The 72,089-nt window shown below is 45.3% G+C and overlaps 2 protein-coding genes across 2 annotated transcripts in view; one reads left to right on the forward strand and one right to left on the reverse strand.

Moving 5' to 3' along the window:
• The first annotated feature begins 21,404 nt into the window (after positions 1 to 21,404).
• On the forward strand, positions 21,405 to 45,173 carry NDUFS7 (NADH:ubiquinone oxidoreductase core subunit S7). Its single transcript, XM_068271219.1, has 8 exons — positions 21,405 to 21,506; positions 21,607 to 21,643; positions 21,736 to 21,804; positions 25,724 to 25,841; positions 37,114 to 37,293; positions 37,813 to 37,859; positions 40,667 to 40,755; positions 44,878 to 45,173. Exons 1-8 carry the CDS (start codon positions 21,491 to 21,493, stop codon positions 44,973 to 44,975), a joined length of 654 nt encoding a protein of 217 aa, XP_068127320.1. The 5' UTR covers positions 21,405 to 21,490; the 3' UTR covers positions 44,976 to 45,173.
• A 13,670-nt stretch (positions 45,174 to 58,843) lies between these two features.
• GAMT (guanidinoacetate N-methyltransferase) overlaps positions 58,844 to 72,089 on the reverse strand; it is a 20,293-nt gene continuing 7,047 nt past the window's right edge. The window contains exons 3-6 of the mRNA XM_068271220.1: positions 67,057 to 67,120; positions 66,912 to 66,979; positions 62,913 to 63,023; positions 58,844 to 59,296 (exon numbers count right to left, since the gene is read on the reverse strand). Coding sequence (XP_068127321.1) covers positions 59,156 to 59,296; positions 62,913 to 63,023; positions 66,912 to 66,979; positions 67,057 to 67,120 — 384 coding nt within the window. The 3' untranslated portion in view covers positions 58,844 to 59,155. The remainder of the gene's footprint in view (positions 59,297 to 62,912; positions 63,024 to 66,911; positions 66,980 to 67,056; positions 67,121 to 72,089) is intronic.

Here is a 72,089-nt window from a genome sequence, read left to right on the forward strand (position 1 = left end):
AATCATTGATAAACACACTGCTAAAAGCAGGGAAAACTACCACAAACTGGAAAATATTTGTTCTCAATTGCTCTGGTAAATAATTTAGACCCAATGGGTCCACCAGCACAACATATTCTTAGCTTCCTCCAGATTGGCCTATAAAAACAATTGGCTTGCACTCTCAAAGTGCAGATTTCTGCCATCTCTGCTTTGACGGATCACTGCTGGGTCTCTCACCCTCTAATAGTTCAATTTATGAAGGCTGCCACCAAGAACAAGCATCCTAATTGCAACCTTTTTCCAAAGTGGGAACTGCGCAGGTTCTCAGTTACTTAGCAAAACCTTTTTTGACCCAGTGGAAGACTGCAGGAGATGAGACTTAACCTTAAGAACTATGCCTCTAGTCGCTATCTCTTTGGACAGAAGAGTTTCCGAGCTCCAGGATCTAGGGGCTCATTCTTGACATCCTACTTAGTAGTTTTGAGACCACTACAGCACTTCACTTCCGGGCTTCCCTTTAATCAGGATCGGACAGTGCCATCTTTTATTGATACAAATTCCCCTGATCTGCATGTTCTAGATGTTGCAAGAACACTTAGAGCCTATGTGAATGTAACAATGGAGCTTCAGGAAATCAGAACAGCTCTTCATAATTCCATCAGGTCTGAGAAAGAGCCAGCTAACATCAAACTCAAAAGATCTCTTCATGGCTCAAATGAATCAAGAAAGCCTTTTATTAAGGCTAGCCTATTATCAGGGTTTGTGACCTTGTTCCTCTGGGTGGCATCACAGTGCACTCTTCTCAGCTGTCCCCTGTGCCACCTTCGCTATCCGGGCAAATATTCACCAGGCTGCCAACTGGTCCTCTGTCCATACTTTCATTGCCCATTTCAGAGTCAATCCAGCAGCCTCCGCTTCAGTTTAATTTAGAAAGAAAGTTATTTCTGAATCTGTTAAAGCCTTAATTTAAATTATTTTTGGTCAGCAAGTCTTGTCCCACCCTTACTTTTTTTCTGCTAGTTAAATCCCATATGTATGCTGCCATGGAGGCATATGGAAAACGGAAAATTGTATACTCACCTAACGGTAATTTTCCTTTCCATGTGCATCCATGGCAGCATAGGGATTTCCCTCCCTTTCCTTTTGTTGACTTTTTGCTGTTCTCTGGTTCGGCTAGTCAATGAGAATGCTGCTCGCTAGGGGTCACTTTCTTTTATAGCTAAGGTCCTGTTAATTGGTAGGGGTGGGGCTTGACCCATATGTATGCTGCCATGGATGCACATGGAAAGGAAAATTACCGTTAGGTGAGTATACAATTTTCCGTTATATGCACCCCTGCCTCCATGATTATCACCTATGCACAGTCATTCACTTTTCACACTCTGGCCCCAGTTCAAGTAGTTTTTCTCCTGAGTTTGGGTCAGTGCACACCAAAAACCTATAGCAGATTTGCAAAACGCTAGATGTTTTTGAAGCAGATTTCAGAGCGATTCTAGGCATAGCTGGCCTTTGACTGGAGTGGTCGCTCAGGGCGCCGGCCTTTAAGAGGGCACCTATAGCTGGCTATCTATACCGGGGGCACCTACTCCTGACTTCCTAAACTGGGGGCACCTATAGCTGGCTACCTATACTGAGGGCACCTACACCTGAATTCCTATACTAGGTGCACCTATAGCTGGCTACCTATACTGAGGGAAGGCACCTACTCCTGGCTACCTATACCGAGGGTACCAACACCTGGCTACCTATACCGAGGGCACCTACTCCTAACTTCCTAAACTGGGGGCACCTATAGCTGGCTAACTATTCTGAGGGCACCTACACCTGAATTCCTATGCTGGGTGCACCTATAGCTGGCTACCTATACTGAGGGCACCTACTCTTGACTTCCTAAACTGGGGGCACCTATAGCTGGCTACCTATACTGAGGGCACCTACACCTGAATTCCTATACTGGGTGCACCTATAGCTGGCTACCTATACTGAGGGAAGGCACCTACTCCTGGCTACCTTTACCGAGGGTACCAACACCTGGCTACCTATACTGGAGACACCTACGCCTTGCTACCTATGGGGGGAGACCTACAACTGACTTCCTATCCTGGGGGCACCTATGCTTGGCTACCTATATTGAGGGCACTGACACACGAGATCCTATACTGAGGGCAGCTATACCTGGCTACCTACCTATACTGAGTCTGTAGGCGGTTTTTTGGGGGTGGGGGCGCACTGCGGCTATAACGTGTGGTGCAAATTATCGGTGTTGTTCTATCATTCCAAATTGGGGGGGGGGGGCTAACTGTCCCACTGATTGTTTTTATTAATATTTCTGAAAGGTTATAGCCTTCATTTTTAAGTTTATTCAGGATAATGCACTCTTCTATCCGTTTCGTGGTTATTAATAGTAATTTTTCTATTATACATATGTGATGTATCACAGAGATCTGAGCATTTGGCGTGATGTGTCATGCCTTCAAAAAGGTTGGGAACCACTGTTCTAAGAGGTAACTCAGGAGAAAATGTGAATTGCATATGGGCTTGTGTGTGTGTGTGTGTGTGTGTGTACGCACGCACAAAGAGGATGAGGGGGGTGGGGTACAAAAATCAGGTTTTGCTCAGGGCGCTGTGAAACCTAAGGCCGGCCCTGATTCTAGGCATGTTTCTAAACATGCCTAGCGTTTTTTGGAGCGTGTTTGTGTGGCAGAAGACAAATATTGTTACAGTAAAAGCTGTTACTGAACAGCTTCTGTAACAAAAACGCTTGGAAAACCGCTCTGATCTAGAGTTTTTCAGAGCAGTTTTCCACTTTCCTATACTTTAACATTGAGGCAGAAATGCCTCAGAAATCTAAAAAATGCTGCAGCCCCTGAGTTTGCGTTTGTGGAAAAAACTAACCGCTCTGGTGTGCACCATCCCATTCACTTTCATTAGCCAAGCGAGTTTCCTCCTGCAAGCATTTTAAAAACCGGTTCAGAACCACTCTGGTGTGCACCAGCCCTCTGAGATGTTTTCATACTTTATCAAAGCCTTTTCTGATGCAAGTGAAAAAAAACTCCAAATATGTTGTCCTAAATTACCACTTTGGTATAACTATAACTCTTCTTACCTCCCCTTTAAGGCTAGTTTTGCACCTGTAAAGACAGGATTTCAGTGCAACAGAGAGGAAAAGTTGCCTTGTATGTGTGATGTGATGCATACAGTACATAAGTATACTTCACTGTAACTGTAAATGTGCATGTCGTCTGGGTACCACACCGCATAACTTCCGTAATTCTGACGGATTCTGTCACACCATACTGCTAACGTGCTGGTGTGAATGTACTATTACAGTATAATTGGATTCGTTTTGCTATGCGATTATATTGTTTGTTCTAATGCAATTGTTGTAATGCAACGTGTCAGTGTGAAAGACAAGTAGCTTATGGCTGTGTTCGCAGTGGGACATTGCGTTGCACTTTCTGAATAAGCAGGATCATAACACGTTATACGTGTGGTACATCGCGTGTGGTAAAGCATACAGTTCATACAAGTATGCTGTGCTGCACCAATTAACATGCACATGAGATACCGTAGAGTATGCATCATGTTATGGTGATGGATTCCCTGCACCGCACTACTAACATGTCTATGTGAACAGTACTGTTACAGTGTAATTTTATCACATTAGCAATGCAGTTATATTATACAAAGCAATGCACCATGTAGCCTGACACTTTCATTTGCTAGGTGTTGATAACGTATTTTGTAGAAAAGATGTACCATAATCATCCTTTTCAATTTGGATATAGATATCATACGTTTCAATTTGGATATAGATATATATTGCAAAGATTAATGGCTAACACTTGTAGCTGGATTACTTTGTTTTTATAAATATATAAAACCTGAACATTCAACAAAGCTTCTAAACTGGTAGATAGGAGTGTTGAACCTTTTTGGCAGCCAATGGATTAGTCCAGGTGTTAAAAATGAAAAAAAAAATTACAAATTCTTGCCTTACACGGCATTTTAAGCAAAGTACACACTTTCTGTCACCCAGCAGGGATTGATCCCTGTGGCGACAGATCATGGCAGAGTTCTATACAAACGCGTCACTAGCATGTTGCTATGGAGGGGGACGGAGGCACACTGATTTTACACAAAGGAGTGGCTTCCCATGAGAAACCAATGTGATCGCATGTTGTTTGGTCATCCGTAAAGATCGATATTGGGTGGGCACTGCACACACACTAAATGCAAGCATGATGCACACTCGAGGCAGTCTTTTTCAGACAAGTTTAATCAAGTGTGTGTAGCTTTACTCCTGCAGCAAAATAAGGGCTTCTGGAAAGGCACATACAGCATCTCACAAAAAGTACACTCTCACATTTTTGTAAATATTTCTATGTATCGTCTCGTGGGACAACACTAAAGATATGACACTTTGATACTATGTAGTCAGTGTGTAGCTTGAATAGCAGTGTAAATGTGCTGTTCCATCAAAATAACTCAACACACAGTCATTCATGTATAAACCACTAGCAACAAAAGTGAACACACCCCTACGTGAAGAATGTCAAAATTGTGTCCACCATTATTTTCCAGCATTGCCTTAACTTTTGGGCATGGAGTTCACTAGAGCTTCACGGGTTGCCACTGGAATCCTCTTCCACTACATCACAAAGCTGGTGGATGTTAGAAACCTTGCACTCCTTCACCTTCCATTTGAGGATGCCTTACAGATGTTCAATAAGGTTTAGAAACATGTGTGGCCAGTCCAGTACCTTTACCCTCAGTATCTTTAGTACGCCAGTGATTGTTTTGGAGGTGTGTTTCGGGTCATTATGTTGGAATACTGCCCTGTGGCCCAGTTTCCGAAGGGAGGGGACTATGCTATGCTTCAATATGTTACAGTACTTGTTGGCATTTATGGTTACCTCAAAGAACTGTAGATCCCCAGTTCCATCAGCACTTATGCAGCTCCAAACCATGACACTGTCACCAACGTGCTCGACTGTAAGCAAGACTCGCTAGACTTTGTTCTCCTCACCTGGTTGCTGCTACACGCGTTTGACACCAATGAAGATGATCTTGGTCTCATCAGACCACAGGCTGCCAATAATTCATGTCCTTAGTCTGCTTGTCTTCAGCAAACTGTTTGCAGGGTTGTCTTGTGAATGATCTTTAAAAGAGGCTTTCTATCTGGGATGATAGCCATGCCGACCAATATGATGCAGTGTGCAACATATGGTCAGTGCGCAGACCCGCTGACCCCCACCCTTTCAATCTCTGCAACAATGCTGCCAGAACTCATGTCTATTTGCAAAAGACAACCCCCGGATATAATACTAAGCATGTGCATTCAACTTCTTTGGACGACCATGGCAAGACTTGTTCGGAGTAGAACCCGTTCTGTTAAAAACTTGTATGGTCTTGGTTATCTTGCTGCAGCTCAGTGTCAGGGTGTTGGCAATCTTCTTATAGCTTAGGCCATCTTTATGTAGAGCAACAATTCTTTTATCAAGATCTTCAGACAGTTCTTTGCCATGAGGTGCCATTTTGAACGTCCAGGGACCAGTTTGAGCGAGTGAGAGCGATAAAACCAAATTTAACACACCTGCTCCTCATTCACGCCTGAGACCTTGTAACACTAATGAGTAACGTGACCCTGGAGAGGGAAATGTCTAGCTGGGCAAAATTTTGACATTCTTCATTTAGGGGTGTACTCGCTTTTGTTGCCTGCGGTATAGACATTTATGGCTGTGTTGTTTTTTTGATGGTACAGTAAACTTACACTGTTATACAAGCTGTACACTGACTACTTTACATTGTATCAATGGGCCTGATGCACAAAAATGTGGTAATATTGCCTTGCATAGACATTGCATGGCAATTTTACCCTTACTAATGGCGCTGTGTACTGCAAGTTATGCTATTAGAGCAACCCGTGATACTTGGCTAGTGTGACCTTTGCTAAGGTAACATGTGCTACTAACCATAACGCTCATTAGTAACGTGTGTTACTATAGCAACAGTTGCACTAAAGTACTGCTGGTCATGCTCATAGTGTATCTCATGGTACACAGTGCCTGTGGTAAGGGTAATACAGTATTGCCAGGTCATGTCTGTGCACTGCATCAGGCCCAAAGTGTCATATCTTCAGTGTTGCTCCATGAAATATAATTGCATCAACAATGCAATTATGTTGTCCAACGCACCACAACGTACCAATGTGAACACAACCTAAACTCGCACGGTGTCCAGTAAACACACAGAATGCTGCACATGACTCTAACAGAAGCTGTGGATCTCATGTATTTTATAGCTGTACAGTATTATTTATTTGGCTGCTGTATCAGATCAGTACTTTGTTCTAATACCATTCTAGCTGTTGCAGCAATACTGTCAGCAGCACTCAAGGGATTTTTGCTATTCATTATTGAAGTAATATTCCAATCAATAAAAAGCAATCCCGATTGTCTAGCTGTTATGGCAATCAAATGTTCTGTATTGTTTTAATAATTTGCTGTTTAAATGCATATTTCTGGCTATATTTATGCTTACTGTCAATAAAGTTCTTTGAAATACAAAAAGCAATCCCGAATTCAGATTGTTACATCTAAAGGAATTGTTCATATATTTCTGTTATGTAACCTTGCTTTTCTATGCAGATAGTGTTACGATTTGTGTCAGCAAGAAACAGAGTTCTGATTATTAGGTGATCTGCAGGATCACCTATAATGCAGATATATACCTTATTATATGGTGATCTGCAGAATCGCCTATAATGCAGGTATATCAGACAGCTGATGAGACAGCAATAGCAAGTATAGTGATTGGTGCAACAGTAGTACTGATAGGTTTAGCTATACCTCACCAGAGGAGCTGGTTGGTACAAACAGTACAGCGCCCCTCACCAGAGTCAAGGGCCCTCTGGTGAGAGTAGAGTGGTCAGACTAAGGCCCGGTTCACATTAGCAGCTGCTATCCGGAATCGCCGTGCCGGAGCCGTGCCGGAGCCGGACCGCATGCGGACCGGACGAAACGGACGCACGGCATAGCAATGAAAGTCTATGCGACCGTTCACATGCGTCCGTTTCGTCCGGACCGGAGCCGGACCGGTTCCGGACTCCGGCGTCCGTTCCAACATGCGCTATTTTTTGGTCCGGCTGACGTATCCGGACCGGAGCCGGAATGTTGCATCCGGCCAATGGAAACCAATGAGAACCGGAGAGCGCACAACACACTGGCTATAAAAACCGGATGTTGTACCACACTTCCTATGCTGACTCTATGGTATGGTGGCCATTTTGGATGGGGACCACATGGCACCAGCGTTCACAGAGTGGAGCAGCAGTGACTTCATGCTGGAGCTCTTTGGCAGCAATATGGAGCAGGATCTGTCTGATAGCGAGGGGGTGAGGCCCTACACATCAGAAGACCTCATCCTACAGGTGCAGCAGGTACCAGCCCTGTGGGACAAGGGGGATGCAGACCACAGCAACATCAAAAAATGCAGAGGCCTGTGGAAAAAAATTGCCAAGCTGTATGTGGAGGACTTTGAGAACTTGAGCAAGAGACAGCAAGGCACAGAGGGTATGTTGACTAGAAGTTTTTGGGGGGGGCTTGTGGTTTAAGCTTGTGATGTATTCCACTTTTGCTATGGATTTGTGTCACCCACGTGTTGCCCACCCACCTGTTCCCCACCCACCTGTACCCCACCTGTGATGTATCCCACCCACCTGTACCCCACCTGTGATGTACCCCACCTGTGCTGTATCCCACCCACCTGTGATGTATCCCACCCACCTGTACCCCACCTGTGATGTATCCCACCCACCTGTACCCCACCTGTGATGTATCCCACCCACCTCTACCCCACCTGTGATGTATCCCACCTGTGATGTATCCCACCCACCTGTACCCCACCTGTGCTGTATCCCACCCACCTGTGATGTATCACACCCACCTGTACCCCACCTGTGATGTATCCCACCTGTGATGTATCCCACCCACCAGTACCCCACCTGTGATGTATCCCACCCACCTGTACCCCACCTGTGATGTATCCCACCTGTGATGTATCCCACCCACCTGTGATGTATCCCACCCACCTCTACCCCACCTGTGATGTATCCCACCTGTGATGTATCCCACCCACCTGTACCCCACCTGTGCTGTATCCCACCCACCTGTGATGTATCACACCCACCTGTACCCCACCTGTGATGTATCCCACCTGTGATGTATCCCACCCACCAGTACCCCACCTGTGATGTATCCCACCCACCTGTACCCCACCTGTGATGTATCCCACCCACCTGTGATGTATCCCACCCACCTGTACCCCACCTGTGATGTATCCCACCCACCTGTACCCCACCTGTGATGTATCCCACCCACCTGTACCCCACCTGTGATGTATCCCACCCACCTCTACCCCACCTGTGATGTATCCCACCTGTGATGTATCCCACCCACCTGTACCCCACCTGTGATGTATCCCACCTGTGATGTATCCCATCCACCTGTGATGTATCCCACCCACCTGTACCCCACCTGTGATGTATCCCACCTGTGATGTATCCCATCCACCTGTGATGTATCCCACCCACCTGTACCCCACCTGTGATGTATCCCACCCACCTGTACCCCACCTGTGATGTATCCCACCCACCTGTGATGTATCCCACCCACCTGCGATGTACCCCACCTGTGCACATAAAAGATACACAATGACCAATTATTATACATCAATTTATTGTAAAAATTATACATTTAAAATCACTCAAAAACTTGAAACTCCAAAATAAACACATTTCAACAAAACATATTAAAAACCAAACATTCACCCTCGTCCTGGTGGTGTGGTAAAATAAAGTCTCAGTTGGTCCCTGTTCCGCAGTGACACTACCCTTGGCCTGGTTGCATACCTCCGCAGGGGCATTAGTGGAAGCACATTCGGGGGTTCCGGAGTCTCTCTTTCCTCCTGCCGCACAAAGTTGTGGAGGATGCATGCTGCCTTCACCACGACAACTGCGTTTGCCGGTTTCAGCAGCATGGGCGTGTGGAACACCCTCCACTTTGACACCAGGATCCCAAATGTGCACTCCACCATTCTCCTTGCACGGCTCAACCGAGCATTGAAGTGTAGCTGGCTGGCATCAAGTCCCCTGTCTGGGTACGGACGCATTACATGGTCGGACAGGGCGAAGGCCTCGTCCCCCACAAACACATAGGGGTAGGCCGGTGCCCTTGTCCCAGGCCAGGGTCTGTCACGGGGGAGACGCAGTCTGCCTTCCTCCATCAGCCGGCAAAGGGTCGTACGCTGGAAAATTCCAGAGTCATTGGAACTACCGTACGACCCCACATCCACGTACACAAACTTGTAGTCCGCATCTGCCACTGCCATTAGAACAATGCTGAAGTATTTTTTATAGTTGAAATAATGGCTGCCACTCCCCAAGGGTTTCTGAATCCGGATGTGTTTCCCATCCAGTGCGCCAACACAATTAGGAAACTTGCACTCGGTCCAGAAGCCCTGGGCGATCTCCTCCCATTTCGTGGTGTCCGGCACAGGCATGTATCTGGCCCTCAGTCGCGTCCAAAGGATCCTCGAAGTCCTCACGACGATGCCTGCCACCGTGCTCTTCCCAATACGAAATGTGACATGTAGCGATGTATATGTTTGTCCAGTTGCGATGTACCTACAAGAGAAATAATCGAAATCAATTTTTCATGTCGTTACAGGAGAAAGGTTCAAGACAAGGTGGCGTAATATACGGGATGCATACGTGAAATGGCTACGGAAGAAAAAACTTGCCGAACGAAGTGGCAGTGGCGGGGGAAGGCGACAAAAAGACTACCAATTTGCCAAGCAATTGTCTTTCATCAATGCAAGCCTGGAACCTAGACTGTAAGTACCACTACTGTGGGCAGGAACTGAGAGCTCATTTACCATGACTTCGGCCATGTATTGCTATGGCCTCAATTCCCATGGCTAGCAAACTTTTCTCACAAGCTTTATCAAATGTTGGGTAGAAACGGTTGATAAAGTGATTGCTAGTGTTTGCTAGCTCTGTGAATTGACGCCACATGCTGTTTGGCACACCAATAAATATTGTTTTTATCTACAGGACTGAAGACAATTTGGAGCAAGAGGAACCGACCCAGGAGGCACGGTTCAGCAGTGAGGAGAGCTTGGTGGATGATGACGTCGCCGATGTAACCTATTGCCCCGAGGAGAGGAGTAGGAGGAGGGAGTCCTTAATCCCAACTCTCTCCTTTGATGATGACTTGGCAGAAGAGAGCTTGGATGTTGAGGTTGCAGGACCGAGTGTGGAAGAAGCTGAACCTCCACAATCGACCGCTATGGAAGCTCCAGGGGAACAAGAACAAAGTGAGGAGCACCGAGAGACTGCAGCACAACCAGCGCGCAGGGCAACCCCGACACAGGCCAGAGGACGGGAAGATGCTGCCACACCACCAGTGAGGACCACCACACCAGTGAGGCGTCGAGGTACCCTCCCCCCAACAAGGAGAGAGACAGAGTCCGAGATGTCCGGGGCTGTCTCCGGACTTCTCGGGATTCTTCAGAGCCACCAAACTCTCATAACCCGGCAGTTGCAAGATGAGGACAGGGGCCATATCATAGAGCAGTACAAGTCCCACATCACTTCACTGCAATGTGAGCTCGACGCTGTACATGGGCACTACAGGGACGAGCTTAAAATGATGCATGAGATGCACAGAGGAGAAATCGACCAACTGCGTGCGCAGCATCATCAGTCGGTGGGCCAGCTGCAGAACATGATGCAGCAAATGCATCAACAAAGCAAGGAACTACTGAAATTGCAGGCACACCCGTGTTTTCACACTGTGATGTCTCTAATACCATATCTGGAAAAGGTGCCTTCCCAAAACCTGATGGCGTGCCATTCCAATTTGCTGGAGGTGATTAAACAGCACATGGACACGCCATTATTGCAACCACCAATTTTTAGACCCCCACAACCAACAGCGGTGCCCACCTGGCAATCATCACAGATGTACACCGGCTACAGAGGCAGTCAATATGGGCCACCGCTGTCAGGGTCCAGCTCATCCACGACCAGCACCCAAGAGAGTCCAGATTTCCAGGCAGCAACTCCCACCTTTTCGAGTAGTGGTGCCGATACAATTTGAAAAAAAAAGTCAAATTGTTCCTGGACATGCTCCTCTGAATACCTCCGATCCTCGGAGGAAGGATACCATCACAGGGCTTTTTAACTTTTGGTTTTGCTGGACTTGAACTTTAGGGCCTGGTGTCCCCGAAAGACACTACCTGGGTCACAACCTTGTGCCTTTTGCACTGCACCTGTAGTCCTGCACCTGTGCCTTTGATTCCTCTTGTTCCTTACTTTGTTGATCCTAATCACTTGCACAAGACCCTTGGAGCCATGGGTGAAGGACACCTTCACTGGTCGGTGAGAGGCCTAGCCTTTTCACTGACCTGTGTCCTTCATCCATGGCTCAGAGGGTCCTGTGCCAGTGGTTAGGTTTTAGAAGCACTAATAATTTAGGGCCTGGTGTCCCCGAAAGACACTACCTGGGTCACAACCTTGTGCCTGTTGCACTGCACCTGTAGTCCTGCTCCTGTGCCTTTGATTCCTCTTGTTCCTTACTTTGTTGATCCTAATCACTTGCACAAGACCCTTGGAGCCATGGGTGAAGGACACCTTCACTGGTCGGTGAGAGGCCTAGCCTTTTCACTGACCTGTGTCCTTCATCCATGGCTCAGAGGGTCCTGTGCCAGTGGTTAGGTTTTAGAAGCACTAATAATGTAGGGCCTGGTGTCCCCGAAAGACACTACCTGGGTCACAACCTTGTGCCTGTTGCACTGCACCTGTAGTCCTGCTCCTGTGCCTTTGATTCCTCTTGTTCCTTACTTTGTTGATCCTAATCACTTGCACAAGACCCTTGGAGCCATGGGTGAAGGACACCTTCACTGGTCGGTGAGAGGCCTAGCCTTTTCACTGACCTGTGTCCTTCATCCATGGCTCAGAGGGTCCTGTGCCAGTGGTTAGGTTTTTAAAGCACTTCAATTTTAGGGCCTGGTGTCCCCGAAAGACACTACCTGGGTCACAACCTTGTGCCTGTTGCACTGCACCTGTAGTCCTGCTCCTCTGCCATCGGTTCCTCTTGCTCCTCACTTTGTTCTTGTTCCTAACCACTTGCACAAGACCCTTGGAGCCATGGATGAAGGACACCTTGACTGGTCGGTGAGAGGCCTAGCCTTTTCACTGACCTGTGTCCTTCATCCATGGCTCAGAGGGTCATGTGCCAGTGGTTAGGTTTTTGAAGCACTTCAATTTTAGGGCCTGGTGTCCCCGAAAGACACTACCTTGGTCACAACCTTGTGCCTGTTGCACTGCACCTGTAGTCCTGCTCCTCTGCCATCGGTTCCTCTTGCTCCTCACTTTGTTCTTGTTCCTAACCACTTGCACAAGACCCTTGGAGCCATGGATGAAGGACACCTTGACTGGTCGGTGAGAGGCCTAGCCTTTTCACTGACCTGTGTCCTTCATCCATGGCTCAGAGGGTCATGTGCCAGTGGTTAGGTTTTTGAAGCACTTCAATTTTAGGGCCTGGTGTCCCCGAAAGACACTACCTTGGTCACAACCTTGTGCCTGTTGCACTGCACCTGTAGTCATGCACCTCTGCCATCGGTTCCTCTTGCTCCTCACTTTGTTCTTGTTCCTAACCACTTGCACAAGACCCTTTGAACCATGGATGAAGGACACCTTGACTGGTCGGTGAGAGGCCTAGCCTTTTCACTGACCTGTGTCCTTCATCCATGGCTCAGAGGGTCCTGTGCCAGTGGTTAGGTTTTTAAAGCACTTCAATTTTAGGGCCTGGTGTCCCCGAAAGACACTACCTGGGTCACAACCTTGTGCCTGTTGCACTGCACCTGTAGTCCTGCTCCTCTGCCATCGGTTCCTCTTGCTCCTCACTTTGTTCTTGTTCCTAACCACTTGCACAAGACCCTTGGAGCCATGGATGAAGGACACCTTGACTGGTCGGTGAGAGGCCTAGCCTTTTCACTGACCTGTGTCCTTCATCCATGGCTCAGAGGGTCATGTGCCAGTGGTTAGGTTTTTAAAGCACTTCAATTTTAGGGCCTGGTGTCCCCGAAAGACACTACCTGGGTCACAACCTTGTGCCTGTTGCACTGCACCTGTAGTCCTGCTCCTCTGCCATCGGTTCCTCTTGCTCCTCACTTTGTTCTTGTTCCTAACCACTTGCACAAGACCCTTGGAGCCATGGATGAAGGACACCTTGACTGGTCGGTGAGAGGCCTAGCCTTTTCACTGACCTGTGTCCTTCATCCATGGCTCAGAGGGTCATGTGCCAGTGGTTAGGTTTTTAAAGCACTTCAATTTTAGGGCCTGGTGTCCCCGAAAGACACTACCTGGGTCACAACCTTGTGCCTGTTGCACTGCACCTGTAGTCCTGCTCCTCTGCCATCGGTTCCTCTTGCTCCTCACTTTGTTCTTGTTCCTAACCACTTGCACAAGACCCTTGGAGCCATGGATGAAGGACACCTTGACTGGTCGGTGAGAGGCCTAGCCTTTTCACTGACCTGTGTCCTTCATCCATGGCTCAGAGGGTCATGTGCCAGTGGTTAGGTTTTTGAAGCACTTCAATTTTAGGGCCTGGTGTCCCCGAAAGACACTACCTGGGTCACAACCTTGTGCCTGTTGCACTGCACCTGTAGTCATGCACCTCTGCCATCGGTTCCTCTTGCTCCTCACTTTTTTCTTGTTCCTAACCACTTGCACAAGACCCTTGAAACCATGGATGAAGGACACCTACACTGGTCGGTGAGAGGCCTAGCCTTTTCACTGACCTGTGTCCTTCATCCATGGCTCAGAGGGTCCTGTGCCAGTGGTTAGGTTTTTGAAGCACTTCAATTTATTAGGGCCTGGTGTCCCCGAAAGACACTTGGGCAGCTATGCCCTACAACTCTTCCAGCACAAAGTTGGTGGTTGGTGTTCCTTAAAACTGACCGGGCTATACCATAGATATGTTATTTTTTTGTCTTCCATGTTGGAAGAATGTTTCCATGTTGGAAAGTGGTTGTTTTTGCAATAAAAAAATTTGTTTTTACATACCTCAGTGTGATGAGTAGTTGTTCTTGTGGTGTGACTGCTCTCCTGAACGTGGTATCCTTCTTCCTAAGGTCATCCTTCACCATCTCCAAAAGGGTATCAAACCTGTCAGGAGATGGAAAGGAAGAAGCTGTAAAGTATGTTGTGGGACAAGGTGTTGGGTGGAGGATGGGGGAGGTGTGTTTACAGAGGTTTGGGAGTGTTGTGGAGGGTGGGGGTGTACTGTATAGCTAGGTATACAGGGGTGTGGGGGTCAGGGTGGTGTGTTTAGCTAGGTATACAGGGATGAGGTGTTGTGGGGGTGAGGGTGGGGTGTTTAGGAATGGTGGGGGTTGGTGTATTTAGGCCTATATACTTACAGGGGAATAGACATCCGAGTGTAGCTGTAGAACTTCTGTGGGTGTCGTCTGAGGTCCCGGTAGAGGGCCTGGAACTCTCCCTTCCTCTGCCTCCTGGCTAGTAGAGGGTGCACCCACCATCTCCTGCGAGGAGCACGCCTTCTCCCCACATAGTAGTAGGTAAACAACAGGAAGGAGAGAATTCCCAGGTAATAAGCGTAAAAAATGACTGGATCCATGGTCCCAACTGCTGTCTCTGTATCCAAGGATGGTCTCCACACGTCCAGCTGTCTCCAAAAATGACCCCAGAGCTTCTGCTGACCTCCCAGAACCCCAGGTATTTATACAGGTTGTTATCTCTTTAAGAATCCGGATCCGGACCGGAACCGTGTTCATACCGCACGGAAACCGTATGCAACCGGACCGGATCCGGACCGGATCCGGACAGGAACCGTACGGTTCAGGTCCGATCCGGCTCCGGTGCGGTCCGGACATCCGGTGCGGTTTTTGCAAAACCGCAAGTGTGAACGGGGCCTAATCAGGTTGGCAACAGACAGGCAGATGCAGTACAAAATCAGAAGGCAGAGACAGGAAGGTTTAAACAGGCAGAATCGGCAGCAAGATCAGATGGGCAGAGGTACAGAATCACTGAGCAGAAGAGTAGTCAGAACGAGCCAAGGTCATGCACAGATAATAACACAGTAATGAATAATCTTATAGCTATCAAACAATTCCTATCTTGTGTGAAATCCCCGGTTTCCTCCCGGATCAAAGCACACCGGAACTATCTAAGGTCTGAGCGCTAACACCAAGTATTCACAACAGCAGACAAGTTGCGAGTGATTCAGCTTGGCTTATGAAGCAGAGGAGACCCCTCCGTCACGCCTACTCCTCTCAGCCAATGAGGAGCGGCGGGTGTCTCCTCTGACGCCAGCCGACCGGCCGGTCAGCTGACGCGCCTCCTCCCCGCATAAAGGTCCTGTCTGTACGAGCGCGATAAGGCGACCTTATGTGCAGCTGACAAACCCATCCTCGGCGTGCTAGACGCCCGAGGCATGGATAGATTGCTAGGCAGAGAGCTGGAGGCAGCTGCGGTGGTAGCGCTGTTCACCGCAGCTGCCTCTCCAACATTTGTTACAGATAGACACATGCAGTTTGTGTATGATTTAATGTTCAAATGAAAAATTAATTTTCCATTTCAAATTATAGCCACCTATCAATTTTCACAACCTACTGTAAGCACAATGTGCACAGACCTTCTAACTTACAATCTGTTTCAGTACAGACAGCCTGAGTATTTCCTTTACCTTCATGAGATTTCAGGTATAAACACATGGGGCTTGATTCACTAACCGGCGCTAAGTGATAGCGCCGGAGTGAACAGCTGCTTAGTGCCTCATAAGTAGCTTTGCGGGCACTAATAGTCCCACAAAGCTACATCGCGCACAAGACCACCCACATCGCGCGCAGTGCGGCGGGACAGTAATAGTGCGCGCTGCCTTGAAAACGGCGCATCAGGTGTCCCCAGAAATAGCGCATCGATGTGCTCTATTACTGTCCCGCCGCGCGCGATGTGGGTGGTCCTGTGGGTGCAAACCACCTAATGCTGTGGTTTGTGCCCACTAACTGTTAACGCCTCCTAACCGGCTTAGCGCCGGTTAGTGAATCGAGGCCATGAGCTCTTACTAGCCCGCAAAATGAACACTCTGAAGACTCTTACCTCCAAGTGTTAATATCTGTGGTAGCCAAGTACCGTACTCTTATGTGAGTAACATCATTTGTATCCCTTGACACACACAGTACACATTGCTTAGGAGTAAGGATGAGCATAAGATTTTGCGACAAGCTAAATAGTCCTGGAGTGTGGCGGGGGGCTCAGGCTGTGTATGCAGGAGTTAACTCACCTCAACCACTGCCTCCAGGTGGAACTGTAGGAAGAATGAGTGTGGTGTGGAGAGCACATCAGAGGGAGACAGCAGCTTAGATGGGTTAACTTGTCATCTCCCCCCCCCCCCCCCCCTTTCTGTTGCTTTTCATGAAGTTGTTCTTGCTCATGCCAGCCTGCAGGATCTCTCATATCTACTTCAAAGTACTTCATAACGGTGTACAGTGTAATTAGTTTTTCAAACATTCCTTGATGATTGTTCTTATTATTTAGTATTTATATAGCGCCGACATCTTCCGCAGCGCTGTACAGAGTGTATTATCTTGTCACTAACTGTCCCTCGGAGGAGCTCACAGTCTAATCCCTACCATAGTCATATGTCTATGTATGTATCATGTAGTGTATGTATGGTAGTCTAGGGACAATTTTAGGGGGAAGCCAATTCACTTATCTGTATGTTTTTGGGATGTGGGAGGAAACCGGAGTACCCGGAGGAAACTCACGCAGACACGGGGATAACATACAAACTACTTGCAGATGTTGACCTGGCTGGAATTCGAACCGGGGACCCAGCGCTGCAAGGCGAGAGTATACATGGTTTATCATTTTAGTCATGATGCTTAACTGTAAACCCCCCCCCCCCCCCCCCCCCCATGCCTAACCCCAACCACCTTCCCTGCCTAACCTGAGAAAACCTACCACTGACTCCTAACCTTAAAACCCCTACCTCAATCCTAACATTACTTACTGAGCTGTACACAAATCTGATTAAGAGATAAACACATTTAAAGAGACACTGAAGCGAAAAAAAAATTATGATATTATGATTTGTATGTGTAGTACAGCTAAGAAATGAAACATTAAGATCAGATACATCAGTCTAATTGTTTCCAGTACAGGAAGAGTTGAGAAACTCCAGTTGTTATCTCTATGCAAACAAGCCATTAAGCTCTCCAACTAAGTTAGTCGTGGAGAGGGCTGTTATCTGACTTTTATTATCTCAACTGTAAGTGAACTGTTTACTTTTTCTCTGCTAGAGGAGAGGTCATTACTTCACAGACTGCTCTGAAAGACTCATTTTGAATGCTGAGTGTTGTGTAATCTGCACATATTATAGAGTAATGCAATGTTAGAAAAAACACTATTTACCTGAAAATAAAAGTATGAGAATATTTTCTTTGCTGCTAATCTTCTAGAAATTATTCATAGTACACAACCAATTCATTATATCATATTTTTTTTCCGCTTCAGTGTCTCTTTAAGGACCTTGTCCGAGACCTTCTAAAATATAACTTTTACTTCATATCTTAAAAACGTTCATATTTTATTTTCTTGAATTTTATTTATTACAATAACGCTTCACCTGGTAGTTATAAATTATTTTTTACCAAAGAAGACCAACATTGAATTTTTATGGTCGACTACGGTCACTACCCAGTGCGAAAGCCGGCGGCTTCATCTATTACATTGCCGCCGGCTATATTTAATTAAATTAAGCAAGTTGTAATACATTTGGCCGCAGCGAGACGGCCGTAAAATACATTGTGCTTAGTGTAAACATTACATTTCTAACATTGGCCGCTGCGCTGCGGCCACTTCGCACATTGGCCGGCCAGAACCCGAAGTGGCTGGCCAGAACGCGAAGTGGCCACACTTAGGTTTCTGGCCGTAACATATTAAAACATAACCCTCCACCAAACCAACATGTTTCGGCTCCTTAAAAATAGAGCCGTCGTCAGGGCTAAATAACAAAGTGCTTAGGGTGCAAAGTGCATAGCTGAAAAGAAACACAGCAATTTACAAAAACATTTAAATTGCTGTGTTTCTCTTCAGCTATGCACTTTGCACCCTAAGCACTTTGTTATTTAGCCCTGACGACGGCTCTATTTTTAAGGAGCTGAAACATGTCGGTTTGGTGGAGGGTTATGTTTTGTATATATTTAGAAGTAACTCAGCATAGGTATATATTAAAGATTGGTCCTGGGTAGTGACCGTAGTCGACCATAAAAATTCAATGTTGGTCTTCTTTGGTAAAAAATAATTTATAACTACCAGGTGAAGCGTTATTGTAATAAATAAAATTCAAGAAAATAAAATATGAACGTTTTTAAAGAGAATCTGTATTGTTAAAATCGCACAAAAGTAAACATACCAGTGCGTTAGGGGACATCTCCTATTACCCTCTGACACAATTTTGCCGCTCCTCGTCGCATTAAAAGTGGTTAAAAACTGTTTTAAAAAGTTTGTTTATAAACAAACAAAATGGCCACCAAAACAGGAAGTAGGTTGATGTACAGTATGTCCACACATAGAAAATACATCCATACACAAGCAGGCTGTATACAGCCTTCCTTTTGAATCTCAAGAGATCATTTGCGTGTTTCTTTCCCCCTGTTCTCATGCACTGAAGTTTCAGGCTGCTCCTTTCTTCCTGCAAACAGCTTTGCCCTTGTCTGTAATTCTTCAGTATGTGAAAGCCCAGCCAGCTCAGAGGACGATTTATCCAGCTTGTAAAAGATAAGAGAGAAGCTGCCCTAATCTAAATAATACACAGGCAGTGTGCATAGAGGGGCCTGGAAGGGGGGGAGTTCATAGCAGAACCACAACACTGAAGAACTTGGCAGCCTTCCAGACACAGGCCGACAAGTCTGACAGGGGAAAGATACATTGATTTATTACAGAGACTGTGATAGTAGAAAGTGCTGCAGTAAGCTAGAACACACTAGAATAGCTTTTGGAACTTGTAGGATGATAAAAAACAGGATGCAATTTTTGTTACGGAGTCTCTTTAAGATATGAAGTAAAAGTTATAATTGTGTTTATTACTTACTGAGAACAGATGTCCTGCTTTACCCAGGACACATGCCAGCCGTCTGGCTCTATGTGGCCATGCGCTCCGCCTCCTGTCCACCCTTTAATCCTCCCCAGGCTCAGTCATCACCAATGGCTGGCTGCATGCCTAGCCGCAGCTCCGCCTCTGCCACGGCTCCACTGTTTAGCGTGTCTGTGATGTCTTTGCACCAGCAGCCGCAGTAAACCCAGCATCACCTGGTGTAAGGCTCCCACTGCACCCAGTAGCACCTAGCGTCACGCTCCTCCCACCCAGTGTCACCCTCCTCCCCACCCAGGATCACCCTCTCAGCAGCACCCAGTGTAAGCTTCCCATCTCACTCACCAGCACCCAGTTGGGTAACATTTAATGCATTTATGTTTGAGGTAACTCTTGCTGCATTTCATACACGTGTGGTAATGCATGTACATTTCACATGTGTGCTGCATTTCATGTGTAGGGGGTAACATTTAATGCATTTTAACATGCATGGCAGGTAATGTTTGTCTCTTTTCCCATTTGTTGCATTACATGTGTCAGAAGTAAAGTTTGCCTTATTGCATGTGTTTGGGGAATCGTTTGCTGCACTTCATTTGTTGGAGGTAATGGTTGTTGCATGTCATATGTCAGAGGTAACGGTTGTTGCATTTCATGTGTCGGAGGCAACGCTTGCTGCATTTATTATTTCATGGTCATAGTGGCTGCATTTGATACTTTGGGGTTATTATTGCAGCATTTTGGGGGCCTCATGATTACTAAATGGTACGCTAATAAACCGTATCATGCAGTTTCTGCAGATTTATCATCTGCACATCCATGATGCTAATCTCCCGTTGCACCACATCATGGAAGAAATGCTGTTTCTTATGCATTTGAGGAACGCTGTCCTTAAAGGGAATGTCCAAGCAAAATAAAAAAATGAGTTTCACTTACCTGGGGCTTCTACCAGCCCCATGCAGCCATCCTGTGCCCTTGTAGTCACTCACTGCTGCTCCAGTCCCCCGCTGGCAGACGCATTGCATACATTTTTACGCATTCCTGCTAGTGCAGGAACATTAACACATACACTTTTACGCATTACTGGTTCAATGCGTAAAAATGTACGCATTGAACCAGTAACGCGTAAAAATGTATGTGTTACTGTTCCTGCACTAGCGGGAATGCGTAAAAACGTACGCAATGCGGCCCCCGACCTCCGAGGTCGGCAAGCTGCCAGCGGGGGACTGGAGCAGCGGTGTGTGACTACGAGGGCACAGGATGGCTGCATGAGGCTGGTAGAAGCCCCAGGTAAGTAAAACTCATTTTTTTATTTTGCTTGAACCTTCCCTTTAAGGTCACTTTGCCTAAGTGTCTTGAGAGGAAACTCTGGCCCACTGTTACATTACAGGTAACTCTGCATAGGTGGTTATGGCCATGACCATTTTTTGCTAATTAGCACTGATCTAACCTCACCTTCCCCCAGTACCCACTCAGTCCAACTTAAAGGGTACCTGAGAGAAAAAAATATATATACATACCTGGGGCTTCCTCCAGCCCCCTCCAGGCTGATTGCTCCCTTAACGTCCTCCTCTGCCACCTGGATCTTACGCAACTGGCTCTGGAAAACCCTCTAGTCAGGGCCAGTCCACGCTGGCACAGTCGGACTGCATGGCGCATGTGCTCCCTCGTCCCTGGGAGCATTCTGTACCTGTGCAGTAGTACTGTGCAGACGCAGGACGCTCCCTGCGCAGGTGCTGAATGCTCCCTGCATGCAAAGTATTATGCCCTGGACAAGTGGACTTTCAGGGGCCAATTCCTGAGGGTCCTGGTGGCGCAGGATGGAGAGGAAGCAATCATCCTGGAGGAAGCCCAAGGTATGTATAATATTTTCTCCTGTCCCAACTAAGATGTACTTTATATGCTTACCATGTGTTGAGAACCTATGGACTAGAAACTAGAGCATGCCTCCCCCTTCCTCCAAACTCATAACTCGCATAGAGGTAGAGCTAACACGTTTCAGTGTCCGAACCAACCACATCCTGTGTTGTTGAATGCTTCAATACTCTGTCAATTCACCATTATTCTTGCAAAAGCTCACCCATGTACGGGGGCCTCTACGCCCCGCACAGCAGCACACGCGCAAGCACTGAAATTATCAGACAAGGGAACAACAACAGCTAACTGCATGATCCTATTCCATACAGTGGCACCGCTACGCCTGCGCAGCAGCTATACTGACTTTTCTCTAGGGCACGGAACTCACAGTACAACTTGAGTTTCCAGGGGAATGTTTAAGACGGCCGCAAGTTACAGGTTCCGGAAACCGTCAAGGGGCTTCATAACACAAAATGGCGGCGCTGACAGGTGAGACGGAGGGTCATTTGGTTGTTTTGCTTTGCTTGTCAAGGTCACGTGTGTAATGTTATTGAGGGTCGCGTATCTGATATAGTGTGCTTTGTTCCAGCTCCCAGACTGCCTGCGCTCTGGGCTCAGGTCTCCCGGTAAGCGATAAACCCTCTGCAAGATCAGTAATTCGTGTAATTTTTTTTCTACTATCTTTCGCTGACACTTTTTATTTGTTCACCTTAAACAGACCACAGTGCCTGGCGGCTCTTCACACGCGGGTCTGGCAGCCAGCTTCCGACAATGACAGCAGTATTAGGTAACTATTGCATCCATTTCTGAACAGAATACATTTTCTGAACTCCATTCTAATGCACTTTTATTATTGTATAATACACCTAAAGCCAACATCTCATAGCTGATCATACTGTATCAGTACAAATAATTGTGAGGTTTTCACATTGTCATCTGTACACTGCAAGGTATTTTGGGCAGCTTGACCAACCTCTGAAGTTACTTACTGTTTTCCCAAGATTGTACTGAAGAGTGCTGCATTGTGCTTTATAAGTAGAATATTAAAAGGCATCCAAATTGTTTTACAGAATCCGTATTTAATCCATCTACTTTTGAAGCAAGTATCTGTGCAGGTTTCAGTGACTTTGCAGTTGGTGTAACCTGAATTCACACTGGGTTGACAAAGGTCTGTGACAAACTTTTATAATGGGTAAAAACCAAGATGGAGGTACACCTCCAAGGGACTTAATACCTTCTTGCTTTGGTAGAGGGGGATTGGAGGCTGCTGTACATACACTGGATCCTCGCGGATGAGGTCATTATCTGCCGCTGCAGCCAAGTTTCATCTAGCATCTAGGTTCTCAACGTGTGGTACGCGTACCCCAGGGCTTACTTCTGATGGTTCCAGGGGGTACTTGGGCTTGATATACTTCACGAACAATAACAAATTTAGAGTTTCAGAAAACTGTAAATCTTACTTAAACACCAAATTTAGTGTTTTAGCTAATTAAAAGCAATAGTAAATATTTGGAGATTGTTTAGAACCGATTATCATGTACTATGATTAAATATATATTTGTCAAGGGGTACTTGTGATAATGTTTACTATGCTAGGGGGTACTTGGCGAGTACAGGGTTTTAAAAGGGGTACACACCAATAAAATGGTGAGAAACAATGTAATATCTCTAAAGCCTCATACACACATATAAGGCATGCCGTCTGGCAGGGATAGGGACGGGACCCAATCTCGGGCGATATTGCAGAGCTGAGACTCTACAGACGTGTAGCTAGCCTGCAGACTAACATACAGCTGTATACATAACTTTATAGCTTCGTAGTGCAGTGAACAGTAGAAAGCTTTTGGATGCATTGGGATAGTGATATTAAACCACATCTCTAGTCATTTAATATTACTCTCCCAATTCCGCCACAGTTGGCGACATGCAAATAATTCAGAGTTACGTTATATGCAACTTGGAAACAAACCAGTCAGATGCGGCAGCATCATGGCTGATCCCTTGCAGATCATTAACAAAATTTTCAGTTTGTGTTGTACCCTGAAAAGGATGTCCTTGCTTGGTGTCTCAGCTGTGATGCTCTCTGCGTTTGAGACTATATGCAAAAGCTGATCTGGACACTAAGTAACCTAGATGCAAAAGTTAAAGAAGGCATTTTCCAGCTATTTAATAGGCTCATAAACCTCTTTATCTCAAAATGTAAAGTCTCTACGTCTTGGTCAGGTGCTATCTGGACATACTGCTGTTGTGTGCTCCTTCCTGTAATTGCCTGATGAAGCGGGTTTGACCTGCGAAACGCGTTGCAACCTTATTTGGAGTATACCAATAAATGTCCCTTTTGTGAATACACAGTTGTTGTGTCTGCTTGTGGGAGGTGAGTCCACCACTGCCTCCTAAGCAATAATTTTAAAACTTTTAAATATTGTTTTTATCCTTTTGGCGCCTCTGTTCTCTACCATAATACTCTCTACGTCTTGGTCAATCAGTTGGTCCTTGAATGCAATATTCTTGAAGTGTACCTGATGTTGCATGTAAAATTGTCGAAGTCCCTTTTTTTTTGCAATACGTCAACTGTTTGGCCAGGGTCACACTTAGCAGAATCGCATGAGTTTTCCAATATGTTCTATGGGGAAAACTAATGCGATTCTGCTAAGTATAACCTTGGCCTTTAGAATAAATCATAAAAATAAGTCTGTGCAGTGCTGCGGAGACTCCTAACAAATTTAAACTGTAATTAAAAGAGAAAATATGATAAAATATCATAACTTGTATATACAGTAATTAGCAGTGCCTAGTCAACAAAATAAAATAAACCAATCCAAAAACAAGTTATTTGTGCTGCTGCAATAAAGCAGATGCCATTTTTTTTTAAATCAAATATACATATCTAATTGTTACTGATGTCTGATCCGTACACAGGAATCTTTTATATAACCTAAATAACCTCTCCTCTGTAAGAATAAAACCTGATTTGTAGTTGTGTCACTAGTTGAGATGGTCAATGAGAAGCAAATAATTCTGTGTTGATGCAGGTTTATACACATTTTGTATGCAAATGTATGCACTACTTTTGCTCTTGAAATCAATTTAAGATGCTGTTAAATGTGGGGTTGGTGACTGCAAATTAAATTACATAGTAGTAGTAGTAGTACTATACTCTACATATGTACTCCCTGCAGAGCTTTTGCGAAACCACTTAGAATGTTGTGCACATTGATCAAAGGTGTTGTCTATCACCTGTAAACCTACTTCAGATCGTGCAGGAAGAATATGTAATAATTGATCAATCCCCTCTTTTTCCTGCAGAGTACCTGCACATCATTATTACATATACACACAGTTAGATGGCCCAGGGCCCAATCAATGTTCTTTGTTCCTGTCTGCACCATCTACAAGTGTTCTTACCAAGGACTAGTTTTGATTTGTATTTAACAGCTACTGTATAGCTATATCTTAAGTTATTAGTTAAAGGAGTACTGAAGGGGGCTCATAGGAAAAAGAGTTGAACTTTCCTGGGGCTTCTTATGGTCCCCCGCAGACGTCCTGTGCTCGCGCAGCCACTCGCCGATGCTCCGGTCTCTGCCGCCGGTAACTTCCGGGAGTTGCGCGGCCTAGTCCTTGCTCCCGCTGAAGTCACCAGGAGCGTACTGCGCCGGCGCAGTATGCTCCCGGGGACTTCAGCAGGAGTGAGGAGAAGACCACGCAGGCACTTAAGGTGCAGTGGATTTGATAAAATGGCCCAACACATTGTTTAAAGAGAACCCGAGTTGGGATTTACTTATGCTAGTGGGGCACAGAGGCTGGTTGTGCACACTAACCCCAGCCTCTGTTGCCCCATGGTGTGCCTCCAAGACCCCCCTGCGTGCCGCTATACCCCCTGCAGTGCTGGCGACACGCAGCGTGTCGCCAGCACAATGTTTACCTCTGCCTGTCTGTTAGCGCCGCTCCCCCGCCTCCTCCGTATCGGCTCTACCCGCCCTCGTCACTTCTCTCCAATCAGCGGAAGGGAAGTGACGCGGGCGGGAGGCGCCGATACGGAGGAGGCGGGGGAGCGGCGCTAACAGACAGGTAGAGGTAAACATTGTGCTGGCGACACGCTGCGTGTCCCCAGCACTGCGGGGGGTATAGCGGCGCGCAGGGGGGTCTTGGAGGCACACCATGAGGCAACAGAGGCTGGTGTTAGTGTGCACAACCAGCCTCTGTGCCCCACTAGCATAAGTAAATCCCACCTCGGGTTCTCTTTAATAAGATTTACTGGAATCCTGTATCAGCTGGGTTCTGGTGCATATATCTGCCTCCTTACAGAAAATCGTCCTGTCCTATCAGATATAGATGTTGGCTATGATGGGCCGAGATAGCTGACAGGGTAGAGTGTCTGCTTCCTGGCCAGGAGGTTTTTTTCTGTTTTTTTTTGTTCCCAAAAGCAGATGTCATCTTAATATTGCTTTAAAATTTCTAAGCTTTGGTAGTGATGAAATGCTTATATTACATACTTTCAATCAACAAGATTGTTGTATGTAAAGTAGAGTCGTCTGAGTCGGGAAAAAATTAAACCGAAGAGTTGGTTTCGGAGGATTTTTGCACTGACTCCACAGCTCCAAATCCATGTTTCCCCCCCCCCCCCCTTTTTTTTTTTTTCTTTTTTTTAAAAGAATAATTTGTCAGCTCACACACTTTTTTTTTTTTTTTTGTGTGTCTGTCTGCAGCACTATACCAGTTAGACAGAAGAGCAGCACTGTGCCTGTTGCAAAATCTTCAGCTCCGAGCAGCAAAGCAGAATTCATAGTTGCCAGACTTGATGACCTGGTGAACTGGGCTCGAAGGGTAATACTTTCATGAATATATATTTTTGTAACTTCTTTATAGTTTAATCCCAGAGTAAACCTGGGTTGTACGGTGTGATCCTATGATGAAAATGCACAACCAGAGGTTATTTTCTGTGGAAGCTGCATGCCAGAACATCCAGTAATTCAAGCAATAAAGGCTACCAAAATCTGGAAAAGATGAGGGAGTTCAGCTCCAGAACTTCTTAATTTGTCAGGCATCTCTAGAATTCATATTCTAGGCGTATACTATGAGCTTTGTGTAAAGTTCAAAACTGGCCATGTTTAAATGGACCCTTTCAGCATCTCTGTTGGTCTGCTGCAAGTCACTTAGGGAAAACTGCTAGTGCACCCAGTGTGAACTCGGCACAGCTTTTTAATATGCTTGCACTCTTTTTATATATGTTTTATTTTTATATAGTGATTGAAATTTAAGGGGTTCTGTGTAGGTTAAAAAGTAAAACAAGCTGACACTTACCTGGGGCTTCTATCAGCCCCCTGCAGCGGTAATGCCCCGTGCCGTCCTCTCCTGATGCGCCGTTCCCCGCCGCCACCACCGGGCATTATTTGGCTGACGACAGACGAATTATGCGCGTTCCTGTTCGTGTCATCGGGAGCTTACTGCGCTGGCGCAGTAAAGAGTTTTTTTTGTACTGCGCAGTAAGCTCTGACGGGTACAGAAGCTAGAGCTCAACCGCGCAGCCGCAGTGTAATCACTCGCGTGATTACACGGGGAACGGCGCATCAGGAGAGGACGGCACGGGACATGACCGCTGCAGGGGACTGATACAAGCCCCAGGTAAGTGTCAGCTTGTTTTACTTTTTAACCTACACAGAACTCCTTTAAGAGCAGGCCTAGGACCCTTTGGCAAATAAAGTAAAATTCTTATATTACAATCTCTTTGAAATACGGATTGTTCTGGCATGCAGTTTTCACCGAAGGTAACCTGCTTGAGTTTTGCATCCTATGTTTGAATTTGATTGTAGTTCATTTAAAAAAAAAAAAAATCTGGAGTTACCTGGGGCCTCCCTTAGCCCGTGAGGTCCCTTGGTGTCCTCTGGGTCCCCTCCGCGGTCCCGTTGGCAGCTCCATAAATCTGGTGACTACGGCTGCATCATTGCACCCGTCAACTTAAGGGTCCTGTGCATGCGCGGTACTCAGACTGAACCATGCATGCGCAGGACCTTTACTTCGATGGGTGTGATGCCACGCCAGGTACCTGGATGGCACATGAAAGACTTTGCCCAAAGTCCCGTACCTACCAGAGCTGCCAGTGGGACCACGGAGGGGACCCAGAAGACACCGAAGGACCTTGCAGGCTATGGGGGGCTGGGGGAAGGGCCAGGTAAGTCTCTTTAACTTACAGGAAATATGTGATCTTCACATTTTATATTGCTTATAGGCTGTGATTTAGAATATCTGTACACCCGTTTATTCATGCAATTATATCGGACAATCATATGACAGCAATGCAGAAACTGTTCGGGACATTCAGTTAATTTCTACATTAAAGCGGTATAAAACCCTGACATAATATTCAAAACATGTTTTCCTACTTTTTGTATGCCATACGGTTATCATATTTGCATTTGTGCATAAGTATTATTCATTTAGAAATTACAAGTTCCCAAAAGTACTGTTTTTTGCTGTTAGTGATGGCTAACACAGTACTATACCCTACTGCTACTACTATGCTTGAAGAAACCGCAATGTACCGCACTTTCCTGAAACTAAAGAAAGACCTGAAGAAACTTGCACAACTGGACAGCAACATCTTTTTCTTGACTACATGCAAAAAGGAAAAACTTATACCTCAAGGACTAAGGATACAGAATCCCACCCTGCATACATACAATAGCAGGTTTGCAGAAGAAATCTGCAGGAGGAGTTCGGAGAGAATACGGAATAACCTTATAGGAGTCTGCTATAACCATAAGAGCATTACAAAGGATGATGTACAGAGCCTGAAACTGTCTGTCTCTGAATGATGACCCCACTGGAGCATGGGATAAACTACAAACGTTCTATAGGAAACTACAGAGATTCCTAATTAACAAAAACTTCAGAGACTTAGAATTAAGAGTGGACGCCTGGATGCACAAGCAGCAGAAAAAGAGCAACCCATGGATACAATGAATCTTTCCTCTTATCAGGCTACTGAAGCTGAAATGTGAGTGCTCTCCAAAGGTCTGTCATTCTGCCCTGCGAGACCCATAGACAGGATTGCACTCTGTGGAGATATGGAGGAATTTTTCAGAAAGCTGCGGCTCAAGGAACACTACCATAAGGCTTGAAAAAACGAAGGGTCCGCACAATGCTCCTAAGATCCTTTAATCTTTATTATGGACGTATCCAAATAGGTCAACACACAAATCTAGCTGACATGTTTCGGACCTTCTGGTCCTTAATCATAGCTATGATTAAGGACCAGAAGGTCCGAAACATGTCAGCTAGATTTGTGTGTTGACCTATTTGGATACGTCCATAATAAAGATTAAAGGATCTTAGGAGCATTGTGCGGACCCTTCGTTTTTTCAAGATTGTATGGGACTGGCTATCCTGGTCTGGCACTGCTCTATCTGGGGTGAGCGGTTTCCACTTTTCTCCACTTCAACTACCATAAGGCTGCCTGTGATACAATGGATAATGGACCAAAACGCACCAGATCTAAAAAGAAAAAAAAAAGTGGACCCCCAAAGAAGGAAAAAACCCGGCCCTGGATAAATACATCAACAAATTCAGACACAGAATCTCTGACAGGATCCTGAATAAAAGACACTGGCCCAGAATGTAACACCACAGGAGCGACAGGCCATCAGATCCCTTAAGGAGAATGACATTATCATTAAACCAGCGGATAAAGGTGGTGACATAGTCAGAATGAACACCAGTGACTACATCCAGGAGGCACAAAGACAGCTATCAAACACCACTCACTATGCCAAATTACAGGGGGACCCCACAAAAGGCTACAGGATGGCACTCAATAGGATGGTTAACAGATTGCCTGCAAACATCAGACAACATGTAAGGATGCTTATCCCTGAAGAGCCTAGAACAGCCTGCTTTTACATGCTTCCCAAAATCCACAAAGAGGGAAACCCAGGCAGGCCCATAATCTCAGGGAGCGGAACTCTTACAGAGAACATCTCAGGGTGGCTGGAAAACATCTTGAAACCTCTTGTCTGTAAAAGACCCAGCTACATACAGGATACCACCCACCTCCTGAAAAAAAACTGACAGCCATCGGCCCAGTACCTGAGGGAACCATACTGGCCACTATGGACGCGGAGTCCCTGTACACGAACATCCCCCATGATGATGGTATTGCGGCCTGCCGTAAATATCTTTAGGGTCAGGGCATACCTGTAAAGCCTATTGCTGGACTGATCAAATTCATTCTCACTCATAACTCACTTCACTTTTGGACAGGACCTCTATTTACAGCAGATGGGCGTGGCAATGGGTTCACGATTTGCACCACAGTATGCAAATCTCTTCATGGCCAAAATCGAAGAGGAATACCTCAATGCATGTGGGATAAAACCCATGGCCTACTTCCACTTCATTGATGATATTTTAATCATCTGGTCCGCAAGTGAGGATAATCTTCTCCAGTTCCACAGGAACTTCAATGCCTTCCATCCTACAATCAAATTGAAACTTACCTACTCTCACACAGAGATTAACTTTCTGGACACCACCATATACATCAGGGGTAACAACCTACAAACCTGTGTATCGCAAACCAACACACCGTCCCACATACCTAAGATAAGATATGACCGTTTTCATCCCAAGCACATTAAGCAATGTAGTAATTTTACAGCCAAGCTATGAGGTACAACCGGATTTGTTCTGACAGGATGGACAGAGACGAGCACCTGGATCGCCTTAAGAACACTTTTTCATTAACCTTCCTGGTGTTATGGACGAGCTCAGCTCGTCCATTGCCGCCGAGTGTGATATCTCTTGCCCTGCTGGGCCGATTTCTACAAAATAATCTGTGCCACACGCAGCTAGCACTCTGCTAGCTGCGTGTGGTCTTCGATCACCGCCGCTCAGCGGCGATCCGCTGCGTGCAGCGGCAGAAGAGTGTTTTCCCCCCCCCCCCCCCCGCCTGAGCCCTGCGCTGCCTGGCCTGAACACTTTCGGGCAGCGCAAAGGGCTGGAATCGGAGTGGTCTGACGTCGGGACATCGAGCTGACGTCCATGACGTCATCCCGATCGTCGCCATGGCAACGGGGTAAGCCTAACAAGAAATCCCGCTCTCCGCGGGATTTCTTGTTACTTGTGATCGCCTAAAGCGATCGGGAGGGCACACCATGTGCGCCCTCTAGTGGGCTTTTATGGCTGCCAACTTTCAGTTGGCAGCATAAAAAAAAACCTACCGCCGTTACCCTGGCAATTTTAAATAGAACGCCAGGGTGGTTAAACAAGGTTACAGTCCTCCTATGGCTGAGGCCCAAATCAGGAAAGCCAGCATCATCCCCAAGACTGAACTCCTAAAATATAAGCAAAACCAGAAAGAGGACCGTGTCCCTTTTGGTTGTCACCTACAACCCACACCTGGAAATCTTAAGGATTGCTATGGAACATCATCCCATTTTACACAAGGATCACAGACTGAGAAAGATATTCCCTAAACCTCCCCTCTTGTCATTTCGGCAACCACACAATCTAAAACAGATGATTGTCAGGAGTTCTTTGAATAGGCCTCAACAAAACGGAACATCACCCTGCTGACAAAAAATATGTGGGGCCTGCAGACACATTTACTCCACTGACAGGTTAACGATACTAGATTCACAACAGGAGTAAAGAGTACAAGGCACATTTACCTGTGGTTCCACCAATCTGGTATATCTAATCATGTGTGCTAAATGCCCCAATGTTATGTACGTGGGAGAAACTGGACAAACTCTGCGCAAACGTATGAATGGACACAGGCACACTATTAACGATACCAAATCTGAACTCCCAGTTGCTATACACTTTCGTTCCAACGGACACCGCATATATGATCTTCGTGTCACTGCCCTGAAGGGTCGCTTTAAAACGTCAAAATGATCGATTAATAGCAGAACCATAATTTATAAATTGGTTCAAAGGTGTGGACAAGGGCTCGAATAAGGACAAAAACTTTTTATATTGGTATGAGGCTGATGATATTTGAACTCTTTCTCAGCCTATATAGCTGAACTTGTGAACTCAGAATTTACAATACCTCTGTGTCTGTCCAACTCCCAGGTCTGTGAGAAAGGAGTAAACTAGGATCCTTATCTCAGCTAACAACCTCTCACCCCACTTAAATGCTCTGTTTCAATTAAGGCATCTTAATGACATGTATTTATGCTTGAAAAAAAATCTGTTTTCCCTTTTGATGTTGCATGTATATAGCTGTCTGTACCACCAGCCTGCAAACTAACAGGATGTAAGCCCGACGAAGGCTGCAAGGCTGAAAGCTTGCTTATTCTTATTCATTTTTAGTTAGCCAATAAATGGTATCATCCTGATTTAAAACTTTTTGCTTTGAGCTGACTTTGCATTTGATTAATATTTTAAATATTTAAAATGTTTTTATTCGTTATGTATTGAAGGCAGAAATGCTTTGTCAGAGAATGTCACATTCCTCACTGGATACAATTATACAATTAAGTAAACATGAGATACCATCATCTCCACTTTCAGATTTCTCTGCCCTGAACTTTTAAGTCCTGTGTTTAACCCTTTGAATGCTGTTCTAGTAAAAAAAAGCAATGCTGGTTATATATAATCTGCTGTAAAAAAAAATTTAGAGCAAAGAAATGCTGGGCTTCATTCCGCTTTAAAGGGAACCAGAGACTAAGCACCCTTGTGTATTTTACCATATATATCAGTAAGAACATTAGAGAAAACACTTACCATGCTCTGTTTCATCCTCACTGCTAAATGTGGCTGTTAGCAGCTGTGATAAGAATCCCGGACTGAGCATTCAGTCTGACTTTGCAGGGAATAATTATAGCTGAGTCATTATAGCATAGCCACAAGGGGGCAAGCTTTGCCTTGAAAAGACACCAGAGAAGACAGACTCGGCTATAATCTTTCCATAGCAAAGCTAGACTGAGTGCTCAGTGGGGGATTCTTATTAGAGGTGATAACAGTCAGATTTAACAGAGAACAATGAAACAAAGAGCAGATTAGGGGTTTACTGTCATGTTCCCACTAATTTATAAGGTAAAATACAAGAGGGTGCTTCATCTCTGGTTCTCTTTAAACACTAGAATGGGGAAAAAATGTAATTTATGACCTTAGCATGATTACTTATGTTAGAGGGTCTGGTTTGATTATGCATGTAATGCAGTGTTGGACTAATCTCAGGAGCTATTTAGCAAAGTATACTTGAATATTCCAGAGGGTGCCTACTGCTGTGGATACACGGTACGTTTCTGTAACGTGTATCGACCAGCTGATAATATTCAGCTGGCCCGATCATGCCGCTCGACCCGAGCCCGTTCGATTCCCGCCGGCGGACAATGGCAGGGAATCGAGCGGTGATAAGGAAGCGCCAGCGGGGACGAGCGGCAATCGATCCGCGTGCACGAGCGGGGATGCGCTGGCTCGATCCGGCGCATAAAACGAGCCGTGTATGCACGGCATAACACTTTAAGTTTTGTTTCAAATTGTTGTCCAGATAGCTGGACCTAGACTGAACAGAATTTCTCCTGAATTCCATATGCATTTTTGTACCTTGGCTGTAACAGGTGATCTCCCAGCATTCTCTAAAAGCAGCAGTCTGGGTAGCTTTGGTGCGCTATATAGTATATCTGGTCAAGGGGAAATTAAATTCAAGAGAGTACCGTATACTCACAAAAGTGGGTTGCAGGTAATTTATTACAATAAAAACCTGACAACTGACCCCTCAAGAGGTAAGGCAAGCTAACAAACCGGAAGGGAGTCCACCTCTCAAAAAAAAAAAAAGTAAATACAGTTTAAAAAGTAAGATTTATCTGAAAATATGACTATTCTAGTCCGTTTGTGTCTTAATGAACGACTTGCTTATTAAATGGACACTCTTACTCTTGCGGTAAGTTCTGATAAATAATATGAGATTTTCTGGCAGATTTACTACCAAATCGATTTATTTTCAACATGTCCGATCTGATTTCCAATCGATTTTTCTGATTGATTTTCCATAGAAGTGAACGGAAAATCGATCGTAAATCAGATCGGACATGTTGGAAATCTATTTGGCAGTAAATCTCATCATGTGCTGCGGTGCGACGGTTAGCGGCGAATCGGCGGGTAGCGGCGGCGATCGGATTGCACACGCAGCTAGCAAAGTGCTAGCTGGGTGTAGCAAAAAAAAATATCATGCAAATCGGCCCAGCGGGGCCTGAGCGGCATAGCCCGAGCTCAGCTCGGGCTTACCGCCAGGAAGGTTAATGAAAGTATAGCTTGAAAATCATAAGCACAATGATAGCTTAAAGCAATCCCGACCTGAGGAAAAACGTTAAACAAAACATATCTGATCTGGGGGGCTAGTCAGGTACTGAAAAGTTAATAAAGCTATTACTGTATTTCTTTTGTTTTGCAGGTGCATATAGCAGATTTATATCAAACTTAAGGTGGCCACTAAAGATCCAATCGTATTCATCCAATTTTACCAAATCTACGTCGTATATTGGTAAAATGACTCGATATATAGACTGAATAATTTGGACAGGTCCCTTTTTTATATTACATAGAAATGGTAAGATTGGATGAAAAAGATTGGATCATTAGTGGCCACCATCACACATCGCTGCTGTTTAGTATTTTCACTTAAATTGTTGAATTTGTAAGAATTCTAGATTCCAGGAAAGCTCTTTACTATTTATTACTAATCTATTCTAAGTTTGGATTTGCTTTAAAGTGAACCTTATGCTGGGAATACACGATGATTTTTCAGGCGATTTACTGTCCGATTGGTTTTCTGATAATTTTTTTTTTTTTATTATTTTTTTTGTTTTTGTTTTATAAATTTCTCATATAAATGAATGAAAATCTTTCAGAGAAACGATTGAAAATCAGATCGGATTTGTCAAATTATCTGTCGAACCATCTATCTGCCCTAAAATCTCATGGTGCATTCTCAGCATTAACCTCCCTGGCGTTCTATTAAAATCGCCAGGGAGGCTGCGGGAGGGTTTTTTTCTTATAAAAAAAAAAACTATTTCATGCAGCCAACTGCAAGTTGGCTGCATGAAAGCCCACTAGATGGCGCTCTGGAGGCGTTCTTTCGATCGCCTCCGGCGCCTAGAATAAACAAGGAAGGCTGCAATGAGCAGCCTTCCTTGTTTTGCTTATATCGTCGCCATAGCGACGAGCGGAGTGACGTCATGGACGTCAGCCGACGTCCTGACGTCAGCCGCCTCCAATCCAGCCCTTAGCGCTGGCCGGAACTATATGTTCCGGCTGCGCAGGGCTCGGGCGGCTGGGGGGACCCTCTTTCGCCGCTGCTCGCGGCGGATCGCCGCAGAGCGGCGGCGATCAGGCAGCACACGCGGCTGGCAAAGTGCCGGCTGCGTGTGCTGCTTTTTATTTCATAAAAATCGGCCCAGCAGGGCCTGAGCGGCGACCTCCGGCGGTAATGGACGGGTATACTCGTCCATACCGTCAAGGAGGTTAAGTGAATATAAACTGGCGTGATAAATAATTGTATCTATCTTCCTACTCGTTCATTTTTAGAATATCCCACTGTTTTATGTTATATTTAAAAACTTAAAGTAGATTTTTGTTTCGTCTCTGCTCAATGACAGTCTTTTCATGTCCCAGAAAGCTAAAATACATGAACTATTGACCTTTATCCTTTGCAGTCAGAAGCCAGCTTCTGCCAGAGAGGAGTTTTATGGCTGTAATTCCTGATCAGTGAGGGTTATGCTATAGTCAGGCTGGGTCCCAAGTAGAGAGAAACTGTCACTTGCAAACATAAATGGTTAACTCTTTCAGGTATAAAATGAAAAAAGAAACACCGCATAATTTTTTTGTGTGCTTGACACTGTACATGCACATCTCCTCATGTAACTTAAAAGCGGAATATAACCCAGCATTTCATCTTTGCTCTAAAACATTATTTACAGCATATATGCATCCAGCTTTTTTTTTTTTTTTTTTTCCCTAGACCAGCATTCGAAGGGTTACACACAGAGCTTGATAGTTCAGTGCAGTGACATGTGGAGGCATCCGAAGTTGTAGATTGTTATCTTGTGTTTATGTATCAAGTGAGAAATATGACACATTCTCTGGCTGTGGAGAAGCAGCTCCACACAGAGAGTCAAAGCATGTCTGCCTTCAATACATAAGGAATAAAACCAGTTATTAATAAAATGCAAAGTCGGCTCACAAAGCAAAAAACTACTTTTGGGAACCTATAATTTCTAAATGAATAATACTTTGCACAAATGCAAATCTGATAAATGTATGGCATATAAAAAGTAGGAAAAAATGTTTTTATTGAATATTATGCCAGGGTTTTAAACTGCTTTAAAGTGGATCCGAGGTGCACTTTTACACATTGCATAATTGTGTTCCTTTCCTATTGTTTATAGGGCATTCCTCAAGCCAAATACTTTTTTGTTTTAATACTCTTAATTCCCTATAAACTAAAAAAAGCCACGCCCACAGGTTTCCAGAGAGCCAAGGCAGTAGCAAGGGCTCATGGGAGCTCATTCTGGGCAGGGGGAGGTGTTACTAGCCATTGATTTCAGAGGCAGAGGGAAGGAGGAGAGGGGATTAGGCTGATGGCTCAAGATACAGATAAGCCTGCTTCTGTCTAATGTTTACAAACAACATGGCTGCTGTCATTGTATCACAGGAATAAATAATCATATTCTATGAAAACTGTTTGCAGCTAGATTTGCTGTGTAAACCATTCAAAGTGTGTGTGTGTGTGTGTGTGTGTGTGTGTGTGTGTGTGTGTGTGTGTGTGTGTAAAAATATATAACAAGTTACTTGTTAGTTTTTCAATTCGGATCTGCTTTAAAGGGAAGTTTCAGGGAGGGATAAAAATCCGCATCCACTTACCTGGGGCTTCCTCCAGCCCGTGGCAGGCAGGAGGTGCCCTCGGCGCCGCTCCGGTGGCCGACCCGACCTGGCCAGGCTAGCGGCCAGGTCGGGCTTCTTCTGCGTTCCAAAATGCGCCTCACGGCGGCGCGCTGCCGTCCTCCGGGATGTACTACGCAGGCTCAGTAGTTCTGAGCCTGCACAGTAAAGCCCGGAGGACGTCCGATGACGTCAGCGCGCCGCCGTGAGGCGCATTTTGGAACGCAGAAGAAGCCTGGCCGCCGGCCTGGTCGGGTCGGCCACCGGAGACCACCGGGAGCCTGCGGAGCGGCGCCGAGGGCACCTCCTGCCTGCCACGGGCTGGAGGAAGCCCCAGGTAAGTGGATGCGGATTTTTTTTTTTTTTTGAACAGTCCCTGAACCTTCCCTTTAAGGTACCCCCTTTTTTTTTTTTTTTTTTTAAATTAGTATTTTCACACAGTACATACAGTCATCAGTATCAGAGCTAAAAGGAGGGAAGGGGGGAGGTTATTGCAGGAAACACCAGGTCCATAAGGTACACTTTAAGAAGAAGCTTTTTTTAATTTTTTTTAAAATGTGTATTGCTAGTTATGCATTGCAATCAAACGTTGGCTAAAAATAGAAAAATGGATAATCCTAGAGAATGATTGTCTGCTACTTAAAATAAGAAGTGAAGGTTTGCTCAGCTTGGATTACAAATAATGCAGTTCTTTCAACAATGGTGGCCATACACGGTACAATAAAAACGTTTGATTTTCCCGTTTCTTCGATCTAAATGATCGAATTGAATGAAAGTTGAAAATATTTTTTTTTTTCGATCAAAAAATTCGAACGATTATCTCGTTTTTTTTTCTGGAAAAATGATCGGACATGCTGGAAAAATCTTTATATTCGATCTAATGGAATAATCGAACTAAATTATCTAATTGAAAAATTGTGCCATGTATGGCCACCTCAAGATAGACCTTGTTTACAGAACCCTTTCAATCAACAATAAGCAGAACATATATGAATCTCAATAAGCTCTCTATATGCCAAATAATCATATTGTGATTATATAGACCATAAAAAACCCTTCCTTGCAGAGATTGAGTAGTTGTATAAGGGACTATTTAAATTTGCCTTATATCTACACAAGAGTTTACCGTGAGAAGAAAATAAGACAGTAGATTGTTGACACTTTCAGCTAGATTGATTTCATGCATTGTTTTTCCATGTTATTTCTGCAGAGTTCCCTGTGGCCCATGACCTTTGGGCTGGCATGCTGCGCTGTGGAAATGATGCACATGGCTGCTCCACGGTACGACATGGACAGGTTCGGAGTTGTTTTTCGAGCTAGTCCAAGACAAGCAGATGTTATGATTGTGGCTGGAACACTCACCAATAAAATGGCCCCTGCATTAAGAAAGGTAATACTTTCTCTTTTTTATTTTTATTTTTTTTTTTACCACTTAAGCACCAGCGGTCTCTGCCCTCTTAAGGACCAGAGACCGCCGTATAACGAATTGCCGCTACCGCCGGCCATACCGGAGCCACAGGCCACCCACTCTACCGTCTCTATGATGGAAGAGCCCTGTGAGCTGGTCAGGAGCTGCTTTCATTGGCTCCTGACTGCGTGATCAATGTAAGCCAATGGGAGTTACTTACACTGATGACGGCAGGGTGAGTGAGCTGCGGTGGGGAGACAGCGAGAACGCTTGGTGGCGGTGTTGTGAAATCTATGCCCTGGCAGGTATTAGAGTATCAAAATGTTGTTGCTTATAAGAACGTGGTACAGAGGTCTAAAGCAACCACAGACATTACGTCCTATGTTCCACATCACCACAATGTGTTAAGCTCTGTCTACCCCCTCCCCCCACCCTTTTCCCCCACATACCTGAGAGAACAGGCTGTTTTGAGATAGTAATGTGTGCCTTTTTTACCCACAGGTTTATGATCAGATGCCTGAACCACGTTATGTTGTTTCTATGGGCAGGTAGGTGCTCTTTGGTCTCTCACTGGGGAGGGCAGAAACATATCTAGGGTATGACAGGCAAGGCTTGTGCCCTGGGCTCCATGCTCTGCTATTTATACTCCAGATAGCTGTTGTGGCTGTGTTCAGCCAGAGACATAGGCTGCTTTTGGAGGTATAATCAGCTGTGTCTGATTGGTGTAGGCTCAGTGTCCCACTGTTAGTTTCGGCTGCGATGCCTTCCTTCCTACCTCATTTCCTAATCCTCGGATGTGGGCGGAGTGCTGGAGGATGGCACAGTGTGACTCTTATGCAGGCAAGGAAGAGCACAGACATCTAAGTGCTGTCATTGTACACTGTAGGGTGTCTCTTTGTTACTGGGGTACTTGCTTGTGCCATCTGTTTGGGGGGGGGGGGGGGGGGGGGGGTGGGGGGGCGGAGATTTGTTACTGTGGTATGTCATGGGCACTATCTGTTACTGGGGTCTATAATAGCGTGCTATTATTTTACAGGTGAGGGCGGGGGCGCGGTTATTTAGGAGAATGGCCTATCTAATCTTATTACCAGCCGGGCGGTATGGACGAGCTCAGCTCGTCCATCACCGCCGGAGGCTGCCGCTCAGGCCCTGCTGGGCCGATTTTAGTGAAATAAAAAGCAGCACACGCAGCCGGCACTTTGCCAGCCGCGTGTGCTGCCTGATCGCCGCCGCACTGCGGCGATCCGCCGCGAGCAGCGGCGAAAGAGGGTCCCCCCAGCCGCCTGAGCCCAGCGTAGCCGGAACAAAAAGTTCCGGCCAGCGCTAAGAGCTGGATCGGAGGCGGCTGACGTCAGGACGTCGGCTGACGTCCATGACGTCACTCCGCTCGTCGCTATGGCGATGATGTAAGCAAAACAAGGAAGGCCGCTCATTGCGGCCTTCCTTGTTTATTCTGGGCGCCGGAGGCGATCGGAAGAACGCCTCCGGAGCGCCCTCTAGTGGGCTTTCATGCAGCCAACTTTCAGTTGGCTGCATAAAATAGTTTTTTTTTTTTTTTTTTATTATTTAAAAAAAAAACCCTCCCGCAGCTGCCCTGGCGATCTTAATAGAACGCCAGGGTGGTTAAGGATATGCTGCCTAGTTGTTGTTTGGGGGCATGCTGCTGCCTAATTGGTTTTTGGGAAATGTGTCCAGGTAGGTAGATCTACCTATCACCATGGTCTATTTGCCACACCTCCTTCTTGCTGGTCATGTGTCAATTCAGGCCTTGTGCCAACACCAGGCCTTGTGCTTTCATAGGGTCAAAGGTCCTTAAAGCGGAACTGTAAATTGGAGAAAAACAAACTTTTCACTTACCTGGGGCCTTCCCCAAGCTCCCAGCAGCCTTCCTGTTCGCGTTCCAGCCCGCAGTAGCGTCCTGCGTTAATGGCGCAGGACACTGCTGCGGGCTGGAGCTCCACGAAAGCTTCAAGTAGTCCTGGGCACGCAGGCGCAGTCGACTTGCAAGACGGTAACAATATGAGCTGGCGGCAGCAGAACGGAAGATCGTGCAGTACCGGCGTGGGACAGGACGGCTGCTGGGGGTTTGGGAAAGCCTAAGGTAAGTAAAACAGTTTGTTTTTCTCTAATTTACAGTTCCGCTTTAAGGGCTTTCGAAGTCAGGGGCTTGTAAATCTAAGTGGCTCCACATTCATTATTGTTCAATTTTACCTAAAATGACCCTGGGCACTGCATTCCCCTTTGGTGGTAACTATAGAGTTGGGGGTGAAATGGTTAATGTTTAATATATATATATATATATATATATATATAATATATGCTACATTATCCAACTAGCCCTCCAGATTAGGTCATTTTTTGTTTTGTTTTTAAAATATTTTGCACGGTTTTCTTAAAATGTAACAGTTAATGGGAATTTTATACTTAAAGAGACACTTAAGCCAGGAAAAAGAGTCACCTGGGGCTTCTACCAGCCCCCTGCAGCAGTCCTGTGCCCTCGCAGCCACTCACTAATCCTCTGGTCCCCCGCTGCCAGCTAGTTTCATTTTTGCCGACAGGCCCGGCCACGCGTAGCTTTTTCCGCATTCCCAACTGCAATTAGTGCTGTTGCGGTCCGCAATAGCGCTCATTGCCGTCGAAAATGCGGAGAAAGCTACGCGTGGCCTGTGCCTGTCGGCAAAAACGAAACTAGCTGGCAGTGGGGGACCAGAGGATTAGTGAGTGGCTGCGAGGGCACAGGACTGCTGCAGGGGGCTAGTAGAAGCCCCAGGTGAGTAAAACTAATTTTTTTTTTTCCTGGCTTAAGGGTCCCTTTAAAGTGTACCTGAGGTGTTTTAAATGGGCGTATCTATACTTACCTGGGGATTCCTCCTGACCCATGTGATACTTGGGCTCCCTTGCCATCCTCTAAGTTCTCTTCTTAGCTAATCTAGCCGGTTGGGCTCTTCTGCATATGCGTGGCTTGGTGTTGTGTGCACTCCTGCAGTCAGTAACGTTCAGGGCCTGCGCAGCAGTACTGTGCAGACTCTGAACGTTCCCTGGCGTGTGGGGGTCGCCCGTGCAGGAGTGCACGACTGGCCAGATTACTAGCGGGCAAGAAGGAAAGAACAGAGCGGTTGGAGAGGACGGAGAGGGAGCCCATACACCTCATTGGTCTGGAGGAATCCCAGATAAGTATAAATACACCCATTTGAAACCTCTCGGGTTAGATTCACTTTAACTCTTATTTGCATCCCTGAATCTTACTTCAATGGAAGTTCGTGTATGGATTTGAATCCATATAGATATGAAGCATGAACTGTAAGCGAAAATAGGATAAAGTGCATTTGATTTCATTTTTATTTGCTTTCCACAGCTGTGCAAATGGAGGTGGTTATTATCATTACTCCTACTCTGTGGTGAGAGGCTGTGACAGAATTGTTCCTGTTGATATTTATGTTCCAGGTAAGTACATTTAGTTTCTATGTACCTTTCAGCAGGAAAGTGCTTTGTGCAAAAAGTTTGTGCTGTCTCATCCCCACACAAGGGAGAGTTAAATCCCAAACTCTGTTGTTTTTAACTAATGTGAGGTGTTCTAAGTTGAAGCCATAGTTATTACAGCATTACCTGTACTATGATTAATCACCAGTTTATGGGCATTTAGCGACCTTCCACTTTTCTGGCAGGCATCAGCACAGTCAGAACCTACCCAGTTGGGATAGCAACAGACAAGCAGGTCACTAAGATATGACAAAATGAGGGCAGAGACACCATTAAGAGCGTTTTTTTGACGTCGGCGACAGTCTCTAAGGGATAAACCAGCAAACACATCCACAATAAAGGCTCCTCTCTCGCTAAGCGCATTTATGCATGCATGCATGCATGCAGCAGCACAGTGTAGGACACACCCATAGCTTTAAATATGCAGCACATAACATATAGCTGCTTGTATCTGTCACTTTTATCTCACACATCTATCATGACTATGGACTGTAGCCATGCTGCACCAGAAACGCGGTACAGTGGGGTAAAGCATAACGCGCACAAATATGTGAAAGGGATCTTGCCTACACACATATACTCTACATACACACACCCTACACTTATTTACATGTTGTGCACACATATACCTTACAGAAATCCACATGCTCTGCATTCTGCATCACACACACACTTATGCATATTTTTGCTATGTAAATAACATAAACACACACACAACTCTTACATGCAATGCACACATTAACCTACATTTGCTCACACGCTCTCTGTCTCTCTCTCTCTCTGTCTCTCTCTCTCTCTCTCGTCTCTCTCTCTCTCTCTCTCTCTCTCTCTCTCTCTCTCTCTCTCTCTCTGTACTAATATATAAACACACACACACACCCCACACCCCACACACGCCACACACACACACGCCACACACACACACACACACACACCCCACTTTCCTACACTCTACTATCCCTCAACTTTAACCATGTCTAACGGACACCAATCTGCTAGCACATTTTGCTACATTCTCTTGTCCTCTAACTTTCACTATGCCCAATTGGCAACAATCTGCTAGTAGATTTTAAATGCATGAATATAGCCAGTCCCACTCTCCCACAATTTGTACAATTTGACCCCATATCTGGCCCGTTTGCTAGGAATGCACTGTTTAATCCCTAGCCTGCTTAGGGATTAGTCGATGGCAATCTGATACTCTGGCACATAAACCTCAGCAAACCTTTGATTCACGTGGCTGATTAGAGGACGTAACTATAAAGTACACCTGAACTGAGAGGGATATGATGGCTGCCATGTATTTCCTTTTAATCAATACGAGTTACCTTGGCAGTCCTGCTAATCTCTCTGGCTGCAGTTGTGTCAGAATCACCCACCTAAATCAAGCATGGAGCTAGTCTAATTAGACTCCATTCAGAAGCATCTGATCTGCATGGTTGTTCAAGGTCTGTGGCTAAAAGGATTAGAGGCGGAGGGCCAGCAGAACTGCCAGGCAATCTGCATTGTTTAAAAGGAAATAAATATGGCAGCCTCTGTTAAAAAATCAAGTGGCATTACATTTTCTGTAGCCACTGATATGCCACTTCTGGCTGTAAAGGCGGACACATTAAACATACTCTCTTCCCCTGCCTGCCCTCTGACTACAGGATTAGCGTACTGGCCCTTCATCTGCTAAAGGAGTCAGTGTCACTACTTATAGCAGGAACAGTGCCCCTCGCCTGCAATTCTCCTCTTGGCCATTGAGGTGGTGGCCCAGCAGACTCGGATTACAAGATACAAGATGGTTTTTATTCGCCAAGTACGGTTGTTGCCGTACTCAGAATTGCTTGTGGTACACATGGCTTGGGCAAGTAGATAATAATAGTTGTACATTTTACATACACGGCGACAAGTTACACATACTAACAGCATTTACAATACATTAGCGGGTACAGAGAAGAGAAGGCAGAACAGCAATATTAAGGCAGGTATGCTGGTTTCAGGCTAGGACGGAAGAGTCAGGGGTCAGAGTTGTTGAGCAGCAGAACTGCCTGAGGGAAGAAAGAGTTCCTGCGCCTGGTTGTCTTGGATGGGATAGTTCGGAAGCTGCGGCCGGATGGGAGGGGCTCAAAGAAGCTGCTGCCAGGGTGGGTGGGGTCGCAGGAAATCCTGGTGGCCCTCTTTCTCATCCTAGCCGCATGGAGGAGATCGAGAGGTGGCAGGGGCGATCCGATGATCCTTTCTGCCTCATTAATGATTCTTTGCAGTTTGTCTGTCGTTGGCCGTTGCGCGGGCGTACCAGACGATAACTGAGGAGCAAAGTATGGACTCCGTGGTAGCGGTGTAGAAGCTGGTCAGCAGCTCCCGAGGCATGCCACTTAGTCACTCTTGTTTAGTGACACAATATAAGAAAGGACCCAGAGCCTTCCTTTTTTTTTTTTTTTTTTTTTTTTTTTTAGGTAAGTATCTGGCTTTTTTGTTTGTTTGTTTGTTTGTTTAAAGAGACTCTACAAAAAAAAAATGCTCCTGGGCTGGGTACTCGCCTCGGGAGTAGGAAGGCTCTGGATCCTACCAAGTTTTCACCCGTCGTCCTCCGTCCCACAGCGGCCTCACTCTGGCCCACGGAATGCACAGCCAACTATTTGTCAGGCTGTGCAAAATTTACCTTTTCCTGTTCCAGCGGGGGCGCTGTTGCGGCTCTCCGCCCGGATATAGGAGAGAATAGCCGACTGGGGTCGGCTATTTCCGAGCCAAGAGCCGATCCTGTGCTGGACCCGGGAAGGTAATGAAATGAACTATATCTTGTTCTTTTCGCCACCAATTAGGCTCTCCTTAGGTGGGACATTATGCCAAGAATTATTTTATTCTAAATGTGTTTTAATGGGAAAATATGAAAAAATTTGGGAAAAATTTATTTTTCAGTTTTTGGCCTTTATAGTTTTTAAATAATGCATGCCACTGTAATTAAAACCCATGAAATGTATTTGCCCATTTGTCCCGGTTATAAAACAGTTTAAAATATGTCCCTATCACAATGTTTGGCGCCAATATTTTATTTGGAAATAAAGGTGCATTTTTTTCAGTTTTGCGTCCATCTCTAATTACAAGCCCATAGTTTATAAAGTTACAGTGTTATACCCTCTTGACATAAATATTTAAAACGTTCAGTCCCTAAGGTAACTATTTATGTATTTTTTTATTTTTTTTTATTGTATTTTTTTATTTTTATTTTTTATTACAAAAAAAATAAAATATTGGAGTGTGGGAGGTAATCAGTTAATTTTTAATGTTTTATTGTATTTGTATATGAAAAATGCTTTAGGGTGTAGTTTTACTATTTGACCACAAGATGGCCCCAGTGAGTTTTTGTTTATGCGACCTGCAAGCGTACAGGAAGTACGCTTGCAGGAAGTTCAGGGAGGCCGGGCAACTTTTTTTTTTCACAATGATCACGCTGCTTCTCGTAGAAGCAGCTGATCATTGCGGGGGGCTTAGATCAACAAACGGGAAAGGTTTTTCCCGTTCATTGATCTCCGAGCGGGTGGCAGTGTGCACGGGGGCATGCATGAGCGCGGGGGCACGCGGACGATTGAGCAAAAGGGCAAGAACGGCGTCAGGTACGGATTTCTCCGTCCCCTGGTGGTAACAGGGTGGAAAAAGGGACGGAGAAATCTGTACGGCTGGGTGTAGAGTTGTTGAAGTACTGGTAGGATGAAGAGACCCAGTGGAAGACTGATGCTGTCCCTGGGCTGCCTCCTGGATATCACATACTGGCTACTTCAGAGACTTGTTCCATCCTTGGGAGTCACATGGTCAATTCTGATCAATCCACCAGCTACATCTACAGAGGACAGGGAGTTGGCTATCGTGCACTGGCAGCACAATGCGTGTGCAACCTTTGTACTGCATCAGACGTATAAAGCCTGCAACGGTGCAAGTGATGTTAGATAAGATCTCTGATCTAATATCAACTAGGACACAATCTTAAATTATGAGGTATATATTGATTATGCACTACATTTAATAGTGTTTGCCTTTCTAGGAGCAGATCATGACTATTCAGAAGGTGCTATGACTGTACTTCTCTTTGTATTTACTTTTTAGGCTGCCCACCCACTGCTGAAGCGCTTTTATATGGTATTTTGCAACTTCAAAAGAAGATCAAAAGAGAAAAGAAAATCAGACTTTGGTATAGGGACTAAGTGAGAGTATTTTGTTTGTGTATTTATATGCCGAGATGGTTAGTACATCCCTAATACTAAGAGTGTAATTGTGCTCCTGCCACTACAATGTTATATATATATATTTTTTTTTTTTCCTCACTCTCTCTAAAAATATACATCATAATGCAGAGTGAATTACTGACTTGTATTAGGAACCATTAAAGAGAATTCTAAACAGCTGACTGTCCTTCCTTCCCTCGCATGGTTCTTTTCCACAGAGTTCCCGCTCGCACACCTGGAGCAGCTCACATGCCCATAATAAGATAACACATAGATCAAAGAGAAATGTAACACCTGTCTCACAGCGTAACAGAACCTGCAAAGATACTTTCCCCAACTGTAGCCATCTAGTGTTTGACTTCTGCTCGGCATATGTTTCATATTTAAAGGTCACTTAAAGGGAGTGGGATATAAAGGCTGCCAAATTGATTTCCAAACTTCATTCAGAATACTCTAATCTAATGATTGTTCTGGCTAAAAAGATGTGAAGCAAAGAACTGCCAGGCAATTTGCATTGCTTAAAAGGAAATAAATCTGGCAGCCTCCAAATCCCTCTAAACTTCAGGTGTCCTTTAAAGCCATGTTTCTCATCCTGGGGTTCGCAGGCCCCTGGGGGTACATAGGCACCTGTCAGGGGATCCATCATGGGCTGCAAACAAAATGGCAGATCTCGCCCCCAGGTGTGGAGGTGCAGCGATCTTGCCGGTCACTGTGGGACTCTCGGAAGGCCAGCAGAAGGCCTATGGGAAAATAGTGTCCAGAGCCCAGCACTGGAGTCTAAATATGTGTCCAGTGCTGAACACCAGCCACCATTTTCCTGTAGCCCTGCGCTTCCTGTCAGCATAGCGCAGGAGATTGGCACCTGGAGCTGCAGCAGTGGAGGTTGAAGAGCAGTGCTGGAAAGACAGGAGGGGCATTACCTGCCTGGTGAGTATTTTATTTTTAGGTGCTACCACTACAGCAGGGATATTATAGGAGACACTAATTAGGGGGGAAAGTGGAAAAAAGGTTAACTCTGCCTAATATATTTTATGGGGAAACATTGCCTAATGTGTTTAAGTGAAAGTATTGCATGCAGTGCATTATACACGTTATTAGCTGCGTTGGACGGTTTGCACATGCTCAGTAATGCCTTGGAAACATACATTTCATTCTACTGCATGAGACTGTACCAGGGCATGAAGTTGCGGTGTGACTTTTTTTGGGGGGCATTGCGTTTGTAATTTGCGTTGCGACTGTCGCAAAAGTAAAAGAGGCCTTAGAGAAATTATTTGCAATATGGTTGATCGGCCTCAACTTGTTGACCTAGCGAGGGAGGTTAATCATAACTGCTTAGTAGGGATCTTAAATGAGATGCAAAAAAAGTGGGATTGCGATAATTTGTTATGCAAATTTTATGCAGCTCAGAAATTGACCAAATGAATTCTACTTCATCTTTCAAGCTGCATAAATTTGCTTACACAATGTGCATAATGTTGCAGCATGCTTGGTCTTTTAGATAATGCCAACACCCATAAGGAGGAGCCCAATGGAAATGGTAAGCACGGTTAGTTTCGTCATGGCAAATTGCCTTCCAAAGGGGGAGGAGAAAAAGGAATAAGCAAGGCACAGCCCAGAAAATCTTCGGTGTATGGCTGGAACTGTGGAAACCAGCCACTAGGAGTTTAAGGGTCCGAAAAATAGGAAAGATTTGTCCTGTCATTCATTCCCAGTGGACACAGAGCATCCAAATCTAGAATTACGATGTTACAGCGTAACAGAAGCAACACCACCACCAGCCCCTTTACATGTAAATACTAGATTTATTAGAATAATAGAAACAGGCTGTCTGCATGTGGGATTGCTGTGGCTGTGTAAAATGTAAAGCTATAGGCTTGCTATACACCAGCGGTTCTGGATGCAAGCCTAGCTTCAGGGGCATAGATGATTTGCATATTCAGAAGCGGTGCATTGTGGGTAACCAGAGATGTTCACTTAAAGCTGAATTATCACAAATTCCTCTTGTTTTAAGAAGGCAAACCACTATAAGCATGAAAATAATAGTTATGGCTTTTTATATGGACTTATACAGACAATTTATGCAGTAGAATTTCTTTATAGCGAACTCCAAGGACCAGAAAAAGTAGTTTACTATATCAGAATTGGTCATACATTGCATATTTATACTGTCACATTTGCTGGGACCTGAGCATTGACTTTACTGCCTCCAGAGGCTTACTATATCAGAGTTTACTAGAACTGGATTCTAGAAGTCGATTTGCTGGGACCTGAGCATTGACTTTACTGCCTCCAGAGGCTTACTATATCAGAGTTTACTAGAACTGGATTCTAGAAGTCGATTATACTGCATATGGTTTTCTCCCATTCATCAGCCGGGACACCCTCTGGAAGTATGGCTCCGCCCCAATCCTAGGAAACACAACCCAAAAAGTATAAAAAGCTCCCGCCCCCCCTCATCTCCAGTTCTTTTGTGTTTCCGCCCGGAGACACAGCTCAAAATCCAGCTCCCAGTTTATTGTTTTTTTCCTCACCAGAGGGTGAGTTGATTGGGCACAGTACCTGAAGAGGACCGCTGTCGTTGCTGGAGGAGGGTACTGCTGTCATGGCGGGGACACGCTGAGCAGAGATTGCTGTTCCCTCGCCGCCTTCCTCCTGCGCGGCCGCTCTATGGGCAGTTTTATGCGGAGCTGCGTTGACGTCAGTTCCGCTGACGCCACGGGAAGGCGACCGGAAGTACGCGGACTTCCCCTACTTAGGAGGCGACGGCTTGGCGTGGCGTGGTGGAGAGATGGAGGAGCAAGGGACCAACGCTTCTACCGTTGCCGCCGCCGCCGCCACCGCTGCCACTACTACTGGCACCGCTACTACCGCTGGACAGGGGACAATAGCGGCAGGTGCAGCGGGATCCTCGTCCTCTACCTCGAAGTCGGAGGGTGGGGTGAGTGGGAGATACTTCTCCCTAAAACACAGTTCTCTGTTGATGTGCACGTTGTGGTAACAGAACTATGTGTATCTCCCTTTTTGTTTCCCTCTTATGTTTTATTCAGGCAAGAGTGGAGTCTAAATCTGCTGACAGGCCTAGATCTAGGAAATGCTGTCAGTGTGGGGCTAGATTGTCATCTGGTTATAACAAGTCATTATGTCAGGCTTGTATTGATGCAGTGATAGCCTCTGAATCTTCAGCAATATTTAAGAATGTACTTAGATCTGTGAAAAAAGATATTGATGAGACGTTGGGTAAATTTAAGGAGTCCCTGTTACCGGTCCCACAGGATTTGCCAGGGCCATCGTCAGCCCCTCCTCATTCTAGTACTACAGGTCAAGTACCGGCTCCCGATTTAGGGAATCCTCTCCCCCAGATTCCCTTAGGGTCTGACGCACTGGGGGAGGAGGAGGAGGAGGAGGACTTACAAGGTAGAGAAAATTTCTCTGAGGTGGAGGAGGGGGAGAATATCATATCAGATGAGGAATCTGATGTAGATTTGAGGAAAGCTGCTAGGTTTTTATTCAGTACAGAGGAAACAGATGAATTACTCAAAGCAGTATATGCCACTGAGCAGATTCCTGAGATTCAGGAAGCACTCTCTGCACAGGATCAGGTTTATTCTGGCTTGGCGCAGAAGCCTAACAGAGTTTTTCCCTTCCACCAATCTTTGAAAGAAATCATTAATTCTCAATGGCGGGAACCTGAACGAAAATTATTTATTCCTAAGTCAGCTAAAAAGAAGTTTCCCTTTGCTCCGTCTGACATGGATCAATTTATTAAATGTCCCAAATTAGACGCTGCCCTCTCAAAGCACTCAAAAAATACTGATTTGTCATTTGAGGATGCAGGGGTGTTAAAAGACGCAATGGATAAAAGAATCGAATTAACCTTAAAGAAAGCCTGGGAATCTGCAGCCTTTGCTTTTTTACCGAGCGTGGCTTCAACATGTATCTCTAGGAACTTAAGAGTATGGATGGATAATTTAATTGATCATGTGAAATCAGGTTCCGATTTGAGTAATTACATCAAATCCTTGCCCACAGTTTTGAAATCAGTAGCCTTTCTGGCCGACGCTGCGGTGGAGATCGTCCGAATTTCCGCACGCACCACTGCTCTAATCAATTCGGCTAGAAGGGCTCTCTGGCTCAAAACCTGGGAGGGGGATTTGACATCTAAAAATCGTTTGTGTACTATTCCTTTTGAGGGGAATCTTCTGTTTGGTCAGGAGTTGGAAAATGTACTCTCCTGTTCAGCAGAAAAGGGAAAGCAATTTCCTGAAAAACGTAGAACGTTTAAGGTAAACAAATCAGGTTTATTTAATAGGCCATCCTCAGGCAAGCCTAGGCAGCCAGCTCAGCAGAAGAGGTGGTCCTTTCCTGCCGGTAGGGGACGGGGAGGTTTTGCCCTCGCCAGGCCTGGTCCCCCCAAAGAAAGTAAATGACGCTCTACCAGTCGGGGGGAGGCTTCGTTATTTTTTGTCCCAATGGGAAGCCATCAGTCCAGACCCCTTCATTTTGAGTATAATAAAGGACGGGTATCGTCCACAATTTTCAGTTTTTCCTCCCCCCAGGAAGTTTATAAACAGGTTTCCCAGGGATCCAGCCAGGGCCAGTGGCCTTGCGCGGGAAATTCAGAGTTTAATTTCAAGAGAGGTGATAATCCCGGTTCCCCGAGCGAAGCAGTTTCGGGGTTACTACTCCCACATTTTTTTGGTGACCAAAACCAATGGGGAGTTCAGATTTATCCTCAATCTAAAGAGGCTGAACCCTTATTTAATTTACAAAAAATTCAGGATGGACAACATCCAGACAGTCAGGGCTCTCTTACAGGGAGAGGAATATTTTGTGTCAATAGACCTTCAAGACGCATATCTTCACATCCCTATTGCAGAATCCCATCAAAAGTATCTGAGATTCGCGGTGCGTCTGCCAGATCAAATATGTCACTTCCAGTTCCAGGCTCTCCCTTTCGGGATCTCAACGGCCCCTCGCATCTTCACAAAGGTGCTTGCAGAGCCAATGAGACTATTGAGGAACCAGGGGATAAGTGTCGTCCCCTATCTCGACGATCTGCTCATTTTTGCCAGGTCAGAGGCGGTCCTAATTCAACACAGAGATTTGGTGATTCAGACTCTATCTCAGTTGGGTTGGATCCTGAACTACAAAAAATCGTACTTAAACCCCACCCAGACCATCGTTTTCCTGGGTTATACGATCGATTCTGTTCGACAAAGAATATTTCTGACTCCTCAAAAGGTGGACAAGCTGCAATCAGGAGTCAGAACTCTTCTTCTGTCCCATCAGGTGGCTATCCGGGAGGTTATGCGAGTTTTGGGGTTAATGACAGCCACCATTCCCGGAGTAAGCTGGGCCCAGTTCCATTCGCGGGTCCTTCAAAATTGGTTGCTGGCAACTTGGGACAAAACCCAACAATACAATACAATACAATACAATACAATAACATTTCTATAGCGCTTTTCTCCCATAGGACTCAAAGCGCTTAGGCTCTCTCAGATTCAGTAATTAGTAGGATGAAGTATTCACACAACAAAAGTTATATTTCTGCAAATGCCAAACTGAACAGGTGGGTTTTCAGTCTGGATTTAAACACATCCAGGGATGGAGCTGTCCTGATCTGTTGAGGTAAGGAGTTCCAAAACGTAGGGGCAGCATGACAGAAGGCTCTGGGACCAAAAGTTTCCAAGTGGACTCTGGGTATGACTAGATTATTAGAACCTGTTGATCTGAGAATGCGGGGATTGCTACGCAGCTGCAACATATCTTTCATGTATCCAGGGCCTAAATTATTCAGGGATTTAAATGTCAGTAGGCCGATCTTGAATAGGACCCTCCATTCTATAGGTAGCCAGTGAAGGGAGTGCAGGACTGGCGTTATGTGGCAGTGACGGGGTTGGTTGGTTAGCAGTCTGGCAGCAGTATTCTGTATCAGCTGTAGTCGGTACAAGACCTTTTTTGGAAGGCCAGTGTAGAGAGCATTGCAGTAGTCCAGTCGAGATGTGATGAAGGCGTGGACTAAGGTTGGCAGATCTTCTGGGGGTATGAGGTGCTTGATTTTTGCAATGTTCTTCAGGTGAAAATAGGATGATTTCACCACAGCAGAGATTTGAGTTCTAAAGTTTAAATCCCAATCAATTAGAACTCCCAGGCTACGCACATGATCAGAGCTGCGCAGATCCGTGCCTCCTATTCCCAGTGGTGAAGACTGCAAGTTAAGTTGTTTTGTTATCATGCTCTGCCCTCCTATCAGAAGGACTTCAGTTTTGTCTGCATTTAGTTTCAGCCAGTTGTCATTCATCCATTGCTGTAGTTCACGTAAGCAGGCGTTTATAGTTAGAGTTGGGTCTGTCACACCAGGCTTGAAGGAAAGATATAGTTGAGTGTCGTCTGCATAGCAGTGGTATGTCAGGCCATGTTTTTTGATTAGTTTTCCCAGCGGTAACATGTAAATCGTGAAAAGCAGGGGAGAGAGGATTGAGCCCTGGGGCACCCCATACCTAAGTGATACAGGGGTGGACAGGAAGGGCCCCATAGACACTTTGTGGGTTCTGCCACTCAAGAAGGATTGGAACCACTGAAGAACTATGCCATCAATGCCGCAGTATTCCTGTAGCCTGTTTATCAAGATGTCATGGTCAACTGTATCAAAGGCTGCAGAAAGGTCTAGCAGTATGAGGATGGAGCACTCTCCTCTGTCTCTTGCCATGAGCAGGTGGTTGCATATTTGGATGAGGGCCGTTTCAGTGCTGTGGTGTTTCCTGAAGCCAGACTGGAATGGGTCATAACTGTTGTTTTGTAGGATTTTGGCTTCTAGCTGGAGGTAAACAGCTTTTTCAATTAGCTTGCCCAGAAAGGGAAGGTTAGAGACAGGTCTGTAGCTGGTCATTGCATCTGGGTCCAGGGAGGGTTTTTTGAGGAGAGGCCTGATGATTGCTTCCTTCAGTAAAGCAGGAAATATCCCTGATTTTAAGGAACAGTTAACAATTTTTAGGAATACCGGTACGAACAGGTCGGGGCAGTTCAACATGAACTGTGTTGGGCCAGGATCTAGGTCACAGGTAGTTAGGCGGACGTGAAGGAGGATGCTTGATGTGACTTCTTCATCAATTTCTTTGAAGTTTGACCAAGGTGTTACATTGTCTCTGCTAATGGTCTTCGGCGCTATATTAGGCTCAGATGCTGTAAGTTGGATGGCGGACCTTATAGCGGAGACTTTGTCTGTGAAGAAATGGGCAAATTGGTCACAGAGGTCCTTTGAAGACTCGATGTTAAGTTTTTGACATGCCGGGTTGCAGAGTTTTTCCACTGTGCGGAACAGTTGGGCTGGTTTGTTAACTGCATTTGCAATCTCTTGTGATAGAAAGGATGATTTTTTTCCCGTGATTACCTTTTGGTAGCTCTTCAAGTGGAGGATTAAGGCATGTTTGTCTTCTGGGGACTGAGATTTGCGCCACAGTCTCTCAAGTTTTCGGCCTTGTCTTTTCAGCTCTTTTATAGCGTTATCAAACCACTGTGCATGATGGTGTGGAGTAAGATATTTGGTGCGCAGAGGAGCAATGGTCTCAAAGGTGGAGGACACACATTTGTTGTATTTAAACACCAGAGTATCAGGGTCCAAGCTGGAGTCAGTCAATTCATCAAAGCTAAGGTTATCTCGGATATGTTGAGGTGTTAGTCCTTTTAAGCGGCGATATTTTATTTGATTCTTGACCTGGTGTTTGACAGCTGGTATTGAGAGGGAGAAGTGGATAGTGTGATGGTCTGACCAGGCAACAGGATTAATTTCCACATTGGCTATTGACAGCCCAGTATGGAATATAAGGTCCAGAGTGTGGCCTTTCCTGTGAGTAGCAGAGCTGATTGATTGGAGGAAGCCCAGTTCATGTAAGGCACGAGGTAGCTCTATTCCAAGTTTTGAAGAGGAGTCATCCACCCATGTATTGAAATCTCCAAGAACAATCCATCTGGGGTGTTCCAGTGTTAGGTTGCATAGGAGGTCTACAAGTTCCTTAAGGAAGTCTAAGGAGTGTTTTTCTGGTGGGCGGTAGATCAGCAATATGTTAATGTTTTTCTCAGCTGAAAGTTGCACCCCCAAGCATTCAAACGAGTTGGTAGGACCTACAGTAAGTGGTCTGATTTTCAAAGCTGATCTAAAGCAAAGTGCAACCCCTCCTCCCCTGCGTTCTTTCCTGTTGCAGTGTATCACAGAATAGTTTGTTGGCACGGCAGCCTCCAGGGTGGGGCCAACTGGTTCAGAAAGCCAGGTTTCAGTCAGGCAGGCCAGATCAGAAGACTCTATTAGATCACTGGAGCGGGAGGTTCCCATCCCTGCTCAGGTAAAGGCAACCCTCCATTGGTGGCTACAGCGCCACAACCTGGAAGAGGGCAAAGTATGGAGACAGGAGGACCCTCTAAGGATTTATACCGATGCCAGTGCTTGGGGTTGGGGGGCCACTCTCATGGGTCTTCATTCACAGGGGAGGTGGCTCTCCACAGTTGCAGAGAGATCGTCCAACTACAGAGAACTCTTGGCGGTAAAGAGGGCCCTTTTGGCGTTCCTAGACAGGATTCGGGGTTCTCATGTGCTTGTCTTCTCGGACAACATCTCCACGGTGGCATATATCAACAAACAGGGGGGCACCAGGTCAGGGAATCTCTCCCTCCTGGCGTCGGACATTTTTCGGACGGCAGAACAGAACCTACTTTCTTTACAGGCGGTTCACATAAAAGGTGCGCTCAACACGGAAGCGGACTTTTTAAGCCGCCAGATTCTCGACCACTCCGAGTGGGAACTGAATCAGGACACCTTTCTTTGGGTCACCGAGATCCTGGGAGTCCCGGAGATCGATCTGTTTGCGTCACCAACAAACGCAAAGATCCCGCAGTTTTTTTCCCTTCACAACAGCAGGAGTTCTCTGGGATTGGACGCTCTCTCTCTACCCTGGACCTTCAATCTAGGTTATGCGTATCCGCCTCTAAAATTATTGCCACAGGTCCTAGCGAAGGTGCGAAGAGAACGCGTAAAGCTGATTCTCATAGCGCCAGTGTGGCCCAAGAGACCTTGGTTTTCCACGCTTCTGAGTCTCTCCGTTCAACCGTATCTAGAGCTCCCGATCAGGCAGGACCTTCTTCGGCAGGGACCTATCTTTCATCCCAAACCGGAGTTATTCAAGCTAGCGGCATGGACCCTGAAAGGTTGATTTTAAGAGGCAAGGGAGTTTCGGATAAGGCTATTGATACCTTACTAAAGTGTAGGAAGCCAGTTACCCACAAAATTTATAGGAAGGTGTGGAAAGTATACGGTTCATGGTGTGCTACCAATAAAAGAGTCCAATCGGAAATGGGAACGATTCTTGATTTCTTTCAGAGTGGAGTGGAAATGAGGTTAGCCTTGAGTACCCTTAAAGTACAATGCTCGGCTCTCTCAATCTTGTTAGACAGACCCCTGGCACAGGAAAAATTAATCAGGGATTTTTTTCGGGCAGTTCAGAGATCTTCCCCCTTAAAGCAGAAGATTATACCTCAATGGGATCTGTCTATGGTCTTAGGCGTATTATCCAGGGTTCCATTCGAACCCATTGATGAGATTGACTTAAAGTTTTTGACGTTAAAGGTGGCCTTCCTGATAGCCATCACTACGGCCAGAAGACTCGGTGATCTTCAGGCCCTGTCAATCAAAGACCCCTTTCTTACCATTTTTCCGGACAAGATTATTTTACGTCTGGATCCAAACTACTTACCGAAAGTCCCTTCGGACTTCCATAGGTCTCAGAACCTGGTGATTCCCTCGTTTTGTGATAATCCTTCCTGTGCCAGGGAACAGGAATTCCACTGCTTAGATGTTAGGAGAGCTCTTTTAGCTTATCTTTCAAGGACTAGAGAGTTCAGGAAGTCTTCACATTTATTCGTTCTATTTATGGGACAGAATAAGGGTCAGCAGGCTTCTAGGCAGACTATCGCTAGGTGGATCTGTCAGGTTATCTCCTTAGCCTATGAGATTTCAGACTCCACTCCACCACCTGCTATCAAGGCGCACTCGACTAGATCCATGTCGACTTCCTGGGCAGAGAGAGCGGGAGCCACAGTCCAACAAATATGTCAAGCGGCAACTTGGTCGAACCCTTCCACTTTTATTAAACATTATAGAGTGGATGTCCTGTCCCAGCAAGATTTGTCGTTTGGCAGGAAGGTGCTTCAGTCTGTGGTCCCTCCCTAGGTGGGTGTTTTCTTGTGTATCCTTCCAGAGGGTGTCCCGGCTGATGAATGGGAGAAAGCACCTGTTAGTCTTACCGGTAACGGTGTTTCTGTTCAGCAGCCGGGACACCGTCTACTGCCCACCCTTCCTACTGGCGCACTTCCTTATACCTATTACCTTCCTTTTCGGGGTCACTAGGAGGTGCTTCGCTTCTCCTTTTTCTCTGGTGTCCCGGTCGGGTTTTTTCTTTATATACACTGGAGATGAGGGGGGGCGGGAGCTTTTTATACTTTTTGGGTTGTGTTTCCTAGGATTGGGGCGGAGCCATACTTCCAGAGGGTGTCCCGGCTGCTGAACAGAAACACCGTTACCGGTAAGACTAACAGGTGCTTTCTTGCTGTGTGCTACTCATTTCTATTTCTGATTATCAGTTACCCATGCAGAAAAATGCTTGTCTCCTGCTGTTTTGGCGCTGCGTAATATGTTGGCGCTTTATAAATACAATACATAAAATTACTTAATATACACTGCATGGGACCTGTATGGGGTGGTTTACAGACTTACCCTGACATTTTTTTTCTTTTAATAGTGATCTTGAACATTATTGGATGTTTTAAATGAATGCAGTTGCTCATATTTTTGTAAACTACCCCTCTACATAGTTGAAAGTGTAATGTCCCACTGTCCTTGATGGCTCTCGTATATAATTTGTATGTAGGGATTATATTTGGAGAGTAGTCTGATGTTTAATTTGTGGTGAAGGGCCAATCCAGCCCACCAGTACAAAAACCTTATAATACAGTGGTTCCATGTCTCTAGTGAGGTAGCACACTGATGTAGGTACAGTTGAGCTGGCAAAACCGCAAAGTCTCCAGCGAAAGCCAAGACACTCTTTGTGCAAACTAGGGATGGTCAATAAAATGCTAATAATTGAAAGTTGATATAATTGTATGTAGTTTGGGTTTTGATCAGGTACTGCAGCTGCTGTATTTGTTTGGTCCATTTCCAAAATGCATTAAAATATAACATTTGCATCGGCTTGGAATTACTAGTATTCATTGACCATCTCCAGTCCAAACACAGACACAATTTTGGTAGGTGAAACCTCACACACACCGCATTTCATCTGTGTATGTATTAAGTGGTCTGCTTTGACTTCTACTCTAAAGACGACTTCCCATACATACACCATTAGGGCTGGGTCTTGCAGGTGGCACTGTGGGGAACAAGCTCTGTTCAGATGGTTTGCACTGAGTGGCATGTACTGTTATGGGGGGGGGGATGTGGTGACAATGTGGTACACAATGGAGCAGCTTCCGATGGGTGGGGTAAGCAGGTGAACAAGGCACTCAGCAGTAGCTTGACCTTGAGGCAAAACAATCCCCGTTGTATCTGTGAATGACCACATGGGCTGAGTTCCATCCAGCATGTATATGCTCAATAATGCTGGCAACTAGCGATGAGATGAATCCCCAAATTCTCCAAATGGTCAAATTCTTGATTTTCTCGAAACCTGTACATAACGATTGTGCATTCCATGTAATTAGACTTAGGGGTCGTTTCTACTATCGCGAATCTGCATGCGTTCAACGCATGCAGATTCGCACATGTAATGCAAGTGGATGGGCCTGTTTCCACTGTAGCGTTGTTGAGGTGCGTTTTTTTCAGCGGTAAAAAAACGCACAAAAGAGCCAACGAATTCGCCTGCGAGTGGAATGCATGCGAATCGCCGCTAATGTATTTAATAGGAAATTCGCATGCGGCTATGGTATGCGAATTTTCATGCGAATTCGCATAGGTACCAATGTAATTCAAACAGGCAGTGACATGGTTAATTTCGCATATACCCTCACCTATGCGAATTCGCGGCAAAAAACGCGCAAAAATTCGCATCCGCATGCTAATTCATGGAATTTCAACAGCGGTGGAATCCAGGCGATTCTGCACCGCAATAGTGGAAACGAGCCCTTAGACTCTTATGTACAGTGTTTGAGATTCAAAAGATTTGAGAAAATCAAGAATTTGGGGGTATTTGTCTGATCTCTACTGGCAACTGTATATTACAGATATTTATTAGACTTCCCTAATGTACTAACAGTGCAGGTGGGTCATGGAAGCAGATCTGTAAAGGAGCTTTAGTATGTTCAAGAGGCACTGTAGTAACATATAGCAGAATGCTGTAAATGTATTTAGGATGGCCACTTTTACTGTAATGTTGGTGGATTCAGCACCTGAAACATTCTATATATGGCTGCATATTGGGATGTAAACCGCCCCCACAGTTCTGTCACAGCCACTAAAATAGTGGCTGGATAGTGTACTGGTTAAAGGAAAACTGTAGCGAGAGGTATATGGAGGAGGCTGCCATAGTTATTTCCTTTTAAACAATACTAGTTGTCTGGCAGCTCTGCTGATCTATTAAGCTGCAGAAGTGTCTGAATAACACCAGAAACTAGCATGCAGCTAATCTTGTCAGATTTCACAATAATGTCAGGTACACCTGATCTGCTGCATGTTATGGCTAAATGTATTAGAGGCAGAGGGACTAACAAGATAGCCAGGCAACTGGTATTGCTTAAAAGGAAGTAAATGTGGCAGCCTCCACATACCTTTCGCTATAATTGTCCTTTTAAGGCTCTGCCTCTGACACAAAAAACAGGTTTGAATCTCAGGTCTACCTGTTCAGTAAGTCAGCATTAAGGAGACCTTGGGCAACGCTTCCTAACACTGCTACTGAGTGTGGCCCAGTGGCTGCAGCTCTGGTCCTTTGAGTCTGCCAGGAGAAAAGCCTGATACAAGTGTTCTGCGTCTAGGGTGTTCAGCTATGCAGAATTTTCCTCCCAGAGCATTCTGGAAGACCAGGTATATTTTCTACTGGCTTACATTATTATTTTCACTACAGTTCCTCATTGGTTTCAATCGAAGCTGTATTCCCACTTGACTTCCACATTACGTGCGGCCATTTAGAGTGGACAGGTTAATGTCTGTTCTGACGGTCTGCAGTGATCCGACAGTAGCCTGGGGCAGGTGTGCTCTCCCATAGGCTATATGGGGGCAATGCATCAGCCTGGCCCGGGATTATCGCAGTTTGCACAGGAGTGCTGTGTCCTTACTGTAACCGATTGTGCTGATCCGTTGCAGTAGTGTGAATGGCTCCTATTTATAACATAGGAGCCGTTCACTCTACAATTAGTAATGAGTGGGGAATGGACGAAAAAAGTCTGTTCTCTGCTTTAGATGGAAAAAAGCCTAAAGCTCAACACACACCATACAATCTTGGTTGTACAGATTTACCAAATCTATGTAGTATAAGGGCTAACAGATTGAAAATACCTTGAATGATTGATTGGATAAGCTCTTATACTACATGAAAGTGGTAAGATTGAACAACCAAGATTGTATGGTGTGTGTTGAGCCTAATGCTGAAAAGCATGATTTTTATTTCATGTTTAAAGGCTATGCAGAAATCTAAAATGTGTACATGTATGAAATAGAAAATATAATAATATTGAATTTAAAAGACCTACTTTTTTTATAGTTGTATAGTGTTTTGTTAATGAAAGTGTAATTTCAATTTGTCTGTTTCTGCAAAGGCTGCACCGAAAGTTAGCTTTGCAATATGGAGCTGCTTAACAAAAGGACACCTGGATTTTAAAACTTACTTTATTTGGCATTTTCTCCACATAAAAATCACATTTGGCTTTCAAAATCCCTAGAGTGCAAAAAGACTGCTATGTAGACCGTTAGAATGTCTTATTCCAAAGTAAAGGCAGATGTAGGTTGGGTAAATACTCCTCCTGCCAGGTAATTTGAGAACTTTGGAATAGTCACCAACTGTGTAAATGTAGGGGACACTCCATTTTAAAACACTGACACCTTATGTGTTATTCCTGAGGGAGGTTGTGGGTGCAGCTGGTGCACAGTTTGGGAGAGAGTGAGAAAGGAAGAATTCTTGCTCTTCTCAGGCCTTTACAATAGTTGGTGTGATCATCTTATGGAAGGCGTAATATCTACATTCTTCAGGGGGTATTAGATCCATTACTGTGGTGCTGATATTTTCACTCTTGAATCCAGCCTCCAGTAGCTGTGGTATTTGTGTTTCCTGTAACAAAACAACATCAAAGGAGATCATTAAACACATCACAAAGAACACTGAGACATCAAGAGTGTTGCACATCAAAGAACTGGAAAGAAACACCCAGAGATACAGAAAACTAAGTTGCAGTGTAACAATGTACAGTAGATATGCAAAACAAAAGTTTGCCTTCCTGGCTTTTTGTTTTGCATAACATTTTAAGAGCGCTTTTTAGCCCCTTACACACTCCTAGGCGTTCTGATTTGCTGTGAGCTTGCTGAGTAGTCTAACTCTACAGAAGATATGCAGGTCTTGTCAAATGCCAACATATTACACAGCTTTCTACAGTACGTGAATAAGGGATTAAAATTACAAATAAACATTCACCGCATATTTGAAAAAAAATTGTTGAAAATGGCTTAGGACAGCAGTGGTAGAATACTGGTAAATGTACACATATTTTACTACTTTATTCAAATAGTAAAATATCAGTTAATATTACCAATATTTTACTATGACCTAACTTCTACCCACTCTCACACAACTAAACTACGCTACCCCTGCTCTACTTACTCAGGGCTTCCTTCAGCCCCTGGCAGCCGCTATTATTCTTATTTAGTATTTATATAGTGCCGACATCTTCCACGGTGCTGTACAGAGTATACATTGTCACTTAACTGTCCCTCTGAGGGGCTCACAATCTAATACCTACTATAGTCCTATGTCTATATTGTGTAGTGCATGTATCATAGTCTAGGGCCAATTTAGGTGGAAGCCAATTAACTTATCTGTATGTTTTTGGGATGTGGGAGGAAACACGGGGAGAACATACAAACTCCTTGCAGATGTTGTCCTGGCTGGGATTCGAACCGGGAACCCAGCGTTGCAAGGCGAGAGTGCTAACCACTACACCACTGTGCCGCCTATGTCTCATGCCGCATCTCTGCTGGCAGCCACCGGCCCGGGGTCCCCGCCAGTGCAGAGGAAGACCTCCAAGTCATCATTGTCTGCGCAAGCGCCACTGTCAAGCACGTCCATGTGGCCCGGATACCGGACTAAGTGGAGGTGATTGACAGTGGCGCTTGCACCAGTGGGTACCCCTTTAAAGATTCCTTTAACCTCCCCCCTGTGGTGCCTAACCCTTAAAAGGAACCAGAGGTGTGAGACCTATGGAATATACCATATTTATTTCCTTTTAAACAATACCAGTTGCCTGCTGATCTTTCTGGTCAATAGGGTTTAAATCACACACCTGAAACAAGCATGCAGCTAATCTTGTCAGGTTTATCATAGACATCTGATCTGCATGCTTGTTCAGGGTCTAAGGCTTAAAGGAGAACTGAAAGGGAACCTTAACTGAATAGGGGGTAAAGAGTTTTACTTACCTGGGGCTATTACCAGCCCCCTGCAGCAGTCCTGTGCCCTCGGCGCCGCTCTGGAATCCTCTGGTCCCCTGCTGTCACTTAGTTTCGTTTTTGACGACTCACCAGTCGCCGGCCGCCATGCGTATTATTGGACGCATTCACCAATGCAATTAGCGCTATTGCGGACCGCAACGCGTACAAAAATACGCGTTGCCGCATATCTACGTGTGCAGAATGCTATTACTATTTATGTGTTTATATATATTTTTAACACTCCTCCCTCCCCCCCAGCCGGCCAATCCTGGCGATCGGCTGTCATAGGCTTCTGCCTATGAGAGCTGATCCCTCTCTTCTGCCCCAGGGGGACAGCCATGTCACACGGCTGTCCCCAGTACAGCGCTGATGCTAATGGCAGCGCTGTACATGGTAATTAGAGCGGCAGACTGAAGGCGGGGTGGAGGTCTGCCCCTCAAGCAGGAGAAGTGTGTGCAGAATGTGCACGATCTCCTGCAGTAGCCGGCCCCAGGACCTGACGCCAATTGGCGTTAGGCGGTCCTGGGGTGGTTGTCAGGTAGTTAAGCAAAACCAGTTTCCTGGCAGCCCTGCTGACCCTCTGCCTCTAATACTTTCAGCCTTAGGCCACATACACACATCAGACCATAGTCTTTTGAAAATGAAAGATCACAGACCAATCTTACCACCCTTCATGTAGTATGAGAGCCATACTCTACACAGTCTTTTCTATGGAGCTGAACTCCACATCAGAAAAAAATCTTTGCAAGATGCTGCACAAGATCTGCAAAAGATCTGTCCCTGCCAAGAATCCATTCCTGCAAATTGCAATGATAGTCTATGAGATCTGCAGATCATCATACACACATGATTTAACTGACATTCATCTGCAGATCCGCAGATCTGAAAATCCATCCTGGTGGATCTGATCTGCAGATGAATGTCAGTTAAATCATGTGTGTATGATGATCTGCAGATCTCATAGACTATCATTGCAATTTGCAGGAATGGATTTTTGGCAGGAACAGATCTTTTGCAGATACTGATCTTTTGTGTCTGTACAGCATCTGTGTGTGCAGCATCTTGCAAAGATTTTTTTCTGATGTGGAGTTCAGCTCCATAGGAAAGACTGTGTATAGTATGGCTCTCATACTACATGAAGGGTGGTAAGATTGGTCTGTGATCTTTCATTTTCAAAAGACTATGGTCTGATGTGTGTATGTGGCCTTAGACCCTGAACAAGCATGCAGCAGATCAGCTGTTTCTGTCATTGTCAGATCTGACAGATTAGCTGCATGCTTGTTTCTGGTGTTATTCAGACACTTCTGCAGCCAAACAGATCAGCAGGGCTGCCAGGCAACTGGTATTGATTAAAAGGAAATAAACATGGCAGCCCTCATAGTCTTCTCACTTCAGTTGTCCTTTGGCTGGTTTCACAGTGAGACGTTACAGGCGCACGTTAGAGCAGCCTGTATCGTACCCCACCGCACAGCAATGAAAAATCAATGGGCTGTTCACAGTGCCCACGTTGCGTTACTTAGTAAAGCTGCGCCATAAGACAACGTACTGCATGCAGTACTTTATAAGCGGCAGAGCCACGTTAGACTGCTTGCACATGCTCAGTAATGTTGGGGAGGAGCGGAGAGCGACCAGGCACATGGCTAATTAATATTCACTGCACTCAGTGACGTGCAGTGTTTACTTCCTGGAGCGACCGGGCGGGACCACGTGATGCCGCATGCGTCCAAGAGTACGCATCACGGACGCCAGAGTAAGCTGCACAACGCGGCTCACTCTGAAGTCCACATCAGAGAGTACCAGGCGTTGCGTTAGGGGCACGTTATGCGACCATAACATCCCCTAAAACGCAACGTCCTACTGTGAAACCAGCCTTAAGGTATTATAGGCAGAGGATCGGCAGGACAACCAGGCACTGTGCATTATTTAAAAGTAAATAAACATGTCAGCCTTCATATCCCTCTTACTTTGGGTTGCCTTTAAAACCGCCCACCCTCCTTAAAAAACGCAACCTGTGTAGAAGGGCGCCCACTATATGATCTGCGACTACAAATAGCTGGCACAAGCACCTGCCAGCTATTTAGCTGGAAAACAAAAAATTGAGTAATAATTGAATAGTGTATGGATAGTGTAAGAACAACATAGGATTGCCATGAATGGTGTCTGAACCTTGATCTCAAGAGGTAGAATTGTTTTAAGTGATCTTAAAATTCAGCAATTTCTGCATATGACTGTTGATTTTATATTACCTTGAACATTTTTTCAATATCTGTGTACTTGGTCTTCAGAAATTCTCCCCAGGACGTTAGGTTACAGTATGTGAGTACCCCTCCTAGCTTGAGCAAGCGATGAGCATGACCCTATGGACAAAATAAATAAATTAGCATTTCCTATTATGATGGACACAGACACAGATCTATGCAATATAAGAGCCCACCATAATCTATTTAAATTTATATTGAATCTAATCCTTAGGCCTCGGACACCCATAAAAGGAATGTTGCCCGGCAGGGATAAGGACTTGATCTGTTGGGTAACAGTTTGAGGATTGAATTGTACAGACGCATCACTAGCCAGCAGGCCAGCAACATGTTCTGTTACTATGCAGGAGGAGGTTGATGGCACAGCCCGCAATGGAACAAGCGGGTCAAGGAAAAACATTGCCTTTGACCAGTGCTTGGCCAATTCGATCTGCCAAAGTGGACTGACCGGCGACACATCAAGGTGGGTCAAAGGGCTGCTGTATACATGCTAAATTCTCACCATCTGGTGTGTGTGCAAACCTTAATGGGACACAGTTGTTGGTAATACTGTACAATCGGTGTGTAACTGCTGTGTGTATACCATTTTTAAAGTGGAATATAACCCAGCATTTCATCTTTGCTCTACAACATTATTTACAGCATATTAAATGCAACAAACATTTTTTTTAACTAGACCAGCATTTGAAGGGTTACACACAGAGCTTGAAAGTTCAGAGTAGTGAAATGTGGACGCATCTGAACTTTAGATAATGTTATCTTGTGTTTACTTAAATGTATCAAGTGAGGAATGTGACACATTCTCTGACTGTGGAGAAGCAGCTCAACACAGACAGAGTCAAAGCATGTCTTGCCTTCACTACATAATGAATAAAACCAGTTATTAATAAAATGCTAAGTCAGCTCACAAAGCAAAAAAAAATGTACTTTTGGGAACCTATAATATCTAAAAGAATTATAATACTTATGCACAAATGCAAATATGATAACCGTATGGCATATAAAAAGTAGGAAAACACATTTTTATTGAATATTATGTCAGGGTTTTAAACTGCTTTAACCCTCCTGGCGGTATGAAAAATTCCGCCAGGAGGCAGCGCGGCAGTTTTTTTTTTTTTTTTTTTAAATCATGTAGCGAGCCCAGGGCTCACTACATGTTAGCCGCTGCTCAGGGATTTCCTGGAGGGCTTCCCCCGTCGCCGTGGCGACGGGGCGGGATGACGTCACCGACGTCAGGGACGTCGTGACGTCATTGGGAGTCCCGATCCACCCCTCGGCGCTGCCTGGCTCTGATTGGCCAGGCAGCGCACGAGGTCTGGGGGGGGCGCGCGCCGCAACGGATAGCGGCGATCAGGCGCGGGGCGGCGGCGATCAGTGTGCTGGTGCAGCTAGCAAAGTGCTAGCTACGTCCAGCAAAAAAAAATTTAAGAAAATCGGCCGAGCAGGGCCGGAGAAAACCTCCTGCGCGGCTTACCCCGAACTATGTACGGGGTTACCGCCAGGAAGGTTAAGCTACTCCTTAGATAACTTTTTTTCACAAAACGATCATTACTAATCACTTTGATTGACAGTCTAGGATTGCTTGTTGTACATACACATAGCTCGGCTCCCTATTCTATAGAGAGGGAAAAAAGCAGGAGGAGCAGGGGATGGTCAATTGCATGCTCGACAATACAGTCGACCAAGCATTCTTCATGTTGGCTGAGGGGGAGGCTGTTGGCATCATGGGTCACCTGTACACAATTATATTTGTGTAAGAATCAAAGGAGTGCCTGTAGCTTCATGCTGGGTTCACATTTATGGGGACTACATGCGAATGACAAGTCATTTAATGCACTCATTCACATGCAGGAAAAAAATTCAGTGATGATTTTTTTTTTTTTTTATACACGGTGCTATCTACTTTACAATTGTTAGCTATTTTGTCTAGCCAGGTGTGTTGTAAGGAACATGAATGCACATAGTGTGCAGGAAAATGATGTGAGCATTGCCTGTTTGCTGCTAGTGTGAACTTACTCTCACTGGTTAAAGTGCAGGGCTACAAGGAACAAAGCAAGGTTCCTGTCCCAACAAGGTGATTCCACATGGAACAGATTTTGAATACTATAAACAGATTGGCTATTATTCATAAAAGTGTGTTCGGTAAAAAAAAATCTGGGCGGGAAAATACAGCATTTAGTATTTTAGACCTTTGTGTGCTAATTCATAAAGATTTTCACAGCTGCCTTTGAAGTTCGGTAAATTACTGCAGCCCATTGAGCGGTACAGCAGAAGTGTGGCGATATCTCTCTTTTGTTACAAACTCTAATTACGGTTCCCTGCACAGACTTGCAGAGACTTCAGCTCCCTGCACAGATGACTCACACAGACTTCGGCTCCCTGCACAGATGACTCACACAGACTTCGGCTCCCTGCACAGACTGACTCACACAGACTTCGGCTCCCTGCACAGACTGACTCACACAGACTTCAGCTCCCTGCACAGATGACTCACACAGACTTCGGCTCCCTGCACAGATGACTCACACAGACTTCGGCTCCCTGCACGGATGACTCACACAGACTTCGGCTCCCTGCACGGATGACTCACACAGACTTCGGGCTCCCTGCACAGACTGACTCACACAGACTTCGGCTCCCTGCACAGACTGACTCACACAGACTTCGGCTCCCTGCACAGATGACTCACACAGACTTCGGCTCCCTGCACGGATGACTCACACAGACTTTGGCTCCCTGCACAGACTGACTCACACAGACTTCGGCTCCCTGCACGGATGACTCACACAGACTTCGGCTCCCTGCACAGACTGACTCACACAGACTTCGGCTCCCTACACAGACTCGCAGAGAATACGGCTCCCTACTTTGCTCCTATCCGCATGCTTATCGCCTCCTCCAAGCAAGCTGTATTCTCCATCCCAGCAAGCAGTTTTCTCCATCCCAATACCGCCTGCTCTAATCTTTATGACTTGACATCATGTGACATGTGTAGAGATAATCACTGCACAAGGCGGTAATTTACCTCACTGCTCTGTAATTTGAGCTTTTCATGCGGTAACAGCTTTTATGAATTGACATTTTGCTAAGGGCTCTTTCACATTAGGGCAGATTTTCTGCGTTTCAACGCAAGGGATAAAGTTTGCGTTACCCAAGGTGAAATGAAAGTCCATAGACTTTCATTTTAGCTTTCACATATAACGCAGCCTTTTTGTGCGTTGCGTTACACTGCATCCAGGCGCAGTTTTTCGGCCAACGCTAGCTTTATGCGTTACAATGTTAGTCAATGTAAAACGCACACTATGCGCGTTTTTAATCCGTTAACGCAGGCAATCAGTCCCAGAATGCAACAGAGGAACAATGTAGAAAGTTGAAAACTAAAAGAAAAAAAAATTACCTGCGTTTTCCTATGTCCTGTAACGCATTGAAAACAGATTAAAAACGCACACTCACTGCAGTGCAACGCATATCAAAACGCATTAAAAAGCATACAACAAAACGTATGCTTTGAGCGTTCTCCAACGCAAGCTCTGATGTGAAAGATCCCTAGTGTTTAGGAAAGTCAGCTGTTTTCAGCATTACCGCATGCGGTAATGCTTTATGAATGATAGCCATTGTGTAGGTTAGCTCTAAAATTGGCCAATCATTAGCCAATCAAAATCGGATGTGTGTACTCGTCTTAACAGGATGTGGTAAAATCCCTTCAACAAGGACATACATACAAATGATACTTTTTTATAGCAGAAGAATTAAAGCCCTGATTTGAATTGTAATGCTGTGCCTGGGACCATTACAGCCAGTTTATGTAAAAGCCATGAAGAACTCACACAGGAAGGGAAGGAAAATCTCCCCAGTTGGGATATAGCAGTAAAACCCAAGCCAGGTACTAAGCCCCTCCCACACTAACCATAGCTAAAATATTTTGCCGGCATTTGTGTTCATCTGTTTACACAACTACATTTTGAAGCTTGTAAGTAAAATGTGTACCTTGATAAAGTTAAACTGATGTGTATGCCATGTCTCTTCTGACAGGGGATAGGTGTCGTAGAGAATTCCTGGAAAGAGATACAGGGTTAGCAGCAGAAGTGAATTCGGTAAATCCTGTGCAAAGAAACTGTCCATACTAACTTACCATCAAAGTGTCCATCTGGCAATGTTGGCACCACATCTTCCCAAAGTCCTTTCAGTGGGACAATCTACAAAGAAACAGCTATTGGTCAGTTTTGTACTATTGCTTTACTGTACTCCTATCTATAAGGTAGCACATGCTTTGTTTTATTGTTGGTAGCATGTAGCAAAGATTAGAGGTTTTCTGCTGTACAAATTATCAGCCAAATTATATGAGTTTGATATCAACAGCATAAACAAAGGATAGCTGACACTCCACCCTACATGTAGTGAGAGGTACAATGCATGCTATGCCTTGTAACACAGATCACATGGTAAAAGGCACATACTGTACATTTTTATCACAAACCGCAGGGCAGAGATCTCAGAATCCAGCAATGTTTAGTTTCAGGAAAGCATATGACTTCCCTCATCAGCCATACTACATAAAATTGCTTCTTTAGAGGACCACGGTTACGAAAAAATATAATAGTTTAAAATACATATATAGAAGATGTAAATTTATCCCACAGTAAAATGCACTATAAATTACTTTTCTCGCATGTTGCTGTCTGTTACAGCAGGTAGTCAAAATGTGACACTTTTTAGACTAGTGACCAGTCCGTCCTTTAAGGGCTCGTTTCCACTGTTGCTGTGCGGAATCGCCTGGATTCCACCGCGGACGAAATCGCATGCGAATGCGTTTCTGCATGCGGTTTTCCCCGCGATTTCGCATGGCTAAGAAGCAGGCGAATTTAACCATGTCACTGCCTGTGTAAATTTCCATAACATTACATGCGAAATCGTGGGGAAAACCGCATGACAAAGCCGCATGCGATTTCCCTATTAAAAGCATTGCGGGCGATTCGCCCGCATTCCAGCCGCACGCGAAATCTGACGGCTCTGCCGTGCAGATTTCCCCCGCACACCAAAACGCACCCGCACGACGCACAAGTGGAAACCATCCCATCCACTTGTATTGCCTATGTGAATCCGCATGCGGTGCCTGCATGCGGATTCGCTATAGTGGAAACGAGCCCTTAGGGAGGATTCTCAGTACTTTCTTTATTATTTACACAGCCTCTCCCAGGAAAAGGGTCTATATAAAGACAATGCTTTGTACACTTAATTGAGTAACTGCCGTTAAGTAAGGCCCCTTTTACACCTAATCAGTTGCTCTAAGTTATAACTGAAAGAAAACTGATTTTCAAAGTAATGCCCATGTTTTCCTATGGCACAGTTCCCACTATATGCATTTTAACTGAAAGCTTTTTCACAATGCACTGCTATGGAAAAAACGCATACTAGCGCATACCAACTGATTAAGTGTAAAAGGAGCCCAAGGCTCTTTTAAAACTATGAACATTTATTGTGTTTCAAAGTGATTGCTATGCATTGGCGCCACAATGGAGTTGTATTGCAGGTGTGATGTGACCATATAGTGAGGCATACAGTGCAACACTGCTACTGTAAACGCACGTTACCCACTGCATGCAGTGTGTTATCCCAACGGAACGCATCACACTGCACTCATTGTGATAGCCCTATAGGAATACCATTGCATCATGTTGTGGTGTGTTGATATTGTCAATTGTGATGTGACGCAATGGATATACTGTTAAGGGAGCCTATGTGTTTTTAAAAATAGAGAAAACTCTGAGAAAATTTAACATTATTCAAGAATACACCGTTCTAAAAAGCATAGGTTAAAATTATGAAAGGACAAAGCCGATCATGCATTCAGATTTGGATGCATGAAAAAAACACTTCAAGGACAAGTGAACTAAGAGGTATATGGAGGGGGCCATATTTATTTCCTTTTAAGCAATACCAGTTGCCTGGCTATCCTGCTGATCCTCTGCCTTGAATACTTTTAGCTATAGACCCTGAACAAGCATGCAGCAGATCAGGTGTTTCTGACATGTTGATCAGATCTGATAAGATTAGCTGCATGCATGTTTTGGTGCGATTCAGACAGTACCGCAGCCAAATAGATCAGCAGGGCTGCCAGGCAACTGGTATTGTTTAAAAGGAAATAAATATCCGCAGTAGGCCCAGACAGACGCGACTGAGCTAGTTATCTGGGCTGAATGGCAGATCGCAGTAGGACTGTGTAGGACTCAGACGAGCTTATGGGGCTGGAGTAAGCCCCAGGTAAGCATCAAATCTTTAGCATTTGATGTCTTTGTTTTACTTTAAGGGCACCACCTTTGACATGGGAGACAAGAGTTTGAATCCTAACTAGAGACAGTACCTATTCAGTAAGGAGTCCAGGGTAAGGCTCCCTAACATTGCAGCGCTTCCCAGTAGCTGCCGATCTTGAGTGCTTTGGGTCCGACAGGAGAAAAGCACTATACAAATGTTCGGATTATTATTATTATTATTTAAACACACATGTATTGGATTCTTTAAAAAAAACACACAAAAAAAAACACAACTTTAGAGGTGTTCTTTCAATGCAAACATTATATATCTCTATAATGTAAAAATTCATCTCTCTTCACTACTTGTAACACTTCCCTATATTTGCTGATAGTGCGTTTCCCATTTAGCAGCTTTGCTCGCTACCCCTCACACACACTGCTGCTGCACTTTGACCACTTTTTGTTGATTCCAGATAAACACAGTATCTTTAAGGTCAACCCTCTCTATATATACTTGCATCCATGAACCCAGATTTCAGTCACAGTTGTGTGCAGTGACCTACAATCCCACTGCCTAAACATGTGACATTGCCAAATATGGACATTAACCTGCTGACCTTCTCATTTAACTGTCACTTCTAGCAAGCCCGGCACTGAGGCAGGTTTATTAAAGCCCCTACAAGGAAAATTGGAGCAATGCAAGTGGAAAAGTTGCACAAAGCAACCTGTCAGAGAGGCAAAGAGAAAAAAAATATTAAACCTAACCTATTATAGACATACACTATTGAAATCTGCATCTTGTTTGCAGCCGCTTATTTCTGCCAGGATGTACATTTCAATAGCCTAGCCTCATGCGCTCCTGCCACGACCGCGCTTCCACCACCGCTACACTCGGGCCATGGGCGTCCGCAGAAAATTTTCCAGGGGGGGGGGAAGAGGAAGTACCGCGGCGCGTGCTGAAAATTGGGGTTACGTTGTGTGGCCCATGTAGTGTGCCAAAAAATGGGGCTACGTCATGCGCCGAAACATGGGTGTGGTCATGGACCAGAATGTGGGTATGGTCGCCGGTGGAGACAAGTTTACATGAACTTAGCAATGGTGGGACATTAGATTAGGACAGTGGTGGTAAACCTTTTGGAGGCCAAGTGCCCAAACTGCAACCCAAAAGTCACTTATCTATCACAAAGTGCCAACAGCAATTTAAACTAAATACAAACGTTTTAACTCATACATGAACATTATGGAAAATCCAAGTTGAAAATAAACTGTGAAGATAAACAATTTCATCCACCCTACTCCTGAAAAAAACGTATTCATTTTTTTAGAACCTCCCAGTTTTATTTTCTGTTTTAAAAAGCTGAAAAAGTAGGTTTAATGCTATTGTCTCATATGATGATGATTCAGCTTTTTCCATAGTCTTGCAGTTAGCAATCATGTGACCCCCAACAAGACAAATTCAGCAATCATGAGGCCCCTATCAAGACAAATTCAGCAATCGTGAGGCCCCCAACTTGACAAATTCAGCAATCGTGAGGCCCCCAACAAGACAAATTCAGCAATCATGAGGCCCCTATCAAGACAAATTCAGCAATCATGAGGCCCCCAACATGACAAATTCAGCAATCGTGAGGCCCCCAACAAGACAAATTCAGCAATCATGAGGCCCCCAGCAAATCATGAGGCCCCCAACAAGACAAATTCAGCAATCAAGTTGCCCCCAACAAGACAAAAATTAGCAATCATGAGGCCCCCAACAAGACAAATTCAGCAATCATGAGGCCCCCAACAAGACAAATTCAGCAATCATGAGGCCCCAACAAGACAAATTCCGCAATCATGAGGCCCCCAACAAGACAAATTCAGCAATCTTGAGGCCCCCAACAAGACAAATTCAGTAACCATGAGGCCCCCAACAAGACAAATTCCGCAATCATGAGGCCCCCAACAAGACAAATTCAGCAATCTTGAGGCCCCCAACAAGACAAATTCAGTAACCATGAGGCCCCCAACAAGACAAATTCAGCAGTCATGAGGCATATAAATAGACAGCATTTCACATAAATAGGCAGAATGCCCCCTTAATATGGGAGACACCTCTCACCTGGCTTCTGAATTTTCCTCTACTGGCTGCTGTGCTTGACTGGCCTGGCAATACTGTTTTTGGATGGCTTGGGGATGATGTGTGTGCCGAAAAGGCCTGGCAGTGATGCTGTGGCCTGGCTGGGGGTGATGCTGGGCTGGCCTGGCTGGCGGTGATGCTGGGCTGGCTAGCCTGAATAGTTTAGGTAGTGACAGGTGCCCCCTAGTTTAGGTAGCGCCAGGTTCCCTCCAGTTTAGGTAGCGACAAGGCCCTCAGTTTAGGTAGTGACAGGGCCCCCCAGTTTAGGTAGTGACAGGTGCCTCCTAGTTGAGTTAGTGCCAGGTGCTCTCCAGTTTAGGTAGCGGCAGGGCCCCCAGTTTAGGTAGTGACAGGGCCCCCAGTTTAGGTAGTGACTGGGCCCCCCAGTTTAGGTAGTGACAGGTGCCTCCTAGTTTAGGTAGTGACAGGTGCCTCCTAGTTTAGGTAGTGACAGGTGCCTCCTAGTTTAGTTAGTTAGTTACAGGAGCCCCCGAGTTCAGGTAGTGACAGGGACCCCACAGTTTAAGTAGTGACAGGAGCCCCCGAGTTCAGGTAGTGACAGGAGCCCCCCACCCCAGTTTAGGTAGTGAAAGGGACCTCACAGTTTAGGTAGTGACAGGAGCCCCCCAGTTCAGGTAGTGACAGGGACCCCACAGTTCAGGTAGTGACAGGAGCCCCCCAATTCAGGTAGTGACAGGGACCCCCCCCAGTTCAGGTCCTGACAGGGACCCCCCCCCCCCCCCCCCCAGTTCAAGTAGTGACAGGGACCCCCCCCCCCGTTCAGGTCGTGACAGG

The sequence above is a fragment of the Hyperolius riggenbachi genome, chromosome 1 (assembly GCF_040937935.1).
Source record: "Hyperolius riggenbachi isolate aHypRig1 chromosome 1, aHypRig1.pri, whole genome shotgun sequence".
NCBI lineage: Eukaryota > Metazoa > Chordata > Amphibia > Anura > Hyperoliidae > Hyperolius > Hyperolius riggenbachi.

Excerpts from the sequence above, each read along its gene's own strand:
- NDUFS7 (XM_068271219.1), top strand. Across the intron at positions 25,842-37,113 it reads TGGTGAACTGGGCTCGAAGG|AGTTCCCTGTGGCCCATGAC; the intron begins GTAATACTTTCA and ends TTATTTCTGCAG. Across the intron at positions 37,294-37,812 it reads TGGCCCCTGCATTAAGAAAG|GTTTATGATCAGATGCCTGA; the intron begins GTAATACTTTCT and ends TTTTACCCACAG.